Genomic DNA, 71486 nt, shown 5'->3' with positions numbered 1-71486 from the left:
ATCTTTTGGGTCCTTCGTCCCCCCATCCCACTTTGAGCTATTTGAAACAAGGCTTTTAGGGGTGGTTTGGGAGTGAGGTGCTTAAAAAAAACATCCATGAAAAAAAACTGTGAGGGTTTTAGGTGTTTGGTAAACTGAAAAAAAAAGGCTTATTTTGAAAGTTGATGCGAGAATAAGCTAAAATCAAAGGAAAAAGCTGAAGCTGCTATTTGCAGCTTTGGAAAACTGACTTTTTTTCAAAGCACATAGAGCTACAGCGCTCCTTTAATGAAAATACCCACTATCAGACTGCTTTTTTTATTTTTTCCAAAAGCACTTTTACAAAAAAGTTTACCAAACACTCTGCTGATTTATTTCACATCCGCTTATTCTCACAACACAGCTACTTATTCTCACAGCAGCTTTTTTTTCAAAGTACAGCAATACCAAACCAGCCCTTAGTCCTTTGTCTCATCTTTAGCTTTTAGCTCTTTACTGACATAGCTTTTTGAATTTTTTTTTTCTAAATTTTTCTATCAATTACTTCATTGCATCTTATTCAATTTTTTTTTTTAAGTTTCAAAATTTCAAGTGGAGCTTTTTTAAAGCACTATGGCATCTCCTATGTGTGCATCTTATTTGATCTTTTTCGTATAATCTTTATAGTAAAACAAAGGCCTCAATTTTCATGGGATAACAATTTATTCATGAAAAGTCAATGATAACATTGTAATTAATGCATGCTTAATGTAGAAGGGCAAACTAGCACGGCAATAAATTATAATGCCAAAGCAACATTTTTTTCTTTCTAATATGACAAACATATTATCATTACTTCTAATTTCCATAGAAATGGATTAGTATCCAAGAAATTTGGTGTCTGTAACTAATTATTAATACTTTCACTATGGTTGTTGCAGAAAGGAATTTGTATTCAATAAATTTTGTGTCTGCAACATCTTTTGTAACATCTGCACTATTTCCCATAGAAAGTTTAGCAAACTATGCGCAGGCTGGGATTGACGAAAAAAAAATGAAACCCAACTACTCATCTTCAAAACTCTAAAAAAATTGAAATCAAACGATTTTTCTTTTCATAAATCGATTTATACTTTAGTTGGAGTATTCAAAACTTCAAAATCACCATCTAATAATCAAAAATCAAAAATCAAAATCAAAACTTGTTTTTCTCTATAAGAGCTATTAGGGTTTTAGTCGAAATGAACATATGATAAACAAGGAGTGATGATAGATTTAATTATAGGGTTTGAGTTTATTGATAAATTTAAGTTTTATTATTAATTTCATATTGTAACTATACAAAAGGATAAAAAAGACAATTAACATTTAAAATTTAAGTTGTAAGCAGAAAGAAGTTACATGGGTTCAAATAAAATTTTCTGTATGTAAATTGTGGAAATGTCCACATATGTATCGCATATCGATAACGGTTGCTTTTAATTGAAATGATGGAAATTCAAAATGAAACTTTAGGATTGTCAAATATTGGTTTGGATGAAATATGAGAGTTTCTTTGATTTTTAATAGATGTGTTAGAAATATAAATGATATTTATTGATTTTAACCTAAATTTAAAGAGTTTTGTCCAATATGAGGTGTGTTTGTACAATACTTGACCAACCCCGAAACTACTAAGCACCGGTCAACATTATACCGTCAAAGACCCACAAGAGTTTCCCTTCAACCAGGAGGCCAATCACAACGCGACACATGTCAACATTAGAGGCCAATCATAACGCGACACGTGTCGACATCAGAGACCAATCACAGCACGACACGTGTCAATGTCAAAATGAAACTAGAAACTCTCTTCTATAAATAGAGATCATTCTCTCACAATATTTCCTAATGTCATTTGTACTAAATCATTCACTAGTACTCACTAAAGGAGAGCTTGAACCTATGTACTTGTGTAAACCCTTCACAATTAATGAGAACTCATCTACTCCGTAGACGTAGCCAATCTGGGTGAACCACGTACATCTTGTATTTGCTTCCCTGTCTCTATCCATTTACATACTTATCCACACTAGTGATCGAAGCAATCTAGCGAAGGTCACAGACTTAACATTTTCTGTTGTACCAAAGTCCCCACTGATTTTGTACATCAACATTTGGCACCGTCTGTGGGAAATGACACTTATTCCCACTCTCTTCAGCTTTGTTAAGCTGGTTTCCACCATTCGTACACTATCTTTTGACCAAGCATCCCTTTCCAACATGGGGAGCGAAGGAAACCACAACACACAGAATGACACCCCTCTTACACCTGGTGCGAAGCAACAAAGAAAGGAACAAAAAAAAATTTGCTCTTTAGGCTAAAGTCGATGAGCTGGAAGCTCAGAACAACAAGATAACGATGAAGAATGAGATTCTCCAAGAGCAGTATAAGAAGGTATTCGAGATGTTCCATGAGGCTAGATATACTAAAACACACGAGCTCATCACCCATGTGGAAGTCAACCATAACTGGGTGCCCCCCAACACGGAGGGTCATTTGCCCTCGACATGGGTATTCCTGTTGAGGAGCGAGCTACTCATCGAAATGGTGACCAACATAAGACTTCTTTCGACCCAGCTGCTTCGACCCACAGCAGGAGGAGTGAAGGAAGACACCTCCTTACAGAAGGAGTGGAAGGATCGAAAGCCGTCTTTCGCAACTGTCGAGACTTTCTAAAGCAACGTCGAGACAATCTCATCCATGTAAGTTCGAAGATTAATGACCCAAGGGTCTCTGAAAGACTCGGTCCCCTCCCATGTCCCAGGCCAACTACTAATTTGAGAAAGGGGCAACAAGTCCTAGAGAAACACGAAAGTATAGGGGACTCAGAGATGTTCTGACAGACATACCTTAGAAGTCAGTACGACGAGTCCAAGGAAAAATCACATGCTCTTGATTAAACCTTCCTACTTCCAAGAGGAGATGCAAATTTACGAAAGAAATCTTCAGTGGTACATAACTCCACTCAGGACCCTTTTGTCCTACAACTTCTTAACGAAATAAACAAGTTGAAGGCCAAACGACAAGCTGAGATACCTGATTGGAACCAACCTAGGCCTGTCCCTCTTACAAGGAGGATCCTCGACACCCCCATCCAAGCAAAGACAAAACAGAAGCTTGGCTTGCAACTCTATTCTGGAAAAGAGGACCCGATTGAACACCTTAACCTCTTTGAGTCCACCATGGCATACCAGATGCACACCAACGAAGAGCGATGTCTTCTCTTCCCCTTCACCCTCTCTGGCGGAGCTTTAAACTGGTATTGTCGTCTTCCACCTGAGACAGTAAACTCATTTGAGGAATTGAGGAAACTGTTTGTTTCTCAACACATTTTCCAAACCGATCGCTTGCACTCTGCAGATAACTTGTACACTATTCACCAGAAGCCAGATGAGTCATTACGTATGTATGTTGGCTGCTTCAGCCATGAGTATTCTCGCTGCGCTGAGGCAGATGATAAGACCGCCCTCAAAGCCTACGTGATTGTTTCTTCAAGTACATAATCAATGCCAACACTTGGAAGACTTACTCTGAGGTGATGGCACAGGCTTACAACCATGCCTCCGCCGAGGTAAAGACATATCAAGGGAAACACCCCACAGCCACCCCGTATCAGCAAGTAGGGAGTGAAAGCCAGATCCAACCAAATGAGAAGACCTCGACCTTCCAAACGGTAGCGGTGCCTCCCCCTGCCTTACTTAATATTTTGCCAAGTCAACAGACATATCAATCTCAGGGCAAAAGGAAAGATTTTCATCCTCACCAGTCTCATTTTAGTAAAAGGAATAAGGGACACTATCGCGGTAACCAAGGGTATCGCCATGATAATCCCCGACCCCAGGTAGTCAACACAGTGGGTCAAGTACGCGTCAGGACAGCCCCTACCCCGAGGTATGAGACATACACACCTTTGAACGCCACATGCGTGGCCATTTACCCCGTGTCCATTTACCCCAGCATAGCATACCTGATACCAAAGCCAAAGCCGAGGCACCCGGATTACAAGCCCACGAAAAGCATATGCACGTTTTGCTGCTACCACGAGCATAACGGCCATGACGGCGAGAAGTGTATCACCCTTCGTGATCATATTAAAGCTTTGGCACGTGAAGGAAAAATTGATCAATTCCTCATTCACCCTCCAAGGAGTAACCGTAACCAACGCCAGGTGAATGTGATATATTCCATAAGTGGTGGCACACTCATATCTAAATCATCCAACAGGGCCATGAAAAATAGTGAATGAGCTTTAAAGTCTGGCCACCAAGTGTTTCACGTGGAAGACATCAGGGGAGGTAAGTATCAAAAGTCTAACTAGGATCCAATAGGTTTCTACCTTGAGGAAGAAAAATGTATCATCTACCCTCACAACGACCCACTGATCGTGGAAGCTCATATAGCCAACTTTGAAGTACGACGAATCCTGGTAGACACGGGGGCTTTGGTCAATATCATGTCTGCTGAAGCTTTCAGGGCACTTAATGTAGCTGAACACTTGCTCGATCGCTCGATTTCCCTTCTGATAAGCTTCTCCGGTGATATCGTGCAACATTTGGGAAGCATACATTTACCTTTCACCATTGGTACATGCCCTTACACAGCTACCATTACCACTAACTTCTTGGTGGTTGATTGCCCAATGGCATACAATGTCATCTTCGGACGCTCAGGCATCAATGATCTCAAGGTCATGGTATCCACACATATGTTGTTGATGAAAGTGCCAACCCCCTATGGTAATGGTTACATCGGAGGAGATCAACCTAGTGCACGATCATGTTACAACACTTCGATCAAGCAACAGCAACTGCCTGTGCCCAAGGAAACCCTTTCTATACATGACCAACTCATAAAGACCAGCCCAGACGAAGCCAACTTGGATCTTCACAGTGGCAACAGTCAACTCGACGATCCTCGAGATGGCTCTTTCACTCGACAAGCACAACCCGCTAAAGAGTTGGAGAAGGTCTCTATCTCAAAAGATTATCCAAATCGCATGGTGAAGATTGGCACCACTTTGTCACCACCCATTCGGTTAGCATTGATCTCTTTTTTGAAAGAGAACACTGAGGTCTTCGCCTGGTCATATGAGGACATGCCAAGCATCTCTCTCGATATCATCTGTCATCGCTTAAGTATTGACCCCAAGACCAAGCCAGTGAGACAAAAGCGAAGATCTTATGACGTTGAACGATACGAGGCAATGAAGGCAGAAGTTGAAAAACTCAAAGGCATAGGCTTCGTCCGCGAAGTAAATTATCCAACGTGGATAGCAAATGTTGTCCTTGTTAAGAAGAATCCAACCAAGGAAAGTCTCCTGCTCCAAAAGGTCTTGTGGAGAATGTGTGTCGATTACACCGACCTAAACAAAGGATGCCCGAAAGATAGCTTTCCTCTTCCCCTCATAGACAAACTTATAGACTCTACGGCAGGGTGTGAACTCCTGAGCTTCATGGATGCTTACTCAGGATACAACCAAATCCTCATGAACCCTTCGGACCAAGAACACACAGCCTTCACAACTAACAGGGGACTATATAGCTATAAAGTCATGCCCTTCAGCCTAAAGAATGCAGGAGCAACTTACCAGAAATTGGTCAATTCAATGTTCGCCGAACAGATTGGGAAGAGCATGGAAGTTTATGTTGATGATATGCTAGTCAAGAGCAAACATGCTGACCAATACATCACCAACCTATATGAAACTTTCACCATTCTGAAGAGGTATCGAATGAGGTTGAACCCTAACAAATGTGCCTTCGGCGTAGGCTCTGGCAAATTCTTAGGTTTCATGATAAGCTAACGAGGCATTGAGGCTAATCCCGAAAAGATCAAAGCAATCCTCGACATGAAGGAACCGGTAACTTCAAAAGACATCCAAAGCCTTACTGGCAAGGTGGCAGCCTTAACTAGGTTCATCTCTAAGGCCACAGACAGATGTGCTCATTTCTTCAAAGCACTTAAGGGAAGTAAGAAGTACATTACATGGACTGATGAATGTGCTAAGGCATTCAAGAACCTCAAAGACTACATGAGTAAAGCCTCTCTGCTCTCCAAACCTGAGGTTGGTGACACTCTCATTATCTATCTGTCGGTATCGGCTTCAGCAGTAAGTTCCGCTCTTATTTGAAATGATGGTAATGTCGAACGACATGTCTACTACGCTAGCAAGGCCTTACAAGATGCGGAGACACGATACTCCAACATTGAGAAATTGGCTCTAGCATTGGTCATGTCTACTCCAAAACTTCGCCCTTACTTCCAAGCACACTCCATCATCGTGCTTACCAACCATCCTTTTCAACAGATACTTCAAAGTCCTGACACTTCCAGGCGAATGGTCAAATGGGCGATAGCATTAGGTGAGTTTGACATCTCATACCAACCAAAGCCAGCTGAAAAGGGCCAAGCAGTGGCAGACTTCATCGCCGATTTCACATATCCTGTTGACATTGTTTCTACATCTAAAGAAGTGGTTTCATTACCCTCGGAAGCTTAGAAAATAAAACCAATAGCCCCAGCATGGAGTCTATATGTTGATGGCTAATCCAACCAACAGGGTTGTGGAGCAGGACTAGTCCTTACGATCCCTAATAAAGTGGCGATGAAGTATGCTCTTCGTTTCAAATTTAAGGCGTCAAACAATGAGGCCGAATATGAAGCCTTCTTAGCAGGCTTACGTTTGGCCAAACACCTTGGGGTTAAATGAATTGATATCTTCAGTGACTCTTTGGTGGTTAACCAGGTCACCAACAACTTTGACGCTAAGGATTGCTCCATAGTAGCATATCTGGCACAAACACAATTGTTGCTCCAACACTTCCATTACCAGATCACCCAAATTCCTCGAGCGGTAAACAGTCATGCAGATGCTTTGGCTCGCCTCGCCTCAGCGATGGAAGACAAGATTGAGAGAAAAATTCAGGTCGAATTGTTAGCAACACCAAGCACTATGGCTGCGGAAATGTGCAACTTACAACAGGGGGATATTTGGATTACCCCGATTTATAGATTATTTACTCATGACACTCTTCCAAATGACAAAGTCCAAGCTAAGCAGATTCGATACAAGGCTACCCGTTACTTGATCATTAATGACCAACTCTACAAACGGGGTTTTAACCTACCATACCTAAGATGCCTTACGCCTGCAGAGGCGGAAACTGTCATTCGGGAAATACATGAAGGAGTCTGCAGAGATCATGCTAGATCTCGATCCCTAGCACACAAGACTTTTCGTCAAGGATATTACTGGCCAACACTCCACCAAGATGCCATCAAAATATCTTACTCATGTGATTAAGTGTCAACGCTACGCAACTATTCCTCACTCCCCTCCTGAGCCGCTCACTCCTATAATCAGCCCTTGGCCCTTCGCCCAATGGAGACTTGATTAGATCGGCCCAATGCCTGTAGGGAAGGGCAAGGTTCGCTATGCAATCGTTGCAGTTGACTACTTCACAAAGTAGGCCGAAGTAGAACCCTTGGCAACCATTACTGAGGTAAAAATAAAAGACTTCGTATAGAAGAACATCCTTTGCAGATTCGGCATTCCCAATGCGATAGTCACTGACAACGGGCGACAGTTCGACAATAATAAGTTCAGGATGTTTTACTCTAAGTTCAACATCAACTTATGTTTTGCCTCCCCAGCTCATCCCCAGTCTAATGGACAAGTTGAAGCCATCAACAAAATAATCAAGCGAACTTCGAAAATCAGCTTGGACAAGGCTAAAGGTTGTTGGCCAGAATTTGTACCCTAAGTTCTTTGGTCATACCGCACTTCGTATCGGACATCAACAGGAGAAACCCCATTCTTACTTGCCTTTGGTACAGAGGCAGTTGTCCCAGTTGAGCTTGAGCAAGCAACGTTCTGAGTCCAGAACTACGTGCAAAGTGAAAATGACAAACAACTTAACCTCAACTTAGATCTAGTCGAGGAACACAGAAACCAGGCTCACTTGAGGAATGTCGCTTACAAGCAGCGCATCTCCAACTACTATAACTCAAGGGTCAAACCTCGTTATTTCAAAGTGGGGGACTGGGTATTGAAGAAAAGATTACTCTGTGACAGAGTCCCGAGTGAATGAACACTTAGTCCAAACTGGGATAGACCATTTGAAGTTGTTGGCATCAATCGTCCTGACTCCTAAAAGCTTAGAAGCTCTGATAGCAAGACCTTTGGCCATCCATGGAACGCCGATCACTTGAAGTACTATTACAAGTAAACTCACATCGTACAAGTGTTAAGCTTCAGCCATTCAGCATCCCAAGGAAGACTATTTTGCATGAATTCAATAAAGAGGTGATTTAGACAACTTGGTCCTAATCCTTTTACATTCCTAGCAATGAAACACTCGGGTTCAAAGCTTCAACATGAATGCTTCCAACATGAAACAAAGTCTAAGTATATGTCAACAAGACTATACAAATAAATGAACAGCTTCACAGTATATTCGTTCAATCATACATTCCAACATATTCATACATAAGCCAATTGTGCTTTGAAAGGGCTCAACATATTTTGTGTCATTCGACACTTGCTACAATATGCCTAGACACCTTGCCCTTATTCTCACCAACCAGGTGATGAAATGTGAAGAAGGAACTCATCTTCATGTCACCAACCAGGTGATGAAATGTATAACCCGTACTCTCTTTCATGCCACCAACCGGGTGATGAAATGTACAACCCGTACCCTCCTTCATGCCACCAACCAGGTGATGAAATGTACAACCCGTACTCTAATATCATTTGGCAACTTGCCACTCATGCCACCAACCAGGTGAAGAAGGAACTCATCTTCATGCCACCAACCAGGTGATGAAATGTACAACTCGTACTCTCTTTCATGCCACCAACCAGGTGATGAAATGTACAACCCATACTCTAATATCATTTGGCAACTTGCCACTCATGCCACCAACCAGGTGAAGAAGGAACTCATCTTCATGTCACCAACCAGGTGATGAAATGTACAACTCGTACTCTCCTTCATGCCACCAACCAGGTGATGAAATGTACAACCCGTACTCTAATATCATTTGGCAACTTTCCATTCATGCCACCAACCAAGTGAAGAAGGAACTCATCCTCGTGTCACCAACCAGGTGATGAAATGTGATGAAAGGTGATGAAGGAACTCACCTTTGTACCACCAACCAAATGATGAAAGCAACTCACCATTCATTCAACCTACCAGAAGACAAGTGGTACAACTTGTACATGTGAACTCCTAGCATTCACAAATAATAAAAAAACCTCAAGCTTGACAACTCAACTAGGGGAGCACTTATGTCCAACAAGAGCTTCATCAAAGGAGTTCAACCACAATTCTCAAAAACTTCACACACTCTTGATCAAGACAGTGTGAAGCAAAACCAATTTATGGTGCCAACAAGAGCTTCATCAAATGAGTTCAACCACAATTCTCAAAAGCTTCACACACTCTTGATCAAGACAGTGTTAAGCAAAACCAATTTATGGTGCCAACAAGAGCTTCATCAATGGAGGGTAACCACAATTCTCAAAAGTTTCACACACTCTTAATCAAGATAGTATGAAGCAAAACCAATTTATGGTGCTAACAAAAGCTTCATCAAAGGAGTTCAACCACAATTCTCAAAAGCTTCACACACTCTTGATCAAGACAGTGTGAAACAAAACCAATTTATGGTGCCAATAAGAGCTTCATCAAAGGAGTTCAACCACAATTCTCAAAAGCTTCACACATTCTTGATCAAGATAGTGTGAAGCAAAACCAATTTATGGTGCCGACACGAGCTTCATCAATTGAGGTCAACCACAATTCTCAAAAGTTTCACACACTCTTGATCAAGACAGTGTGAAGCAAAACCAATTTATGGTGCCAACAAGAGCTTCATCAAATGAGTTCAACCACAATTCTCAAAAGCTTCACACACTCTTGATCAAGACAGTGTGAAGCAAAACCAATTTATGGTGCCAACAAGAGTTTCATCAATGGAGGGCAACAACAATTCTCAAAAGCTTCACACACTCTTGATCAAGACAGTGTGAAGCAAAACCAATTTATGGTGCCAACAAGAGCTTCATCAATGGAAGGCAACCAAAATTCTCAAAAGCTTCACACACTCTTGATCAAGACAGTGTAAAACAAAACCAATTTATGGTGCCAACAAAAGCTTCATCAATGAAGGGCAATTACAATTCTCAAACCTTTGAAGCAAATTCAAGATTGTTCGAAGCAAATTCAATTTATATGGTTCATCCAAACATTCGACTACTACAAGGTATGACTTGCATCACAATCTCTTGCTCAACAGTGTGGAAACAAAATTTGTATATGTTGTCTCTCCCACATTTTCAAATTTCTAGTTTCCCAAAAAAAAAAAAGGAAATTCAACAAAGCTTCATCAATGGAGGACAACTACAAATTCTCAAAAACTTCACACTATCTTGATCAAGATAGTGTGAAGCAAAATCAATTCGTGGTACCTAACAAAGCTTCACCACAAAAGCTTCATCAATGGAGGACAACTACAAATTATCAAAAGCTTCACACTATCTTGATCAAGATAGTGTGAAGCAAAATCAATTCATGGTACCCAACAAAAGCTTCAACTCTAAAGTTTCACCTACAAAGCTTCAACTCCAAAGCTTCACCTACAAAAGCTTCACCCACAATAGCTTCACCCACAATAGCTTCACCTACAAAAGCTTCACCCATAAAAGCTTCACCCACCACAAAAGCTTCACCTATAAAAGCTTCACCAACAATGCTTCACCCACAAAAGCTTCCCCTACCACAAAAGCTTCACCCACAAAAGCTTCACCCACAAAAGCTTCCCCTACCACAAAAGCTTCACCCACAAAAGCTTCACCCATAAAAGTTTCACCAACAAAAACTTCACCCATCACAAAAGCTTCACCCATAAAAGCTTCACCTACAAAGCTTTAACACAAAAGCTTCACTTACAAAAGCTTCACATTATCTTGATCAAGATAGTGTGAAACAAAATCAATTCATGGTACCCAACAAAGTTTCAACCTCAAAGCTTCATCTATAAAGCTTAATATATATATATATATATATATATATATATATATATATATATATATACAGAGAGTTTAAGGGGAGGGATCCCCATTTTTTGAAAAAAATGGGGATTAGGTGTGGGGCCCACTTCACATCAATTTTCAACGATCCGAACCGTCTATTTTGTTAGTCTCGATTCATAGATCATCCTTGCAAAAATTCAATTCAATCCGAAACCATTTGCCTATTTAATTATCAATATCAAATTTCATATTTTCTTATATAACAAAGTATTCGTTCATTTCCTTGAACCCAATTAGATGTCTTAAACATTTCCAATTTAGCTAATATTTTGCAAGGATGATCTATGAATCGAGACTAAAAAAATAGACGGTTTGAATCGTTGAAATTAGATGTGAAGTGGGCCCCACACCTAATCCCCATTTTTTTCAAAAAATGGGGATCCCTCCCCTTAAGCTTTCTGTATATATATATATATATATATATATATTTTTTTTTTTTTAATTTTTTTTCAGAAATTTGAAAATTTAGAAATTTGAAAATTCGAAAATTAAAAAAAAATAAAAAAATAAACAAATAAAAAAAATTGTCTAGGCCTCATTTTCTTTGGGTCTAACAACTTTCATAACAAATATATATGAAAGAGGAGTTTTGAGCTACCACTTAGAAAGAAAAATGGTGAAGTTTTGTTCCTTTGGAAACTTGGCTATTAGCAAGACACCTCATTCGTCAACTCTCTCGACCGGAGACTTGGGGGACTTCTACCATATGTTACTACACCTTGATACTCGGAAGTCTCACGACCACTCAATGACTTGGATTTTTTCAAGTCTCCAACCGAGAAGTTTTCTTCACTTAGGAAATTAAGGGAGCACTACCTCAACCTACATGCTTCACTCACAACGCTTCAACATACAAGCTTCAACAAAAGGAAAAATTCGAAGAACTTAGTGAAGAAGGCCTTCGTGAATTTAACACAAAACGTTGAAATGAAGCAAAACTTGTTTATTGATATCTCCGACAAGTTACAAATATGTACATATGCATGAATCAAAATAAACAAACAAGATGGAGCCTTCATAAAGGTTGCTCAGGAGAAGTCTCAGCAGTCAGCAAAGCCCCAGAAAGAGGAGGCACCAGAGAGTGATTATTCGGAGCCTTAGTACTAGGCAAAACCCCAGAAGGAGGAGGCACCGAAGGTTGATCATTTGGAGCTTCATTACGCGGTACAGCTCCAGAAGACGAAGGCAATAAATGCCTTTGGAACAAACCCACAGACCTCTGATCAAGTAAAATCTGACCATTAGATTCCTGCAGTTGGTCGAGCTTCCTCTTCATGTGTTGTAGCATAGTCATGTGCGAGCCTGTGCAACTGTTTATTCTCATGCTTGAGCCCTCTGATCTCCTGTTTGAGACTTATCACTCCAGCCACCAATGATTCAACTTGGTGGGTTCGAGCAAATAGGCGTTGGGCCATATTAGACATAGAACCTATACATTGAACACTGTGAGCCAAAGAATCCTTAACAGCTAACTCATCAGACCATTTGAAAAGTAGTCTGTTATCTTTGGAAGTGAGAAGGTTCCTGGCCAGTAGGGGATAAGAAGGATGGGCGCCATATGTTGTCTTGAGAAGGCATGACTGCCTCTTCACCAAAGTTCAAGTCAAAACGACGGTCGGATGGGCCAGACATTCTCAGAAATAATGAAGGAGAAATGAGGTGCAATAAATCTCTGAAGTAAAGGGAAAATTCCTACAAGCAATAACTCTCTGAATGTACTTCTTGCACACAATTGGTGCCTTTATAAAAGAAAGGGCAACAGGGTCGTTGGTTCAAAAATCGAAAAGGCACCACTCTCCGAATTCCGAAGAAGCACCACTTTCCACATGCAACATCAACTTCTCGGGTACCACAGATAACTTTGCCAAAGATCTTTGACAAAGTTTAGATACATAAAGTTTGAAGGTCCAACTACCCTACTATTACCCACAAGGGTAAAGGAACAGCACCACTACTTGATAACTAGAAAGTCCCTATGTGTGTCAACCTTTGTGCTCCGTGGCAAGGCAGACTGGCAAAAATGCCTAACCTTTACTCATATTCGAGAAAACACTCCCAACAAGATTGCTTGCTCAAAAATCAAAGAGACACCGCTCTCCGAATCTCGAAAGCCAGACTTCCTACATGATTACTTGATCAAAAATCGAAGAGGCACCACCCTCCCAATCTCGAGAGCCAGACTCCCAACAGGATTGCATTCTCAAAAATTGAAGAAGCACCATTCTCTGAATCTCGAGAGCCAGACTCCCAACAGGATTACTTGCTCAAAAATTGAAGAGGCACCGCTCTCCGAATCTCGAGAGCCAGACTACCAACAGGATTGTTTTCTCAAAAATCGAAGAGGCACCGTTCTTCGAATCTCGAGAGCCAGATCCCCGACAGGATTGCTTGTTCGAAAATCGAAGAGGCACCGCTCTCCGAACTTCGAAAGCTAGATTTTCTTGGATAAAACTTGTCTGCAATCTTCACACGCAACATCAATTTTCCAGATACCACAGACCACTTTTTCAAAGTGCTCTAACAAAGTTAAAACACGTGAATCTTGCAGCTCCCACTACATTGCTATGACCGATAAGGGTAAAGCTGTTGGGATAATTCTTATATATGTCGACCTTCATCCTCCACAGCCAGGCAGACTTGCAAATAAAAAAAATGCTCAACTTTTCTTCACATCCGAGAGGGCACTCTCAGCAGAGTTTCTCAAAATACTCAGCGTCTTTTCCCCCCGATAATACCTCTGCAAACAAGCCACACCAGAGCAAGAGTATCTCATATCATCAGGGTTAAAAGCAAGAGTATCCTATATCATGCTTGTTCCATGTCTTTTCCTTTGGCCTTGTTCTTACCTGTAAGACAAGGAGAAATAGAGCAATCAATCAGCACTTGGAATTAAGCTTCCAATCAGGAACTGACTGCCTGGAACCCCTTACCTGATTACTTACCTGGCATTGCTCTCAAGTACTCATCTTTAACATCTTATGCTTCCAAAGAAGATACCACATCTGCCTGAGGAACAGATAGGGCAAGTGATAATGATACAATGAAGCATGTGGAGACAAGCGTAACAGAACACGTGCCGATACATCCACTACTTTGTCAACAGAAAAAGTATCTCATATCATCAGGGTCGAACGTACTCTAGATTTGATGGACTTGTTTTGACCCTCAAATTTTTGAGTCGGCCTTATACTCTGGAGGAAACCAGAAAACCCTCCAACCCAGTTCAAGAATAAGCCTGTTGAAAGTTACTTCTTCAAAAGCAAAAGTATCTCATATCATCTCTTCCCCATTTGCTTCTCCTTATTCTTGTTGTTGTTTACGATACAAGGAGAATGAGAACAATCAACAGGAAGCCGAAGTTGAACATCCGATCCAGGTTGTTTGCTTGGAAGTCTGATTGCTTACCTTGTCTGTTACCTCATTCAGCAAATCTTCTAACTCAGCGACTTGGGGGACTCCTACTATAGGGTTTGTATCGCACTTGACCAAACCCGAAATTACAAGTAAGCTTCAAGTAAAATTGATACATTACCTTGTGCATCTTCATCGGTTAAAGATACCACCCCTGTATGGAGGAAAAGTACTTCCAGAGAAGATGCCACATCTACATATGAGACAGATAAAGCAAGTGTAAATGATACCACACTTCGGTACTTAGAAGTTTCGTGATTACTCAATGGCTTGGATCTTGCAAGTCCCCAACCGATGAGCTTCCTTCAATTGGGAACTTAGGGGAGCACTGTTTGTATCATACTTAACCAACCTCGAAACTACTAAGCACCGGTCAACATTATACTGCCAAGGACCAACAAGAGTCTCCCTCCAACCAGGAGGCCAATCACAACGCGACACATGTCAACATCAGAGCCAATCATAACGCGACACGTGTCGACATCAGAGGCCAATCACAGCACGACACGTGTCAATGTCAGAATGAAACTAGAAACTCTTTTCTATAAATAGAGATCATTCTCTCACAATATTTCCTAATGTCATTTGTACTAAATCATTCACTAGTACTCACTAAAGGAGAGCTTGAACATATGTACTTGTGTAAATCTTTCACAATTAATGAGAACTCCCCTACTCCGTGGACGTGGCCAATCTAGGTGAACCACGTACATCTTGTGTTTGCTTCCCTGTCTCTATTCATTTACATATTTATCCACACTAGTGACCGGAGCAATCTAGCGAAGGTCACAAACTTAACACTTTTTGTTGTACCAAAATCTTTACTGTTTTTGTGCCTCAATAAGGTGAAGTTTTTTTTCATATCTTTGTATGAATTTTTGATACTTCCGTGGAAATATCGACTGTATTGTACACGACCTCGTACATAGTTTTTTAAATTACAAGTTTATCCTTTACCTCTAAAATCCAGCAAGGATCCGGTTGCGTTCGTCCTTGGGCATATGATACGGACGAAACTAACACGGCGACCCAAAATTTAGAGAGAGAGATGGGAGGACATGGAGCTATAGAGGTGGCGAAGACGGTGATGGAGGTTGCTGACGTGGCGTGGACCGCCATGGAACACGGCCGCCATCACCTCCACCACGAGGACCACGACGGTCAGGGAACGGTTTCCGACGAAGAACTGGAGGCTCTGCGGGCGGAGAATCGGCGGCTGAGGAACTCGCTGGAGCAGAATCTGAAGCTGCTCGAGAACCTCTCCGAGTCGCCTGCGGTTTTGGACGATTGCCCTCCTGATGTAAACGATTTGGGGTCGATTTATTTCGATTCGGTACCCTTTGATCAATTTGTATAAAGATTTCGAATTTTGATTCAAAAACTGAAACTGGTATTTGTTTTTTTTTTTTAAATTCAGCTGTATGCTCGGTTAGTGGCGACGGTGGATTCGAACAGCTTCTTGACTAGAATCAAAGCTCTTCAGAAGGAATCCATTGATGATTATCAGTTTCCTTTCAAACCAGCCACAGGTATATAAATATATATATATATATATATATATGTATGTGTGTGTGTGTGTGTAAATATATATATATATATAAACTGTTTCAATTCTATGTAATAATCATTGGGTTTGTTTATAATTCATGTTTGGATTTTAGGAAGTGATTTGGAGAAAGCTGAAGTTCTAATCAAAATTGACAATGAAGAAGCCAGTTGGTGGGTGTGGATCACGGATGATATGATTCCGGGTAAAGTCGAGGAGAGGAGTGGGATTGACAATGAGAGCTATGTTGTTGTTAGTGAGGAGCATGTGGTGGATGGGATTGCCAATTTTATGGCCAAGTGTATTGTGTCAAACCCGAAAGCTCGCGTACGTATCCACTCATTGCTTTTTGGTTGCTGTTTAAATTATGTTGCTCATTTTGGTCTCATGTTGTTTTGCTTCCTTGGAATTGCAGAACTTGACGCCAGAGGAGCTGCAGAAAAGTAAGTTTTGTTGGTCTTTCTCAGTTGATTCTCCGTGTACTTGTAATGTCTTAACCCGAATATGCTAATAGGTTATTTTCTACGTGAATCGTGTTTAACCACTTAGTTTGCAATCCTCTATACTTTCCATTTATCTCGAAAACTAATTGCTGGTTTTGTTGTGCCTTGCGACGCACTGTGGTTAAACGTTGCAGAGTATGATGAATCGGATAAGCTTGGATACATAAACCAAGAAAATGGAATTGAACTTTAGTTTCTTTCCTTCTAGAAATTTCATGTCTCTAATTTAGTCTTTGCATCCCAAACTGGATACTCATCTCAAGTCTTATCTCTGTCATTTAATGATTCTCGGGCTTGACTTTGAAGATTTAGTGGGCAATAGAGAATGTGTCTACCGAAGCTCATCCTTGGGAGTCTATAATTTGCAGTTGTAGCTAAAGCAATGGGTGGTGTCGGCAAATTGGAGAAAGTATTGGGCATTTGGCATGCAGGGAAGTTGTTCTATACTTTGTCCACCTGGGGACTTGCTCTAACTGGGTAAGTATTTCTTGCCCACCTTCCTGTTGTGTTAGCCTCGAGAATGTTAGCAATGTTAGCCTTGATTATCTGCTACTTCCTGTTCATAAATGGCATACAAATGGATGTTTTTCCATCACTTCTCTCAATTATTATCCAAGAGATAGCATGTATGTACATTTTCCCAGAATGTTTCATACATGTTTTGTCAAAGTAGGGAAAAACTGTTTTGAATTGGGTTGCTTATTTCTTACGAATTTAAGAATATCATGTTGGCTTGTATCACAGATTGTATAGGAGCCGTGCGGTATTAAAATTTGCGGCGATGGGGCTGCACACAACTAGCAAAGCAATTATGAGAGCAATGTGAGGCTCCCTGCCCTACTGCCGCTAAAAACGAAGATTGGAACTGTGCAATAACATCACTGCAGGTTTATAAGAATCCCATTTGATGTAAATAATTGTAAACAGTGCTTGTTCTTGTTTCTGCCATGGTTTCATTGACTGATTTCTTGTACTGAACCATTGATTGATTCTGCGTGTTTCCGCATCCAGTGCAGATGACATGCAACTGCTGAATGCTTAATGAACTATTTTAGTTACTGAACTGCAATTGCTAGAAATGGAAAAGGAAAAAAATGTCGAATTAACAAAAACGGGTGTGTATAAATGCAATCTGTAATTTCTTTGTGTTGAGCATTGTATAATAATTCGGTACAACCACCGCTCTTTCTGGTGCAAACGACTACATTAAGAACACAAGAAGAAAGTTAAAGAAAGAACCATAACTGGTATCAGCTCGCCATAAGTTGTACAATCAGGCCAGCCAGATTTCTCTCTCCACAAAATTGCTGCAGTTAGGCATCACAAAACATGGTGATGCGCTTATCAATCACTAAGGGGTAGTTCGATAACCATTCCACTTTCAGTTTTTGGTTTTTCTGTTTTTGGCCCCTAAAATATCACATTTGCTTTAGAGAACTAACATTATGGACTTGTTTGGATTTGCTTTTAAAATGACTGAAAGCGCTTTTTGAAAACATGGTTTTTGGTTCCAAAAGCATTTGAATGCTTTATGCAAAAGGAAGCACTTTAAATGTTTTTTCAGGATTTATTTGCATATTTACTAATGATTGATTCTAAAAACATTTTCATCAAAAGCGCTTTCAGTCATTTTAAAAGCATATCCAAACGAGTTCTATATGACGGTAGTAATGCCATCTCTGAATCTGACAAAAGCAATCAGTTTCTCGATATGCATGAGAAACATTTTGTCACAGCGGAGGTAACTTACCCAAACATTGTCTTCTTATGGCAAAAACACCTGCAAAATTCAAGCAATCGAAACATATGATACGCAGAACACGTTATGATACACACAACATGTCTAATGTCATATTGAAACAGTCCATTTGGTTGTTGGGGGTTGAGACACACACCACCAGTAATATATGAAGCCTGTTTCCCATCCATCAAAAGCATTCAGTAAAACTGACATAAGAATAAAGCTAATTATGTTTCAAATACTACAAAAAAGTATATATCCCTGCTGTAGGAATGCAGAGTTGCTCGAGCCCATATGGCAAGAATCTATAGGAACCTGCAGTGGGTGTAAATCTTTTGGACTTCTGGAAAGTAGAATTAACCATATATTTGCTGAATGAAATGCCAAACGACGAAAGGGAAAGCAAATGGGAGAAAGGTAAAATGGTTATTTGGCCAAAGAGCTACAGATATTTTTTTGTTCCACTCCAACAGGAGAGTAAATTTGGACTTCCAATCAGTTGATTGTATACAATCATCTTTTAGAAGAAAAATTAAAGATTGCCTATGGCAGTAAGTCAAAAATTTGCAACTCCAAATCGCAACTTGCCATTTGCAACCAAATATATAATTATTTAAGTACAGATTAGTAAAAAGGACAATAATGAAACAAATCAGAGTGCATTTTTCAGAAACAGAAAAATGGATCAAATGCATACCATGGAACGCTGTGCAGAAAATATTGAATTCATGGTTGCAACATATCTGAGACAACATTAGCCAGACCCTAATGATCAGTGAACAGATGGCAACATGCCATCGTTGCTCCCAATTGGCCAGACCCTCAGTTCAACTTTCCTAATATATTTCCTTTTGATTTGTTAGGTTTTCAAGGCATACTCAAAGTATAAGAACAAAAACTAGTTATTATTTTAGTTTTTTTAATTGAACATTTCAAAACAATATGAAGGAGAAGGATAAGCAGAGGCAGAAGGGGGGAGGGTTGCGGCGTTGGGTGGTCCGGTGACAAGTAAGCAGTCTTGTGAGTTTGAATGAAAGGGAATTCCAACGGTTTTACGTGTAGTGTAATTTGATTATAATTTTTAGGGCAGTTTGATCTATTTATGTCACAGCCCGTTCCGAGATTTTCATATCGAGAGTATGAAATGACGGAAATACCCTTGACGTTACTAAGGTGTGTGTGTGGTATGTTTTAGATATTCATATTTTTCCTAACCTATTGGATATGTTAATTAAGTTGGATAGAATTTTCAAAGGTTGGATTGTTTGTTTGGTTAGGGATGTAAATGGATGGTGTGGATTTGATCTTAGACCACACATACACCTCCCTGTTATTCCTCTCTTCCCCGTGTCTCTCTCTCTCTCTCCTCGTCCCGACTCCCTTTCTCTCTTCACACCCAAACGTACGGACACACCCAAACACCTTCCAAACTCGACGGATCGAGGCATCCAAGGAAATTCTAAGCCTGTAGTGAGCTTAGTGAGGTTCCTAGGAGGCTCGGAGTACTTCGTTTGAAGGATTTGGACGTCGGGATCACGTGGTTCAAGTTTGGCCGAATTTCTTGGAATTTTCGCGGTGACACGTATCCTGAGGACGAGCGCATCCAGGGACGCCACGGGGGTTACGACCCCTCGACTTATCAGTGAGTGGGCAGTTTTGATTTCGTATTTACCTATATACAACTGTTTTTCCCAGAAAATCCGTTTATGTGAAAATTATGAATCTATTTGCCATGCATGAAACTGTTGAGATATTTAGTTTGATAATTAACATATATATATATGTGAAATGACGTGGTGGACGCTTAGGTGAGTTTATTTATTTTCAGCTGAGTTATTTATCATGGATTGCATTGAAAGCTCATGACCTGCACCTAGGTGATAGTGCTTATATTGTTATTCACCACACCGCACGCTCGTCTTGGATCCAAGTAGGTGGATGTCGTACAGACCATGTGAGGGTTCCGACATGCTAGTCGTACAGATCACTAGATGTGATTCCGACTAGTGGGTGACCTTAGTTATGCGCGCTGATGATTGATGAGAGAAGCACTAGAGCGTATTTATACACCTGTCATCGTACAGACTACTATATGTAGTTCCGAGTGACGTGCAGAGTTGAACCGTACAGGTCACCGAGGTGACTCCGGTTGGATTGGATGTTGAGCTTTAGAATCAGCCGTACAGGACCATTGTAGGGTCTTCGGTTGATTTATCATTCACCTGATTGATATTGATGTATTCTGATCATATTTTGGGCATGGCATGTCATTATTGAGATATTATGTTGATGAAATTGAGTTGATTTTGATGTTGCGTGTATATATATGTATATATACTATTTTCTGGGAAAGTATACAGGTTTTTACGGTGAGGGGTTAGAAGTGTTTTTAACGAAATGTTTTGGAAAATCTTTAGTTTTACTGACCCACTCATTTTGTTTTTGCGCCCCTCCAGGTTCTAGTTAGCCGTTGGTGGCTCTCGAGGTATTTGTCCGGCATACTGACAGACTCTTGACATGTAGGACTCACCTGAGGGTGATGTATTTTTATTTTAGTCCTACTTGACTGCACTTAAACCTATGCTCTGAATTCACTTGTTTGCTTTATAACCCGTCCTATTATTCTAGTAGGTTGTTCTGCTAGAGTTTGGTTTGAATTCCTTCTTATGTATGTTAGTGTTTTGCTTCCGTGTCGCGCTTATGGTTACGTCACACTCACGTGACGGCCAGCACGCCTTGATCCTCTGGGTCGGGGTGTGTCAGTTTGGTATCAGAGCTTAGGTTGCAGTCCTGTATAATTGTTAATGCTTTAATGATCTTTTGATGTTTTCTGTCAGAATTATGCCGCCTCGTAGAGAGCGTAGGGAGTCCCGCCGTACTCCTGATCCTAATTTTCCTGATATTACTCAGTTGGGGGAAGCAATGGCTCAGGCTTTCCAGAATGTGATTCGTCCTCCTCCCCCACCTCAGAGGACACCCATGGAGACCATGTACAATTTGAAATTGGATCGCTTTATGGGTGATGAAGGTCACGAGGGGGCAGAGAAATGGCTAGATTATATTGAAAAGACGTTTCAGGTAATGCAAAGTCAGGGGAATTTTCCGGCTGATAGGTGGGTTGAGACCACTACCTGGTTTTTGGGTCGAGAGCCGGTAGGTTGGTGAAGGAATCAGACGCAGTTTATGTCCCCAGCTATGGCATCTGATTGGGAAGTATTTAAAGATAATTTCAAGAAAAGATTTGTTCCCCCAGAGTATATTGATCGTAAGAAACAGGAATTCACTCGATTGAAACAGAAGAATATGACAGCTCATGAGTACTACAGAAAGTTTACTGATTTGTCTCGTTATTACCCTGATACAGCTGGTAATCAGGGAGAGATGCTTCGACGTTTCAAGTTGGGATCTAAGAAGAAGTGGCGTACTTTTGCCAGTGCACTTCCCTGCGCCGATTACCATGAGTTTTTCGAGATTTTGGTCAGGATGGAGGACTCTGATAATCTTCCCAGTGAGAGTGACGATGACGAGGATAAAAATGACGGTCAGAAAAAGGATGACAAAGGTAAGGGTATTACTATTCCGGGACCTCGCAAGACTCAGAATTTTAAGAAGAGTGGAGCAAGTTCTAGTTCTTCTAGTGGTGGATTTAGTGTTACTGGCCCGAGGAGAGGTGGTGGTAGATTTTCTGGTGGGCCTAGATTTCAGAGGCAGAGGGATTCTGGTGGTGCTGGTGGTTCTGGCGCTCCTTGGTGCCGCCGTTGTAATTTTTGTCATCATGGTGAGTGTAGGAGAGGTAGTGGTGCTTGTTTTACTTGTGGGCAAATGGGACATCGGGCTTCTCAGTGTCCCCAGGGTCAGCAGAGACCGCAGCAGACCACTATGCCACCTCCAGCGCCGATTCAGCAGAGCTTTGGATCAGGCGGTTATGGCCAGTCGAGTCGTGGTGGTGCCTACCACTACCAGGGGGATGCTGCTCCGTATGCTCCTGGACCTTATCAGTATCCCCAGGAGCCTTATTCTCAGACAGGGTATTCTCAGGACTTTGGGGGTTATTCTTCTTATTCCTCTATGCCAGCTGGTGGATCTCAGTGGCATTAGGGAGGTCAGCCCCGTCAGGGGGAAATTGCTACTGGTGGTGCAGGATCATCTAGACAGTCTAGTCAGTCTGGCCAGGGACGTGCTCCCCAGGGGCGAGGTAATCAAGGCAGTAGAGGTCGTGGTGGACGACAGCAAGCTCAGGGGCGAGTTAATCATATTTCATTGCAGGAGGCTCAGAACCATCCCGACTTGATCATGGGTACGTTAAATGTTCTTGGTCATTTTGCTAAGGTTTTGATTGATTGTGGTGTTACGCACTCTGTGATTTCTCATACGTTTGCTCAAATGACCCAACCTCACCCTTCACCTCTAGGATTTGATTTAGAGTTTGCCATGCCTAGAGGAGATAAATGTTATGTTGATAGTGTGTATCTTGGGTGTCCAGTGATGGTAGAGGGCATAGTTATGCCAGCTGATCTTATTCCGTTAGATATTGTGGATTTTGATGTGATTCTAGGAGCTGATTGGTTGCATTATAATCGTGCCCATATTGATTGTTATGGTAAATCAGTTACTTTTTATCGCCCTGGACTACCCGAGGTTACTTTTGTGGGCGAAAGAGGTGGGGTGAGATATGGTGTTATTTCTGCCATAAGAGCGAGGAAATTATTATCGAAGGGTTGTCAGGGATATTTGGCATATGTGGTATTAAATGATGTTGTTCCTACCCGTATAGAGGAAGTTGGTGTGGTCAGGCATTATCCTGATGTATTTCCTGATGATTTGTCGGGGCTGCCGCCAGACAGAGATGTGGAATTCTCTATTGATTTGCTTCCAGGTACTGACCCTATATCTCTAACTCCTTATAGAATGGCTCCTGCCGAGTTGAGAGAATTGAAAATTCAGTTGCAAGAATTACTTGATAAGGGTTTCATTCAGCCTAGTTCGTCACCTTGGGGTGCTCCAGTATTATTTGTGAGGAAGAAAGATGGAACTCTGAGGTTATGCATTGACTATAGGCAATTGAACCGGGTAACGATTAAAAACCGTTATCCATTGCCTCGCATCGATGATTTGTTTGATCAGCTGAAAGGTGCGTGTGTCTTCTCTAAGATTGATTTGAGATCCGGTTATTATCAGTTGAAAATTAAAGAGGAAGATGTACCTAAGACAGCTTTCCGAACCCGTTACAGACATTATGAATTTCGGGTTATGCCATTTGGGTTGACTAATGCACCTGCAGCTTTCATGAGGTTGATGAATGAGGTATTCCAGCAATATCTTGATAAATTTGTTATTGTTTTTATTGATGATATTCTGGTATACTCTAAATCTAAAGCAGATCATATCCGACATTTGAACTTGGTATTGAAGAAATTGAGGGAGCATTAGTTGTATGCTAAGTTCAGTAAATGTCAATTTTGGTTGACTGAAGTGGCATTTTTGGGGCATGTTGTATCAGCTCAAGGAATCCAAGTTGATCCTCAAAAGATAGCGGCAGTGGAGAATTGGGAGCAACCTCGAACCGTCACTGAGGTACGAAGTTTTCTTGGTTTAGCAGGCTATTATCGACGGTTTGTTCAGGATTTTTCTATGATTGCTTTGCCGTTAACGAAGTTGACCAGGAAGGATGTTAAATTCGAGTGGGATGAGAGTTGTGAGCGGAGTTTCCAGCAATTGAAATATTGCCTCACTCATGCCCCAGTTTTGGTACTTCCGGATGATAGCGGTAATTTTGAGATTTATAGTGATGCTTCGTTGAATGGTTTGGGATGTGTTTTGATGTAGCATAATAGAGTGATTGCCTATGCCTCTCGACAATTGAAAAATCATGAAAGGAATTATCCTGCTCATGATCTTGAATTGGCAGCAATTGTTTTTGCTTTGAAGATTTGGAGGCATTATTTGTATGGTGAGAAGTGTAAGATCTTCACTGATCACAAGAGTCTTCAGTATCTGTCTACTCAGCATGATCTTAATCTTCGGCAGCGAAGGTGGATGAAATTGCTAAGTGATTATGATTGTACTATTTAGTATCATCCGGGTCGTGCTAATGTGGTAGCGGATGCACTGAGTAGGAAACCTCAAGGTAGGCTTAATGCCTTATATGCTGGTCGTGTTCCTCTTCTTGCTGAACTGAGGGCAACGGGAGTAAGGCTGGAGTTGGAAAACCGAAGTGGAGCTTTTCTTGCTAGTTTTCAAGTCAGGCCAGTTTTGGTGGATCGTATACTCGAAGCTCAGATAGTGGATGAGGAAATTCAGGAGCTGGTTCAATTAAGAAATGAAGGGAAAAAGAAAGACCTCAGAATTCGAGATTCAGATGGTATGCTTATGCAAGAAAACAGAATGTATGTTCCGAATAATGAGGAATTAAAGAAGGACATTTTGGATGAAGCGCATTGTTCAGCTTATGCGATGCACCCGGGAGGAACTAAAATGTATCATACCATTCGACCATTTTATTATTGGCCGGGTATGAAAAGGGAAATTGCAGATTATGTGAGTAGATGCATTATTTGCGAACAAGTTAAAGCAGAAAGAAAGAAGCCATTTGGGCGAATGCAGCCACTTCCCGTTCCCCAGTGGAAATGGGAAAATATAACCATGGATTTCGTGTATAAACTTCCTCGTACACGAAATGGATTCGATGGTATTTGGGTGATTGTGGATCAACTTACCAAGTCAGCGCATTTCATTCCAGTGAGGGAAAAGTATCCTCTGAATAAATTGGCTAAATTGTTCATTACGAAGATTGTGAAGTATCATGGAGTTCCGGTGAATATTATTTCTAATCGAGACCCAAGATTTACTTCTAAATTCTGGGTGGCTTTTTAGGAAGCTCTTGGTACGCAATTGCTTTATAGCACAGCTTATCATCCTCAAACTGATGGGCAATCAGAAAGGACTATTCAGACGTTGGAGGATATGTTGAGATCTTCAGTATTACAATTTGGTGATTCCTGGCATGATCGTCTAGACTTGATGGAGTTTGCTTACAACAACAGTTTTCACTCCAGCATTGGTATGTCACCATTTGAGGCACTTTATGGTAGGGCGTGTCGAACGCCATTATGTTGGTCTGAGGTTGGTGAAAGGGTGTTAGAAGGCCCAGAGATTGTAGATGAGACTACTCAAAATGTTCAGGTAATTAAGTCTAACCTGAAAGCAGCCCAGGATCGACAGAAGAGTTTAGCTGATCGACATGCCACTGATCGAGTGTATAATGTGGGCGATTGGGTGTTTTTTAAAGTGTCACCTTGGAGAGGCGTGGTACGATTTAGAAAAAGAGGGAAGCTAAGTCCGAGATACATTGGACCTTATGTGATCACTGAAAGAATTGGTGAAGTTGCCTACCGGTTGGAGTTGCCTCCGAAATTATCCAAGGTCCATAATGTGTTCCACGTCTCTATGCTTCGACATTATATTTCTGATCCTTCTCATGTGATCCCTCATCAACCGTTAGAGATTAATCCGGATTTGACATATGATGAGGAACCAGTCACGATCTTGGATTGGAAAAATAAGGTTCTAAAGAACAAGACGGTGAGTTTGGTGAAGGTGTTGTGGAGGAACCATTCCGTAGAAGAAGCTACCTAGGAGACAGAAGATCGAATGAGAAAGATGTACCCGAGGTTATTCTATGAATATTAAGTGGGTTATTTGGTTATGGGAATTTCGGGGACGAAATTCTATAAGGAGGGGAGGTTGTCACAGCCCGTCCCGAGATTTTCATATCGAGAGTATGAAATGACGGAAATACCCTTGACGTTACTAAGGTGTGTGTGTGGTATGTTTTAGATATTCATATTTTTCCTAACCTATTGGATATGTTAATTAAGTTGGATAGAATTTTCAAAGGTTGGATTGTTTGTTTGGTTAGGGATGTAAATGGATGGTGTGGATTTGATCTTAGACCACACATACACCTCCCTGTTATTCCTCTCTTCCCCATGTCTCTCTCTCTCTCCTCGTCCCGACTCCCTCTCTCTCTTCACACCCAAACGTACGGACACACCCAAACACCTTCCAAACTCGACAGATCGAGGCATCCAAGGGAATTCTAAGCTTGTAGTGAGCTTAGTGAGGTTCCTAGGAGGCTCGGAGTACTTCGTTTGAAGGATTTGGACGTCGGGATCACGTGGTTCAAGTTTGGCCGAATTTCTTGGAATTTTCCTGGTGACACGTATCCCGAGGACGAGTGCATCCAAGGACGCCACGGGGGTTACGACCCCTCGACTTATCAGTGAGTGGGCAGTTTTGATTTCGTATTTACCTATATACAACTATTTTTCCCAGAAAATCCGTTTATGTGAAAATTATGAATCTATTTGCCATGCATGAAACTGTTGAGATATTTAGTTTGATAATTAACATATATATATGTGAAATGACGTGGTGGACGCTCAGGTGAGTTTATTTATTTTCAGCTGAGTTATTTATCATGGATTGCATTGAAAGCTTATGACCTGCACCTAGGTGATAGTGCTTATATTGTTATTCACCACACCGCACGCTCGTCTTGGATCCAAGTAGGTGGATGTCGTACAGACCATGTGAGGGTTCCGACATGCTAGTCGTACAGATCACTAGATGTGATTCCAACTAGTGGGTGACCTTAGTTATGCGCGCTGATGATTGATGAGAGAAGCACTAGAGCGTATTTATACACCTGTCATCGTACAGACTACTATATGTAGTTCCGAGTGACGTGCAGAGTTGAACCGTACAGGTCACCGAGGTGACTCCGGTTGGATTGGATGTTGAGCTTTAGAATCAGCCGTACAGGACCATTGTAGGGTCTCCGGTTGATTTATCATTCACCTGATTGATATTGATGTATTCTGATCATATTTTGGGCATGGCATGTCATTATTGAGATATTATGTTGATGAAATTGAGTTGATTTTGATGTTGCGTGTATATATATGTATATATACTATTTTCTGGGAAAGTATACAGGTTTTTACGGTGAGGGGTTAGAAGTGTTTTTAACGAAATGTTTTGGAAAATCTTTAGTTTTACTGACCCACTCATTTTGTTTTTGCGCCCCTCCAGGTTCTAGTTAGCAGTTGGTGGCTCTCGAGGTATTTGTCCGGCATACTGACAGACTCTTGACATGTAGGACTCACCTGAGGGTGATGTATTTTTATTTTAATCCTACTTGACTGCACTTAAACCTATGCTCTGATTTCACTTGTTTGCTTTATAACCCGTCCTGTTATTCTAGTAGGTTGTTCTGCTAGAGTTTGGTTTGAATTCCTTCTTATGTATGTTAGTGTTTTGCTTCCGTGTCGCGCTTATGGTTACGTCACACTCACGTGACGGCCAGCACGCCTTGATCCTCTGGGTCGGGGTGTGTCAATTTAAGCGCGTTTATTTTTGCTATAATTGATAGTTTTTATAAAAAACTGACATTTATGAAATTATAGGGTAAATATTGGTTTGAGAAATTCCCCTAACAAATGGTGCGTAAGAAGTAAAAAATTGTGTGAAACAAGTAAAAGAGATGTGTAAATAGCACATCCCTATGTTATTGGTTAATTCCTAGCGTGGGGATGGGCCTTGCGGTGAAACGACGTCACTAGTTAGAAATTAAATAATTTTAGGAATTTGTTAATAAACGTCAAAATTTTATAGTAAGCTCCAAGAGAATTCCATGTGATCTAATATCCAAGTGTGTAAAGTGTTGGGTTTCTATTTGTGCATCTCGAGTTCGAAATTCACTCCCCTTTCAAAGAGTTTTCACAAAACTTAATGAGTCTTGCATATTTATATTTGATCTGAATATCGCAGACGGATTGCATGTTAGATATATGTTTTCGTTTGAACATCACGCATAAAATATGCATTAGGAAAACCTAACCTTCAAAGTATGTATGTGGAAATTTATAAGTAATTGGTAGAATTGCATATGATTGTTAACAGTGACGGGTAAAAACCTAGTCTTTCCAATAATTATTTTAATTTTAAAAACGTTTTCTTCTTTGCTGCCATTATTTCCAAACTTTTACATTTCTTTTTATTGTTAATTAATCTTTTAAGATTCAAAAATGTCACAGCCCGTCCCGGGATTTTTCATTCCGAGGACGTGAAATTTCAAAAATGACCTTAAACGAGATTAAGGTGTGTAAAGAGATGACATTTGTTTTATTTAAAGTTCCTAAACTATGGTTAATTTGTGTTAGGGACTAAAACTAGGTTGTAATGTTGTGTTTGGGTTAAGGTGGGATCCTCATACCTCAAAGCACTCCCTAAAACCCGTAACCTTTCCTTCTCTCTCTTCTTCTTCCATTTCAGATCTCTCTCTCTCTCTCACCCTCTCGAACACACGGCAACCACCAAGACCACCACAAAAAACACCCTAAACTTCCACCAACGACGGATTTAAGAGTGCCATCGTACTCCTGAAGACCATACGATCACGATGATACCCATTTCAAGTAAGTTTCACTTCGAAAACCCTAGTTTCTAAAGTTGCCGTGAATGTGTACTGTTCATGAGCTTTGAATTGGTTGTGTTTTAGGCCAAACCAAGCTCATAGTGAGCTTTAGGAAGTCCCAAGGATGCTCGGAGTGCTTCGTTGGAAGTTTTTGGACGTAAGAACACGGAGATCGACAAGTTCAAAGTTTGGCCGGAGCTTTCGAGGCATTTTCCGGCGAATCCCCGGCGAGTTAGGAGTCCAGGTAGGTATCAATCTCTTCGTCTCGTCAAGTACTACAACTTTCCTTTTTGTTTCACTCAATTTCGTTGAGTATTGAAGAAGTTATACTCATTTGAAAAATACCCAGTTTCCGGCGACCTCCGAGGCTTTCGAGGCAGTTTCCGGCCAAACCACGGCGAACTAGGTGTTGTGCAAGGTACCATTCTATTTTTCTCTTCAAGGGCTACAACTCTCGTTTTTGAATCACTTGATTTCGTTGAGAAATGACAAAGTTATGGCAATTTGAAAAACTGCCCGGAAAACGGCCGCCGGAAAAACCAGTCCGGCGACCCAAGGAAGAAGAAGGTGCTACAGTAAAAAAAATAAATAAAAATAAAATTATTTTAAAAATATGTCGACGTCCGTGACGTCGAGTAGATCACCGTGGTATATTCATATACCCAAATTGAGCACCGTATGAGAAAGTTATTAAGGATTGTTGGTTAGGTGTTCGAATAACGTTTTATAGTTTTCACATTTAGGTAAAAATGTGAATTGACGATCCGACCGTTGGATCGTTACCAAACTTTGATACGTTGTAATACGTAATATTCGAGGATTATTGGAACTTACGGATTGGGAATCCGAGTTACGGATCTTCCGGAATTGGAATTGTAAGTCCATAATATAAAATGTTAACCGTCACTTAGTTTTGGAAATTGACGGAGATCCGACCGTTGGATGGTGATGAAATTTTAGGATGTTGTCCTAGAGATATATTGTGGACCTCTGGAAGTTATGGATTTAAAATCTGAGTGGCAGATCTTCCGGATCGAACTACGTAGTGACGTATTTTATATAAGTTATATATTCTATCGATATGAATTCTGAGCTTGGATTTGATTACTATTCTAGGCGGCGATCGTCGTGACGCCTTGATGTGTGGTGCTAGGGAGTTGTTGGACGAACTCCAGGTGAGTGGGCAGTTTTGTTTTCCGTATATATATATACTTGACGTTTCCCAGAAATTGAATTGAAATGAAAATATGTTTAAAATGAAATGCATATGAGTTATGTGGAAAAACGGGAAGTGAAATACCATGCATAGAATTGATATGAAAAGTATATAGAAATGTGAGTTGAAATGCCATGCATGAATTAATATATGATGCATATGTATGAATTGGTGCGGTGGACGCACAGGTAAGAATTGATTTATGATGCATATGTATGAAATGGTGCGGTGGACGCACATGTGAGTATTTATTTCTGTTATGATGATGTTGATGTATATTGAGCTCAAACCCTGCACCATAGTTTAGTGCTTATAGTATTCACCGCATCGCACGCTCGCCTTGGATCCAAGTAGATGCTAGTCGTACAGTCCACGCGGAGTGGGTACGACAGGCCAGTCGCGAGAGTGTTAGTGAGATTCCGACTGGTGGGTGACCTTAGATTATGTGCACAGATGATTATGAGAAGCACTAGAGCGTAACTTATGTGCAGAAGGCCGTACAGGTCACGCGGAGTGACTCCGGCAGAGTGTGAGAATGATAGATTTTGAGCTCTAGGTTCAACCGTACAGGGCTATTAGAGGGCCTCCGGTTGATTACTTTCTTGTACCTGATATGATTATTGTTGATGCATCCATACTTAACTGTTGAATTAGACATGGCATGGCATGATTGATAAAGAAAAATGTTGAAATAGTAAAAATGAAGTTTTGAGAATATATATGTATATTTATATTTTACATTTCTGGGAAAGTATACAGGTTTTACGGAGAGGGGTTACAATGCTTTGAGAAAAAATTGGATTTGAAAAGAATTGTTTTACTGACCCACTCAATTTTGGTTTTGCGCCCCTCCAGGTTAAAGAATAGCTGAGGTGTGGTGGCTACGAGGAATTCGACGGTGTTCTGACAGATTGGACAAAATTAGGACTCCCTTCGGGTGTATCAACTTATAAATTGTATCTTAAAGCTTCCGTACTGTGCAAATGGTTACGTCACTCTCACGTGACGGCCAGCATGCCCTCCTTCGGGACGGGGTGTGTCAAAAAATCTCAAATCTTTGATAAAAATTTGTTTTGATAATCAATTAAGAGTTGTTAATTACACAAATTAATCAACCAATCCTTGTGGAGAACGATTTTGCATGTGTGATTATACTACAATTACCTTGAACTCTTGCAAGTATTTTCAGTGATTTTAACCCTAATTTTACAAGTACTAAAAATCCTATCAACCTCCAATTTCAAAGATCATAAATTTGCAGGTGTAACGACCAAAAACAGTTTCTTGGAGCATTTTGTCTGTCTCTGGTTTCAAGTTCATGATACTCCATCCGTTTGGAAAGGTTCTTGGAAACAATGTTTTTTTTTAGGGGTAAATTTTTGACAATCGAGGATCAGTGGCTTTTGATGTCGAGAAGGGCACAATTTTAGTGGTCGATTTGCCGGACGGTAGTGCGGGCATCAATAGCTTAATGGTGGGCAACGTGGGGAGTCACTTTTTGCTTGCCAGTTTGATCAATGGATCAATTTGTTAAGAATCTGGAGATTAGAAGGAGATGGTGATGATAATCCATGGGAATGGACTATCGTTGCCCAATGATATAGGACGAATTACGAGACTTTCTTAAAACTAAAAATTAAAGGTTCAGGGTTCGAAACCCGCTGCTTGTGTGGAAGCCAGACTTGTGGCCAAGGGAAGGCTGAAATGTTTCTGTGAGTATTTCCGGCCCTCAGAAGGGGGAGACAACTATGATTTGCCACCAGTTGTCCCGATTTTTAAAAGAATAAAAATATTGGGCAATGGCCATTTGGACTAAACATCTTTACTTTATTTAATTAAGGTGCTAAGATATCTCGTGGCCAAAATCCCTAAGAAAAAAAAGATAGTGCATTTGTGCCTGGAAGAAATATTGTTGACAAAATTCTTAGGCCATCTCTAACCGAGGGCTAGCCAGAGGGCTCGTTTTAGCCCTCTGGCCCTCCAAGATTCCCCAAGATATTAATATTTTAATGAACAGTACATGGCCATATTGGCCTCCGTCTCCAACCGAGGGTCAAAGGGTCAGAGGGCTCGTTTTAGCCCTGTCACAAAAAACAGTCTCCAAGTAGGGCCAAAGGGCCATAGGGCCAAACATAATTTATTATTTAAAAACTACAATTTAAATTCAAATCTAACGGCTAAGTGACGTCAACAGGATGTCAGCTAGCCGTTGGTAGCTGACATCATGTTGACGTCAGCTAGCTGTTGGATTTGAATTTTTTTTTGCTATAAATAGGGTGGATATTGGGCTATAATTCACACAACTTTAAATTCAATCTATTTCAATTCAATCTCTTGCAATTCAATCTCTTTCAATTCAAGTTTGCAATGAATTCCAACTTTGGATCTTCATCCAATTCCAATTGGGGGTCCTCATCCAATTCCAAATTGGAAGCAAAATGGGCGCAAATGAGACGAGAAGATAAGGAGTCTGATGAAGAAGTTCAAGTAAGGCGCAACAAACAAAACATGGCAGCAGCCATGGCTGCGGCCATGGTGTGTCAGCCAACTGAGGAACAACCTCAATGGGGTGGCTCTGTTGCTGGTCGCTCTTACAAACCACAAAACAGAGCGATTGCGCTTGCCAATCTGATGAACAACTACTTCAACCCCAACTCGGTGTACACAGAAGAGGATTTCAAACGTCGCTTCCGGATGAGGCGTCTTGTCTTTGAGCGTTTACTTCATGATGTCCAGCAGGTCAATCCATATTTTCGACAGAAGCGGGACAGAGCAGGCCGCCCTGGTTTCTCACCTCATCAGAAGGTTATTGTTGCACTCCGAATGATGGCATATGGCTCCTCAGCTGATTCGATGGATGAAACCCATGGTATGTCTGAGTCTACATGCCTTAATACTCTTGAAGAATTTTGTAACACAATTGTTCAGGTTTACAAAGACGAGTACCTCCGAGAGCCAAATCAAGAAGATCTGAATCGGCTCCTTCACAAAGCTGAAGACCGTGGGTTTCCGGGCATGATAGGGTTATTAGACTGCATGCATTGGGATTGGAAGAACTGTCCCACTGGATGGCAAGGAGGCTTTAGCGGAAGGTCGAGAAAGTCAACTGTTGTGTTAGAGGCAGTTGCCTCATATGACACATGGATCTGGCATGCTTTCTTTGGAGTCCCTGGATCCCAAAATGACATTACAGTTCTTGGGCGTTCACCCATCTTCAATAACTTGATGGAAGGTAAAGCACCTCAACTTGACTACTACATCAACGGCCGTGAATACAATATGGGGTATTACTTGGCAGATGGCATCTACCCAAAGTGGGCGACACTTGTCCAAGCAATTCCAAAACCTAGGAATGATGCAGAAAAGTTGTTTACCTTACACCAAGAGGCATACCAGAAAGATGTTGAGAGAGATTTCGGTATTCTACAAGCACGGTGGAAGATTATCAGCGAACCGGCAAGAGGGTGGAGTCGAGAAAATTTGAACTCCATCATGATGTCTTGCATCATATTACACAATATGATAGTGGAGGATGAGCGAGATGGGTATATTGATGGAGAGTCCAATGATGACCAAGAAGATCCAAATAGGTCAAGAAGGGCTCTAGCAAAAATATATGATGGGCCTAATTTGCCTTTCAATCCAAGAACTGGTAGTATCTCTATAAATGAGTATATGAGGCGCTATAGAATGATACGTTCTCGTGCCACAAATAAGTACCTACAACAGGATCTTGTTGCACATCTTTGGGCCAAAAGAAGCATGGAGTAGGCTTTTAAGTTTTATGTTGTTAAATGTTTTTAAAAATGTTGTTTAAGTTTCATGTTGTTAAATGTTTTTTTATGTTGTATAATTTGTATGTTGGTTAATGTTATTTAATGTTGTTTCATGTTACTTAATTTAATTTAATGTTGTATAAATGCTTAGGAAGTTATAGGAAAAAAATAGAATTGAAAAAAAATATGAAACAAATTTTGTGAAATAGAAGTTATAGGAAAAAAAATGGAATTTAAAAAAATATGAAACAAATTTTGTAAAATAGAAGTTATATGAAAAAAAATATGAACCAAATTTTGTAAAATAGAAGTTATAGGAAAAAAATAGAATTTAAAAAAAAATTGAAACAAATTTTGTGAAATAAAAGTTGTAGGAAAAAAATGGAATTTAAAAAAAAATATGAAACAAATTTTGTAAAATAGAAGTTATAGGAAAAAAATAGAATTTAAAAAAAAAATTGAAACAAATTTTGTAAAATAGAATTGAAACAAAATATGAAACAAAATTTGATTCATATGAAAAGGAAAAAAAAAAGGGAAAAAAGAAGTTTAAATTCATAAAAAAAAAAAAAGTTAATACAACGGCTACTAGCCGTTATATTAAAAAAAATTCAAACTATTAGTGTCGGTTATAACCGACACTAATAGTAATTAAAAATAAAAATTTTGCTTTTGAATAACTATTACTGTCGTTTATAACCGACAATATTAAAATATTCTTCTTTAATGCTGTCGGTTATAAGCCCGGGGCTGGCTGGCTGGCCAAAAGCAGTCAGCCCTCCAGCCCTCCCTGATCTCGTGGGGCCCTCCCAGATTCCAGAGCCCTCTGGCCTAGCCCTCATTTGGAGATGGTTTTAGGACTATTTTCGGCCCTCTGGCCCTCTGGACCCTTCGGTTAGAGATGGCCTTATTGCGCACGAGCTTTCTCGGATTTTAAGCAGGAAAAAGGTCGCACCAGAGCTATGGCAATCAAGACTGAAGCTTGTTTGAACAAATTTGGCTTTTATGAGTATTGGATTACGTTGTTTGTGTCCGATGTAGGCTCATTTCTCCACTCTAGAGGAATTTATTCATACTCTGCACGGAACCTACATTACCATGGCAATGTATCCGAAATCTAAACAACTTTTACTTAAAGTCGAGAGAATAAACGTGCTAGAAACCTCGTGCCGAAAATTTGGAGTTGGTGAAACAGCGCCACGCTTGTTAAACTTGCTAGAAACCTCCGCATTGGGAGTTGATAACGCCGAGAGGAGGGGCCCTAGAGATCTTGTTTGACAGAAATGTGGATGGAAGGAACAAACATGCCATATTGCGTTTACTAAGGCACCAAATATACGTCATTTGACCAGTTGTATGGCTCAATCTGTAAACTGAACCAACGGAGTGACCTAAATATGATTTCACTGAAACGATAATGTTTGGCGTTGGTGAAACAACGAACGCGATCGAATAATGTTTTCTGCACTTCGGTTCATTCTTGCTCAAATGTACGGTCAGTATAATATCCTTGTAAGTTGGGGACAGAATTAGAGAATAGAGATCATAACAAAAATGCCAGTAAAGGGGTCTGCCTAGACAATATCCTGAGACTCAAGAAATTGGCAACAAGAATAGATTACAGAGATGGCAACTTCCACTACCTCACACTCACCGACTCACAGTGCATAATCTGATAGTTGAGCAAAACAAAACCCATCACTAATTAAAACCCACCAATGACGGTTCGCCACATCCACAAAATCAGTTCAACACTACAAATAAATAGGAATCCGATGCTGAAACAACGATCAAGAGCACAAAACGGAAATCATCATAAGATGGCAATCAGGAACTTGACATACAAAAGTAGCAGAACCGCGGTTGGGAAATTGCCCAATGGATTGATCAGTGAGCAGGCATCAGAAGCAATCCCAGCAGGGCTACCTATGGGGGGCAATCCTGCTGGAAGCACCCCGGGTAACACTGAAGGTGACTTGGGTATCCCACCAATAGAACCATCTGACTCGGGAGCAGGTGCGGGTGCAAACATTGTGTCACGGATTACTGAGGTAGGTGGGGCTATAAGTGGTGGAAATTTCTGTGGACCTGCATAGCGTTTTGAAATAGAGTACTTGAGTAACAAATTAATCACAACCCAATTCCTGGCTCCATGAAACCTTTTTCTTTTCAGTTAAAGAAATCACAATGAAAAAAGTGATCACTCTTCTATTTTCTGGTATGATCTTATTTCAATTGAAAGTAATATACAATCTGCTTATATGCTTTATAACACCAGTTACTGTTTGACAACCAACTATTTAAAATCGAGTCCCTAATTTGAAATCAGAATTTTATGGTACTATAAAGAAATCTATTAAAACATGACCCAAATTTTAACTAAGAAAACGGGCAAAACCCTTTTCGGTTTAAGGAAATAAGAGAACCAGTTTCACAGACACATTCATATTATATGTGATTTCCAAAAACCTAAAAGTGCAATCAATTTCTATAGTTTTGTTCCTTCTAATTAGCCAAGCAGCACAACAGATATTAGCATCTATAATTTTACCTGGGCAACGGGGCTGAAGAGATGTAGACAACCTGCAGAGGAGGACAAAATCAGATTGACATTAACGGAAATCCTACATTTCGAAACAGCTATAATAAGAGTAAAAAGGTAGAAGCATAAAGGATAACCATACGTTGAGACGATGCTTCCATTCACAAAACCACCATAGTTACAAGAAGTGACATTGCAACCACCACCACTCTGCTGAACTGTAACGTTCCCGACCATGAGGTTACTGTTTCTACATTGCATGCTCGAACATGAAACTGCTAATGAAGCAGGCTGGCAGTACAAACTGTAGAAAGTAACATGATTATGTGATTAATACTCAACCCGCAGGAGAAGTTGGAGAACATGTACATATAGAAGTAAACTCAATTACTTGAGACTCCCAGGCCCACAACTGCATTGTAAACAGTGGCTTGCTGTAATGGCATAGCTACCATTGGGCACGATCAAGCCATAGTCTTGAGCAGATTTAGGAAAGTTTGATGCACAAGCTGCACTCAAGACAAACAAAATTCAAACATTACCAACAGGCTATTAAATAAACAAAATTCAAACATTTCGGAATCTGCAAGTAATACACTATCAGCGCCCAAAGGAAGCAGAGGGGCATGTTTCACCACCTATCTGACTAACATTTTCAAAGGAACTCTTTTCCAAATCAATTTGCTCTTACTTTTGTTAAGATAATGCGGTGCTTAAGATTGATTTGTTTTCTGAGCATACTGCTTACATAAAGAAGACAGAAATCGAGCAACAGAGTATTCTCGAGGAAAGGTTGAAGATTTTCTACGAGAATTGTCTTGATATTTATATGGTGAATTAAGGACTTTGTAGTCAATTGTTTAAGTGAAACTTATACAGAATTACATTATATGATGGTTTCTTATTCATTTCACTTGCGTATATTTCTAGTGCACCAGTATCGTCTCAAGTTGCATCTGCAAGAGAACCAACCATTTGATATACTTTAAAGACAAAAACTATATAACGGTATTGTCTTAACTATATAATGGTTTCTTAATCAATCTACTAAAACCTATAACACGAAAGTAGTTGAAATATTTTAAAGATGAAAACTATATCCAAATCTGCGCGAGAACCAACCATAAGAAGGGCCTCAAGGATTCACAGAAACGGTATAGCTATGGCAGTCAGCTAACTCAAAAATATAAAAAACGGTTATTGGTTTGAACTAATTAAAACCCATTAAAAGGCACAAACTTTATGAACTCCGATTCTCTACGGTGAAGAATGTTATAAAAAAAACAAATGCAGCAACTGAAACCGAAAACAAAACAGCACAGTTAGAAACTCGCTAATTACTAATTAACAAAAGCATAATCAAATTAGCATACCAAAATTCAACATAGAAAAACACATTCCAATAATTAGCTTCAAATATCGAAACACTTGATAAGATAAGCAAAATTACAGATTACCTGGCAGTGGCACTGCAAGTATATCAGCAGCCTTAATAGCTGTGTTCCCCATGGCATTCACATTCATCAAATCGGTCAGGGTAGTCGAGTACCGGGCGGCAATCCCCGCCAGTGTGTCCTCCGGGTTCACCACATAAGACAAGTAGATAGCCGGCAGCGAATTATCAGTCCCATTGAAGCAAGTGCAGGGCAGAGGCACCACAAGGGTTTGCCCCACGTCGAGCACAGAAGGGTCCGAAATCGAATTGGCCTCCCGAATCTGGTCATCCGATACCAAGCCAGAGTACACCGAATCAGCAATGGAGGCCAGCGTGTCGGAAGACCGGGTCTTGTAGTGGGTAGACACTGACTTTCGAATCCCGTCGACGCAGGAGCAGATGATCGGGACTTTGAGGAAGAGCTGGGAGGGGAGGATGTGGTTTTCGACGTCGGGGTACGAAATGTCGATGGCATTGGCGGTGAGGAGAGCAATTGGGTCAACCTGGAAGAGGGAGGCGACCTCTGAGACCTTGAGCTCGGTGTAGACGGTGTAGCCGAGCAAGGCATTGCACGAGTCGGCGTTCGAGCAGGGCTCGATTGTCGACTTGGAGGTGACAAAAACAGCCACATTGGCTAGGACTAGCAGAAAAACGGAGAATTGGGTTTTGCAAAAGGGTTTTTGAATCGCCATTTTTGGAAACTGTTTCTCGAAATAGGGGAAAATGGAAAGAGGGTTTATCTGTGGTTTAACAATGAAGTACAAAGGCTAGGTTTTTTGGGTTTGAAACTGGGAGAATTTCTGGGTTTTTAATGCTTTTTCTGCTTACCCAGCAGCTTCTATTCCTACCCAGCAGAAGAAACAGAAAGATGGGTTCTTTCTTTCAATGGCGGAAGCTGGAGAGCACAATGCTGGGTTTGGAGCTCAAAATTTTCAGGTTTTTTCAGGTTTCTAGATGGGTTTATGGATTCTGGCTTCTGGGTTTTTAGGGTTTTGATGATTTGATTCCTCTGGATCTTTGGAGAGAGAAAAAGTGAGGAGAGAGAGGGAGGAGAAAGGGAAAGTAGTTTTGAAAGCTAGAGAGAGAGAGAGAGAGAGAGCAGAAAATTGTTTTTGTATGTTGCATAGAGTGAAGTGTGCAGTGTGCAGACACCAGTCAGATTCTTGAGCTTGGGGACAACAACTTTTATGTTTGGACCAATTTGTCCTCGTCAAACATACCACTTCCCGCATATGTTTCCGTGTGGTGTTTTGGTAATTTTCATCTTTCCTTTTTAGATTTATGGGCATCCAAGTGTACCCCACAGTCATGTACTGTAGGGTTTTGCTTTCAGACATGCGGGTGAGAATACCTGGTTTTCTTGCTGGGTTGGACCTGAATACTGTATATAATATCCTACGCGCATATTAGAGAGTGTCTCTCACGCTTTCTCTTCATTGGATGGAAGAGTCGTTCTCAATCCACGTGTTGCGACTTGCGTGTTTATATACTGAATTCTGAGACCTGGGACTTGAAAGTTCAGCCCGTGGGTCGCATCGCATGCACAACCCATATCATATGGGTCGCCCACTCGGAATTATTAAATTTTTAATTTAATTAAATAACGCTTTAACATGAACGTTGCCATCTATTGTTTGACGAGAAATGTTCAAAGTGAGATTTTGCATGTACTTTTTTTGCTTAATTTTTTATAACGTTGACTAAGTCTAGCAATTTCTGACACGATCCGATAATTTGACATAACACGACATGAAATTAATAGGTGTTTAGGTCGACACGATAATAAATCGGGTTGTTATCGGGGTAACCCGATAAGCATCTGTTAAGATAACGGGTTGATTCGGTATACACGTGGGTAACACGATACACAATAAGCAGAATATTAATTTTATAATTTTATAACCCTAAAAAAATATTATAATAATTATATATATATATATATTAATTTAACAATTTTATACCCCTAAAAACTAATATATATATATATATATATAATAATTATAATAATTATACCCCCAAACTATTAACTATAATAATTATAATAATTATATATACTATAATAATTATACCCCCAAAATATTAACTATAATAATTATATATATATATATATATTAAATTTTATAAAAACTATAATAATTATTAATTAATATGCATCCATTAATTCCCTAATTCTATTCCATTCATGCTGCACCCTTTGAAGAAAAAGGGAGGGAAAATGAAAATTATAAGAAAAGCTGAAAAGGAAACAAAAAAAAAGAGAGAAAGATGAGTAGGCTGCTGCCATTTGAAGAAAAAGAAGATAGGGAAAAATGAAAATTATAAGAAAAGTTGAAAATGAAACAAAAAAGAGAGGGGAAAATGAAAATTAATAAAAGTGGTGAGAAAATTTATTTTTTTTAAGTTATTAACTTTTTATCACACATATGACATATCCCACTATTTTTATAATGACACGTGATGTATTACTCCGTGTATCGGTCAATTATACGTACAAAATAAATATATTTAAATCTACTTAATAAATAAATAATATATATATATATACACACCATTGAACCTGATGGGATACGAATTATACAAAACTAATTTCAACGATCCAACCGTCAAACTTGTTTGTATGTGCTTCGAGATCGTATCAGCAAAAAATCGCAAAAAACAAACATTTAGAGATCAAGTAACCGAACAAAACTTTTTGATCGTTATAAAAAGAAAAATTACGATTTAACGGTTATTTTAACTTCAATTTTGATTATTTTTTATAGCTACATTCCTTAATCTTATATGAATACAATGAATGAATTCGATCTTCAATTTAAAATATTTATACTAATGGATACCACAAAATCTTATGTTATACTTAATGAAAGTATGAATAAACTCTTAAGTATTAGTGAATCTATTGTTTTGATGGGATACTCATTCTACGAAACTAGTTTCAATGATCCAACCATCAAACATGTTTGTATATACTTCGAGATCGCATATGCCAAAAATTGCAAAAAACAAACATTCAAAGATAAAGTAACGGGATAAAAAATTTCGACGGTTATAAACGAAAAATCACGATTTAACGGTTATTTTAACTACGATTTTGATGATTTTTTACAACTACACTTCTTGACCCTATATGAATACAATGATTGAATTCGATCTTCAATTTAAAATATTTACACTAGTGGATACTACAAAATCTTATGTTATACTTAATGAAAGTATGAATAAACTCTTAGTATTAGTGAATATATTGTTTTGATGGGATACTTATTCTACGAAACTAGTTTCAATGATCCAACCGACAAACATGTTTGTATATACTTCAAGATCGCATACGCCAAAAATTGAAAAAAACAAACATTCAAAGATAAAGTAATGGGACAAAACTTTTCGACGGTTATAAACGAAAAATCACGATTTAACGGTTATTTTAACTCCGATTTTGATGATTTTTTACAGCTACACTCCTTGACCCTATATGAATACAAAGAATGAATTCGATCTTCAATTTAAAATATTTACACTAGTGAATACCACAAAATCTTATGTTATACTTAATGAAAGTATGAATAAACTCTTAAGTATTAGTGAATCTATTGTTTTGATGTGATACTCATTCTACAAAACTAGTTTCAATGATCCAATCGTCAAATATGTTTGTATATACTTCGAGATCGCATACGCCAAAAATTGTAAAAAACGAACATTCAGAGATCAAGGAACGGGACAAAACTTTTCGACGGTTATAAAAAGAAAAATCACGATTTAACGGTCATTTTAACTCCGATTTTGATGATTTTTTGCAACTACACTCATTGACCCTATATGAATACAATGATTGAATTCGATCTTCAATTTAAAATATTTACACTAGTGGATACAAAAAAATCTTATGTTATATTTAATGAAAGTATGAATAAACTTTTTAAGTGTTAGTGAATCTATTGTTTTGATGAGATATACTCATTCTACGAGACTAGTTTCAACGATCCAACCGTCAAACATGTTTGTATATACTTCGAGATCACATACGCCAAAAATTGCAAAAAACAAACATTCAGAGATCAAGTAACGAGACAAAACTTTTCGACGGTTATAAAAAGAAAAATCACGATTTAACGGTTATTTTAACTTCGATTTTGATGATTTTTTTATAGCTACATTCCTTGACCCTATATGAATACAAAGAATGAATTCGATCTTCAATTTAAAATATTTACACTAGTGGATATCACAAAATCTTATGTTATACCTAATAAAAGTATGAATAAACTATAATAATTATATATATTAATTTAACAATTTTATACCCCTAAAAACTATAATAATTATATATATATATATATATTAAATTAAATTTAAAAAATTGATTACCATTGGATCGGCTGAGATCAAGCCAAAGTTCCAATACAATTTCTTGATGATCGATGTAAATCGAGGATTTTGTAAATTGAGGTTTAAACTTTTGAGAAAGACTTCACAACCTTGAAAACAAAAACTTTTTCATTTTGCATATCCTTGCACATTTAATATTTGTAATAGATTAGTAGTGTATGTATTATTTTTTTATTAGGCACTTATTTTCGAGTGTAGATGTAGTACTTAAACGACAAATGTGTTTTAATGTTAACGGGTATGACACGACACGACCCTTTAAGATAACAGGTATGACACGACACGACCCGTTAAGATAACAGGTGTTACACGAAAACGATATGAACACAATAGACACGACCCGTTTGCCAGGCCTAACGTTGACACATTAATTGTGTCAAAAATATAAGGTAACGACAAGTCAAGAGTTCTATTTTGAGAGAATCCTTCGCTTGTTTGATTCAATATTTCTTAATCAACGGAAGGTTGAAACTTTAATCCGTGAACTTTTAAAACAAGATCACCAGCTTTCTCGATTAGAATGAAATTATTAGATACACAACATACATTACTGATTCTAATTTGTATTTTGATGTTGAAAAATGTATACTCCTCCTTCGTTTTCTTAACAATCCAAATGCCCTTTCAGTTACATTCTTTGTAAGACAAAGATTATGGGCTTGTTTGTAAATAGTTCTAAAATGATTAAAAGCGTAACTAGATGAAATATTTTTCAGTTCCAAAAGAATGTTTCTTACAAGAAACACTAGTTATTTGGGATCATTGTACTACCACATTTGCTTTAACAATAGGCCACTAGCACTCAAATGAACTCTCCAATATGGAAATGTCTGTTCATCCGTTTGGTTCACCAGTGCAGCATTGGTGATGACAACTTCAACAGTTTCTTTGCTGCTAGGGTTTGTTGTTTTTTGGACTTTGTTTTTGTCTGAGCCTAATCTATGTTTTTGGGCCTTGTTTCGTTTCCCTGTATTTCATCTGTTTGTTTGAATGAAATGTTCATTTGACCAAAAAAAAAAAGGGGCACAAATGAAGAGAGGAGTTTCTGTCTCTCTAATAGAGTGGAATAAAAAGGCAACACCTATTGTGCTTAGTATAAAAATGGACACAAACAGTGCCATAGAACAAAAAATTATGTCCATAAGGTCATCTGTCTAGTCCTTTGTCCGAAGGTGTTGTGCGACATTAATTAAGAAAATAGCAAAATTTGGAAAGAAGTGGTCATTGAAAATTAATACATTATAAACAAGGTTGCTTGATACATAACTAGTTTTTCTATGGAAGTTTTCAAACACGATTGCTCGATAGATTTTGTTTCTTTTGCATTTGATTAAGTTCTGCATCATTAAGAATGGGGGATTGGCGACATCACGGAGTTAGGTTGAAACCAAATCTCAAGCATCACATTTGTTGATTGCTTCAAACGTTACAACAACAAATTCCACAACAAACTATCCAGTTTGACGTCTATGACAACCTATTAATGTTAGGTGCCTACCTCCATTTTGTTGATAATCAGTACATGCAAAAAACGAATGACATGTATTCGATTAAATGATGATATGTAACAATCCGTCCCTAATTTTATGGTTTTTATAATTTTAATGGTGTGAATTGACATAAATGCCCCTTAAGGCGAGATTGTTGACTTTCGTTGATCGTCATTTTGTGATGCGTATGAACTATAATTTTACCGTATTCTCGAAGTACTCGATGGTACAAACGCGTGGGCATTAGCGGATCCGAATTCGGAGCTGCAATGAAGATTTTACGAAACATTCAATACCGAGGGTATTTTGGTACTTTCATGTTGCGACATATTTTTTTTTGTTTTGTCTGGCTTTGGATAGGCCGCGGGTCTGCTGTCCTGAAAATGGTGTCTCCTCTATGTCTCCTTGTTTATTTTTTTGACACGTGTCATGCCACTAACTCTAACTTCAACTTTGTTAACTTTTAATAAATTAAAAAAATATATAATAAAAGTAAAATCAGTTGACAATTTGTCTTCTACATCTGTTTGTCCTCTCTCCTAATATGTATTTGAAAACAAAAATTTATTCCATTAAAGAAATACAAAACAATAAACATAATGGAAGTCTGGAACATCCTCCAATCTTTTCTTAGCAAACAAACATGAAACACTCATCTTCATCCCCAACGAAGCCTCTTTTTTTCTCTCCTTTGCCATTAAAAAAAAAACCAAAACAATAAACGCACCAAAACCCAACACAAGAAGTCTGGAGCTCCTTCCAATCTTTTTCCCAGCAAATACAGTAACCCCAATAGCCTAACCAATTGTTGCTATCCACGACAATTCTCACCGCTGTTCAAGCTTCATTTCCACTCTCTCTTTCTATCTCTGACCAGCGAAACCGCATAGGATGAATGAATTGAACCTTGCGATCGGTTCAGCTCTCGCCGTTTATTGTTTTCGGGTCGATTCAAATTGAGTTTATATCGATCAACCGAATTTCTTCCTTCTTCAAACCACAATTTACATAAAATTTGTTGTTTGTCGGGCTGGGTCGATCACAATTGGGTATTTGAACAGATAAGAAAATGGCGGAGGAAAGAAGACGAACAGATGTAGAAGACAAACTATCAACTGATTTTAATTACTTTTATTATATATTTTTTAATTTATTAAAAGTTAACAAAGTTAAAGTTAGAGTTAGTGGCACGGCACGTGTCAAAAAAATAAACAATGAGACATAGAGGAGACACCATTTTCAGGACAACAGACTCGCGACCCTTTGGACAATGTACCAAGTGAAGCCCACACCATGCATCCCTTGTCCCCGTGTCGTGTTTTCCCTAACCTTCCTTAATCTCTCTCCCCCTTTACTTTTCTCATTCTCTAATCTATTTTCTCTCTCTTTGCACTCACTGCTAGGCAGTGAGATAACTACCTGACCACCACCTCATATCTCTCCCTGTTACTTGTTTTGCACCTTGCTCCCTCAACCTCTTTGTCGTCTCTCTCACCTCTCCAAACACCAAACGACTGTGAGGCTGAGATCCTCACTGTGCCACCACTTCCATGGCAAGTCGCATTACCACCATCTAGCCTCACCACTCATCAAGCTTACCAATGTCTAAATACAGAAGTCAAGAATCAGGTGGCAAACTTGAACCCTAGAACTCGACCTCCATATTTACCAACGAGACTTCACGATTTTCGGACCAAGGTAGGCCTCGGGAACCCTATCTCTCGTCATTTTTTGTCGTTTGTGAAAGATTTTGAGGTAATAGGCCTATGTTTGTAGGGTTTGGGGACATAAACCACGCAGGGATGCTTTTCCCTAGTTTTTCGGCGAGGAGCCCGAGTTTTGCAGGCCATTTCCATCCAACTTCGATCACAACCCAACCCTAGATCGGTATATTTCGATTCCTATCCTCATGACCTTCATTTTGACTTTTGTTTCATTGAAAATGATTGAGATTTAAGCTCGAACAGAGCTCAGGAAGTTTACCGGCCAAATCCCTTTAGAATCCGGCCTTCTTCTTCTCATTGGGTTTGGTCGGTGAAACCCACGAGCCTAAATAGGTCAACCCAACCCGATACAAAAAAAGCCCAAACCCGAATCTGAACCCAGATCCAACCCAGCTGACCCAAACCTATTTAGAAATCTTGAGGGAATATTCCCTTGGAATATTTTGTTAATTCCCAGTTAACTTTAACAAAATATTCTGTCTGGGGATAAAATATTTCGTTAAAGTTAACTGTTGACCATTAGTTGACTTTTTCAAAAAAAATTCGGAAACCCTCCTAGGCTAATTTCAATTACCGGAGTCCATTTTTGGCATCTATTTAGTGAAATTTCAAAGTTTTAAGGTAGTTGACTGCTGAGGTGGCTCGATTAACTTTTTGGTTGACCATTGACTTTCTGTTGACTTTTTATAAAATTTACCCGGGACCCTCCTTAAGGTATTTCCACATTTTGATTACAAATATGCACTCCATTTTCCCAAATTTAATCATTTTAGTTGAGTTTTACTAACGGGTCCCAATATTATACTTAGGTGCGATTACTATCGGAGACTTCGATTTTCCTAGTTCGAAAAGTTGTGACCTTGAAAGTATTTGTGAGTGAGTGTTATCTTTTATATTGTATATATATTTGTTTAGTTTCCACACACACACACACACACACATAAATATATATAATGCAATTTCTATGTGATTCTATAATTAATTTAACGTTTATAAGAAACGTCGTAATGTTGAGAATTATGAAATTATTCTGAATTCTACGGGATGCATAGGTATGCGTACTATTATGGGATGCCTTAATTATATTTAGGACCATGAATAATATTATGTCGACTAGAATTATCAATTTACTACTGCAAGATCATATTTATGTTATTTGCTCATCATGTTCTACATTGGTGTTGGTACTCGTCCTGGGTCAGGGCCAGTCTTTACGTGTATGAATAACTTAATTCTTTTTCTTCTATTTGAATTCTACCACAAGACAACATAATCTCAAATCTCATTCCAGTAATTTCAACCCCAGTCAAGTAGCCTGCGTCCAAATTTAACAAGCCAATCTCTTATTCAACCCTATGAAATTTGAAATTACCAAATTATGGCATTCCTTTTATCTATTGTCTTTCACCTTTTCTTTATACATATATCACCAAAAGTGTATATTTGTGATTTTTATTTCCTTTAGCTCATTTGCTAGTATTTTCATCACCAAGCATCCTCAAAAATAAGCTTTTATTTCTTCTAGGGATAATACCATCAATTTCCATCAATGCAATACTTGTTCAAAAGCTTAACATCAATTGTATTCATCATCCATTCTTGATCGGCCCCATTTTTTTTAAAATCCTCAGCTCCTCAATTATTTTTCTTCATAACATTAAGCTTACCCACTGAAAATTACTCTCCTTATGTACAAACGATATTATTAATACATTTGCTCCCTTCTCCATCTTAATTTGATTCCCAAAACTCACCATATCTTCATCAAACTAACTGACAGACAACCAAAATTTATCCCTTCTCTTAGAGCATCTTTCGTCATCTCTATTATTTATTCAAGCCTAATTATCATTATACAGAGTCTCAACAACATATTTATGCATTTCTTTTGGATTCTTTGACGCTCAGACATGTACAGACACATATCTGCATCAACATAGGTACTGTCTAATTCTTCTGACAAGTATATCTTCGTCCAATTATTTTTTACAATCATAAACACCTAAATCCTCATATTGAAGCTATGACAGCCCGTCCCAAGAAATAATTATCGTTGGTGTGAAAAGACGAGTTTGCCCTTGGACGTTTTATGATATGTGGTTTAAGTTGGAAATTAGACTAATATGTTTAATTCCTAAGTTTTTGGACCCAAATGGAAGTTGGAGAATTGTTTGTTTTGATTGGTGACTTTTGGACCACACACTACACCTCACTTTCTCTTTCTCACTCCCGTGCCCTCTCTCTCAGACTCACACACACTCTCTCTCTCTTCTCTCTTGTATGGACGAGACCCAAAACCCTTGTAAACGTGATGGATCGAAGTGGAAAAGGGAACCATTGTGTTCATGAATCTCAGACGAATCAATTGGTACCATTTATAGGTAAGGAATCCTCCGATTTCACGTTGAATCATGAACCACCGATGTTGTCACTGTTCATGCATACGTGAAATATTATTTTTCAGGGAATTTGAAGCTTATAGGAAGCTTTAGGAGGTCCTAAGGAAGCTCGGAGTGGTTCATTGGGTGAAATTGGACGTCGAGATCATGAGTTTCAAGCTTGGCCGAATTTTGTGGAATTTTTCTAGCTTGATTCCGTTACTTTTGGAGCTTCAAATTAGTAAGGAAATGTTCTTCAAGTTATAAGCCTCATTTTGGTGTAAATTTCGTAAGAAATTGATGAAAAATGAGTGAGATATAGCGATTTGAAAAATTCCCAGTTTTCCGGCGACGGCGACGGTCGCCGGAGTCTGAGGTTGAAGACGACGAAATATTCCATCAATTCTGATGCCGTCAGTTAAGTTTAACGGAATATGTTAGGATTTAACAGAATATTCCCTAACTGCCGTTACTATTTCTGTTACAATTCCCTGTGTGTGGCCGCGCGTCTTACCGTGCACTCGCCGGCGCGTGGATGGATGAAAAATTATTTTAAAAATATGGGGATGATCCTGAGATTGTGTAGGTCACTGTGGTATATTCATATACCCAATTTGAGCTATGTATGAAAAGTTATTACATAGTTTGGTATATGTGCATTAAAGTGACGTTTATATAGTTGCTTCTCCTATAGGTGAGACCTATTCGGAGGATGAGCGTAGCCAGGCTAGGCATGAGGGTTACGACCCAGCTACATATCTGTGAGTAGGCAGTTATTTTCAGTATATATATATACACACACACACTTGACGTTTTTCCCAGAAAACATATTTAAAGGAAATATGATTTAAATGCCATGTCATATATGCCTCATATTTTAGTATATGCATTATCATAATTATGCATATTGTTGCATAGTGCTGTGGAGGCCTAGGTAAGCTACATGTGAGTACATTATGCTGGTAATGGTTATGAGATATGATGATGATGATGTTGAGATGTACATTAGAGCTCATAATCTGCACCCTGGTGTTAGTGCTTCCGCCCAGAGTTAGAGGCATAATCCTTCACGTGATGTTCACCTCCCGCACCACACACTCATCTTGGATCCAAGTTAGGTGCACAATCCTGTCGTATAGACCACTTTGAGTGGGTTCGACTCGTAGGTGACCCACGATTTATCGCACAATCTTCACGTGATCGTAGCACTAGAGCGTATTATTATTTTACACCTAGTCTTGTCGGTCAGACCACGTGAGGTGGTTCCGACTCGTGTGTAGATATGTATATACATGATGATATATGTGATGTATATACATGATGATTTATATGATGAGATATGAGATTGATGTTGTGATTGAGATGAGCTCTAGATTCCGCCGTATAGATCACGTTAGGTGACTTCGGTTAGCAGATGGTTATTGTGAATTACATCACCTGGCTTACTTTTGGTATTTTTATGTTATTGGGCATGGCATACGCATGGCATACATACAAATATGAATCTTGATTTATTGAGCATGATTTGAGATATATACATACTTATGTATTCTATTTTATGGGAAAGTATCTATATACTTGTTTTATGGCGAGGGGTTAGTATATTCAAAGGAAAAATAAGGTTTTCGTGTAAGTGTGTTTTACTGACCCACTCAACTTTGTTTTTCGCCCCTCCAGGTTTTAGGTAGCAGAGTTTGGTGGCCACGAGGAATCCAATGGTAGAATCCGAAAAAGTAGGATTCACCTTCGGGTGTTATATCTTAGTAATTGTCCTACTTGACTGCAACTAGACTTTCTTATTGCTCTGAAAGTGTATTTATACACTTAGACTCCCACTAGCATCCTTTCTTAACTGGGATTGCTAGTTGCTTGGTTTTAAATTGTTCGTATTCCCTTACTCTTTATTGCTTACGCTTTGCGCACAAGGCTACGTCACACTCACGTGACGGCCAACACGTCTCGACTTCGGTCAGGGTGTGTCAGAAGCACTAATTCTTTTTCATAATTATGATTCTGTATATAACAATAATTTTGCAATCGATTCTCTAAAATCGTGAACTAACACTGAGTTCAATCCTTACTCATATAGCTCATATCTCAAAATCCAAAATAATTAAATTTTATTTGAACTTTGAAGAACAACATTAAATCACATGCTGATAAACTAAAAGTTCACAACAATCTATCACTTTAGGACGTCATTCTTAAACTGATTTCTTGATTCCACTCAACAACCAGTTTTCCAAGTTATCTATTATAATCCTCCACTAACCAACAATGTCAACTGCGTATTAATATATCAATAATTAAAATCTTACATTCTACAATAACTTTACCATATGTACTTTTACTATGAGACTGAATTCCACATTAATATCGGTAATTTATTTCTTAAACCTACAAATCCAACACTCCTTATAGATAGTTCAAGGTAATAGAGTTCTTCAATTGGAGTTAATAATACACGTCATATTTTATTCCTGCTTAGGGGATTACTTTGATCATCCAATTCATGACTATACATTCGTTTCATAAGATTTATTTTGCCGCCTAGACACTTGTGGTAAAAGAAAGTACATGAGACTCTTAGCTCCAATGATTACTTCCATCAATCATGTGAAGTTGTACATATTAATCACTAAGCCTCGAAATTAAAGAGAGAATCAGCATTATGCATCATAAGCCCTTTGTTTTGTTCCAAATTTTGATAACCTCATGCATAATAATTAAATTATTAAAGTGCAATTTTCCAACTCCATAAATTCAACAATTTCAATACATGTCAAGCCAATAAGAATTCTCTAACAATAAATTCATCTTATTTTCACCATCATAAAATTGAAATACCTAGCTATACTATTAAAAACCTCGTCAATTGTTCCTAATGAAAACACTTCATTATCTTGCAATACGTCTACAAATCGTGACTACTAGCTTCATATATCTATCCTACAAGTAATCCATAGACCTATTCAAACTAAATTTCATTCGTAATTACTTGCTCTTACATCAAAGTATACGAGTAACAAAATCCAAGTGTTCGTAGCATCTTTGTAACAGCCCATCCCTGATTTTAAGAGTTTTAAAGTTTTAATAAAGGATTTTACAAAAAATGCCCTTTGAGGCACGTGCATTATTCGAGGTTAATCGTTGTGTCGTGCCATCTAAGATTTGTTTTCTTGACATATCTTCGTAGTACTCGTCGCTACGGACGCGTGGGCGCAGACGATGCGTGATTTGGAGTTATATCGAAGAAGTTATTAACGTTTGAAATTTGGGATTTTAAGGAATTATAATTTTAGTAAAATCTAGAATTTCTTTTATGAAAATGGACGGCCCAGATTTATTGAAGAATTAAATGGATGGCTCGGATGTAAAGGAAAACAAAAATAAATAAATAAAAGTGAAGGAAGGTTTTTTGTGTGTGTGTGCTTGTGAGGAAGAAGAAGAAGAAGAGATTGGGCAGAAACTGCCCAACCAGAGGAAGAGAGAGCAGGAGCTCCGGGAGAGAAAGGAGAGAGAGTTGACGAATCAAGAGAAGAGAGAAGGAGAGGATGGCCAATCGGAACAGAGGAAAGGAGGAAATGAGGGAGAGAGTGGCGCGGGGGATCGGCCGGATCCCCTTGGCCCGTTTTTTGACCCGGTCGGCATCCATGCCTATTTTTGACGATTTTCACCCGTTTTTCCGGCGAATTGCTTCAAGAAACCTCATGGGAAACACTCTAGAAGCCTTCCTCTATCCATTCCATCTCAAAATTTGAGAGATTTGGCTTTGAAAATGGAGAAAACCGCAATGAGGAGTGCGTCGGCTTTGGCTTCGAATCACCCAATCCCGAAGCAATTTCTTTCAATTTCCACCACCCATAGCTTCCTCTTGAGGCCTAGAACAAAGCCCAAGCATTAGTTGGAGCATCGGAGTTGATTTGAGGACGAATTGGAACTCACCCAATTCTAGGGTTTTGCACGGGTTTGAGCAAATTGGAGCCTTTCCAGGCCAAATTGGCCTTGGCCTTAGGCGCCGATTGTCATGATGCCTTGATATGTTGTGCTAAGGAGTTGTTGGGCGAACTCTAGGTAAGTGGGCAGTATTTTTGTTTATATCTATATACTATTGATATTTTTCCCAGAAATTGAGTTTAAATGAAAGTACGTTACAAAATGTCATGCATGCATATTATGAGATATATGAATTGATAATTGATGCATATATATATATATGTGAATTGGTGTTGTGGACGCACAGGTGAGTATCAGGTGAGTTTTATGTTATTCATGTGAATCATTGATGATGTGAATTGTGTTGAGAGTTCATAACCCGCACCCCTGGTGTTAGTGCTTATATTATTAACCGCACCGCACGCTCACCTTGGATCCAAGTAGGTGCATGTCGTACAGACCGATAGAGGGTTCCAACATGCTAGTCGTACAGACCACTAGAGGTGGTTCCGACTGGTAGGTGACCTTAGATTATGTGCACAGATGATTGATGAGAGAAACACTAGAGCGTATTATTACACCATTCTTGTCGTACAGACTACTTCAGGTAGTTCCGACTTATGTGCAGAGTAGCGCCGTATAGGTCACCGTGGTGACTCTGGTTGGATTGGATATTGAGCTATATAATTAACCGTACAAGACCAACTGCAGGGTCTCCGGTTGATTTCTTATTTCACCTATTATATTGATGCATCCATATTCTTGCATGGGAGTGATTTTAAACATGCTATTCTAGATAAGTACTAGAAAGGCTCCAAGAAGTTTAACCCTGTTTGTACCATACTTAGGGCTTCCGTATTTAGATCTTATATAAATACTCGGGAGACTTAAATGTAATTATGTAATAAAGGAAGGGGCAAATATGTAATAAGTGAGAAGCCCTTATTCTACAAAAGGACCTCTCACTCTCCTCATTAAGGAGGAGGCCAATTCTGAGGCCATACCCTCACCTTCTCAGAGCTCTCATCCTCACGGAGAAGCTCTCTCTATCCTCTTCAAGATCTCATAGAAATACAATATCAATGTGGACGTAGCCCAAACATTGGGGTAAACCACGATACATCTTGTGTTATTTACTTTCTTGCAGATTTACGGTTGGATTTACGTTGTTCCAAGACTTCTCTGGTTTTGTGCATCAACATTTGGCGCCGTCTGTGGGAAACGATACGAAAAGTTGTGTCGGTTCTCTTTCATTTTTTCACCTCCACCGTGAATCTGCAAAATCACAAAAAACCCAGAAATAGAAAAGATCAAAATCTCAAACACTCATCAGCTCTCTCTCTCTTTACTTTTTGGCAGAAATTCAGAGAACTGAAGTATGAGAAACAAACCCACTAAATCTTTCAAGACACTCCTTCTCCCATAAGATCATCTCCAAAACCCCATTATTCAACCTCAAACCCTACGCTGTTATCGCCATCCTAGTCCTTTGCCTCATCGCAGCCGCCCTTCTCATCTTCCTCTACCTTTGCATAACTCGAGTCTCCCGAAAACGCAAGATGCGCGTGAAGCACAGCTCCGGCTCAATCCCCCTATTCTCCAAGAAGATCGCCGAGATCAAGGAACCGAGTCCACGCGCCACCGACAATGGCGAGAGAAAATGTTGCTGAAGGAGTAAAAGTTGAAGGTCCTCTTCTTGTCGGGAAAATGGAAGAATATAACTGTTAGTAGCACGGGTAGGCCTGACAAACAGATCGTGTCTGTCGTGTTTGTGTCGTTTTCGTGTAACACCTGTTATCTTAACGGGTCGTGTCGTGTCACACATGTTATCTTAACGGGTCTTTAACAGGTCGGGTCACTTTACCCAACGGATAAAGTGACCCAACCCGTTATGACCTATTAAGAAAAAAATATTTTTTTTCTTAAATTTGCACATACCATACATTACCACATAAATATTACTTCAAAACATTAAAACATATTTGTCATTTAAGTACTACATCTACACTCGAAAATAAGAGTCTAATAAAAAAACATCCATACACTAGTCTATCACAAAATATTAAATGTGCAAGGATATGCAAAATGAAAGAGTTTTTGTTTTCAAGGTTGTGAAGCCTTTCTCAAAAGTTTAAACCTTGCCAATGGAACTCGAAGTTTGCATGTTATTGCTTTTACAAGACTGGCACTTTGCGGCAGAGAAGAGAAGAGTTGAAACTGAAAGTTCATAGGAGCGGCACTCTGTGGTAGAGAAGAGAAGAGTTGAAATTGAAAGTTCACAGGAGAGGGCCGAGAGAAGCACGGGTCTGCGACAGAGAAGAGAAAAGCTGAAGGATAGTCTCTAAAGTCCAACCTAAATACCTAATGCATAATGGATAGCTGAGATTAAATCTCAGCCAATCTAATGGCCACCAATTTTTAAAATTTAATTTAATATATAGATTCACTAACGCTTAATAAGATTTTGTGGTATCCACTTGTGTAAATATTTTAAATTGACGATTGAATTCATTCATTGTATTCGTATAGGGTCAACAAGTGTAGTTGTAAAAAATCATCAAAATCGGAGTTAAAATAATCGTTAAATCGTGATTTTTTGTTTTATAACCGTCGAAAAGTTTTGTCTCATTACTTGATCTCTGAATGTTTGTTTTTTGTGATTTTGGCGTATGCGATCTCGAAGCATATACAAACAAGATTGACGGTTGGATCGTTGAAATTAGTTTCATAGAATTCGTATCCCATCAAAATAATAGATTCACTAACACTTAGAGTTTATTTATACTTTCATTAAGTATAACATAAGATTTTGTGGTATCCACTTGTGTAAATATTTTAAATTGACGATCGAATTCATTCATTGTATTCGTGTAGGGTCAACAAGTGTACTTGTAAAAAATCATCAAAATTTGAGTTAAAATAACCGTTAAATCGTGATTTTTTGTTTTATAACTGTCGAAAAGTTTTGTCTCATTACTTGATTTCTGAATGTTTGTTTTTTGTGATTTTTGGTTTATGCGATCTCGAAGCATATACAAACAAGTTTGATGGTTGGATCGTTGAAATTAGTTTCATAGAATTTGTATCCCATCAAAACGATAGATTCACTAACACTTAGAGTTTATTTATACTTTCATTAAGTATAACATAAGATTTTGTGGTATCCACTTGTGTAAATATTTTAAATTGACGATCAAATTCATTCATTGTATTCGTATAGGGTCAAGGAGTGTAGTTGTAAAAAATCATCAAAATCAGAGTTAAAATAACCGTTAAATCGTGATTTTTTTGTTTTATAACCATCGAAAAGTTTTGTCTCATTACTTGATCTCTAAATGTTTGTTTTTTGTGATTTTTGGCGTATGCGATCTCGAAGCATATACAAACAAGTTTGGTGGTTTGATCGTTGAAATTAGTTTCATAGATTTCGTATCCCATCGAAACGATAGATTCACTAACACTTAGAGTTTATTTATACTTTTATTAAGTATAACATAAGATTTTGTGGTATCCACTTGTGTAAATATTTTAAATTGACGATCAAATTCATTCATTGTATTTGTATAGGGTCATGAGTGTAGTTGTAAAAAATCATCAAAATCGGAGTTAAAATAACCATTAAATCGTGATTTTTTGTTTTATAACCGTCGAAAAGTTTTGTCTCATTACTTGATCTCTGAATGTTTGTTTTTTGTGATTTTGGCGTATGCGATCTCAAAGCATATACAAACAAGTTTGACGGTTTGATCGTTGAAATTAGTTTCATAGAATTCGTATCCCATCAAAACGATAGATTCGCTAATACTTAGAGTGTATTTATACTTTCATTAAGTATAACATAAGATTTTGTGGTATCCACTTGTGTAAATATTTTAAATTGATGATCGAATTCATTCATTGTATTTGTATAGGGTCAACAAGTGTACTTTTAAAAAATCATTAAAATCGAAGTTAAAATAACCGTTAAATCGTGATTTTTTGTTTTATAACCGTCGAAAAGTTTTGTCTCATTACTTGATCTTTGAATGTTTATTTTTTGTGATTTTTGGCGTATATGATCTTGAAGCATATACAAACAAGATTGACGGTTGGATCATTGAAATTAGTTTCATAGAATTCGTATCCCATCAAAACGATAGATTCACTAACACTTAGAGTTTATTTATACTTTCATTAAGTATAACATAAGATTTTGTGGTATCCACTTGTGTAAATATTTTAAATTGACGATCGAATTCATTCATTGTATTCGTATATGGTTAACAAGTGTAGTTGTAAAAAATCATCAAAATCGGAGTTAAAATAACCGTTAAATCGTGATTTTTTGTTTTATAACCGTAAAAAAGTTTTGTCTCATTACTTGATCTTTGAATGTTTTTTTTTTTGTGATTTTTGGCGTATGCGATCTCGAAGCATATACAAACAAGTTTGACAGTTGGATCATTGAGATTAGTTTCGTGTATCCCATCAAGTTCAATGGTGTGCATATATATATATATTTATATATTTATTATGTAGATTTAAATCTATTTATTTTGTACGTATAATTATTATAGTTTTTAGGGGTATAAAATTTAATTTAAAATTTAATATATATATATATATATATTTATAATTATTATACTTAATATTTTGGGGGTATAATTATTATAGTATATATAATTATTATAGTTAATTTAATATATATATATATAATTATTATAGTTTTAAACTTTTCAGGGGTATAAATTTGTTAAATTAATATATATAATTATTATAGTATTTTTTAGGGTTATAAAATTATTAAATTAATATTCTGCTTATCGTGTACGTGTTACCCACGTGTATACCTGAACTAACCCATTATCTTAACATGTGCTTATCGGGTTACTCGATAATACCCGATTTGTTATCGTGTCGACCCGAACACCTGTTAATTTCTAGTCGTGTCGTGTCGGGTTATCGGGTCGTGTTAGGAATTGTCAGGCCTAAGCACGGGGCCTCGGGAAAGTTTAAGGTGAAAAGCAAGAACAAACCCAGATGTTGTTGCTTCAGTATCCGTTTCCCAGACTTCTTCTGCTGCTCCAGTCAGACGCGATTCACCAGCAAAAGCAGCAACCCCGTTAGACTACAATTCCAGCCCTTCCACTTTTACACAGGCTTACATGCACATTTAGCAGCCAACCATGCAACTCTACCTCCCTCTTCAACCTCTGCCACTGTCAGCTCAATAGGTATGAACTACTGGAAGTCAAAATCTGAATTTGATCAAGGAAGTTACTTGCAAAATCGAGGAAGTAGTGGAGAAAAGAACTGGGAGAGTTTGGTGCTGTTAGGGGTTCAGCTCACGGGTAGACTCCAAGAGGAGCCACATTTGTTCAAGAAGGGGCCAACTCTGGTAGATTCAGGGATCCAATCCCGCTGCCTTGTATGTTTGGGCAAGAGTAGTTGCCAAGTTGTTCATTCAAGAACGAAATTGATGAATGCTTTGATGAAAAAAAGGAAGCCTCATGGGAGGCAAATAGTTGTGGCTATCATGGCAATGATGGACTACTTTATCGGGGACATGGAAAAGGAGAAGTGTTTGGCCCAACCTACACCTTTGGGGATATAGTTGGAGGTGGTATCAATCATGATTCACAAGAATTCTTTTTCACTAAAAATAGAGCCTTGAGGGGTAGACTCGTGGACCATGTAGCAGAAAAAGAAAAGCAGAAAGCAATTGTTTGTGGAGAGATAGAGAGAGATGCAGCATAAAAGAGAAAAGAAGAAAGCAAAAGCAAAGAAAAAAGTCGAGTGGGAAACAAAAGCAGAAAGCAAAAGCAAGGAATAAAGGGAGGCTTTCCTGAGCACATGGGCACACTGCAAAAGCAAGGAATAAAGGGAGCAGACATAATTGCGGTGGTGATGGCATGCAGAAAAGGGAATTATGGGCGTGACCCATCGAGCAGAGGGTCGGATTTATTTTTGAATGATGTAAATTATTTTTCATATCTTTTGGAGACATCTGTATAAACCCCATAAGAGGGTAATAATAATAATAATAAAAAAAACAAAACTGCAAGCCCAAAATAATGGGCTGGAATGTTATATGGAAGGCGAATGCCCATATACCCAAAAGAGCCAAGCCCGCTATTTTCATTAATCAGGTGATCAAAAGTACGTCCAGTACTACAAAAAATTATTCGGCAGCCTGCCACTATTATCACCAACCAAGTGATCAAAAGTACGTCCAGTACTCCAAAATTATTCGGCAGCCTGCTGCTATTATCACCCATTAGGTGATCAAAAGTATGCCCAGTACTTCAAAATTATACATGAGCACTACTCATGTCAATCATACATAAACATTCATAAGCATTACTCATGTCAATCATACATGAACATTCATGACCATCATTCATGTCAACATTCATGAGCATCACTCATGTCAACATCCATGAGCATCACTCATGTCAATCAACATAGACATTCATGAGCATTACTCATGTCAATAAGCTTCAAAAGCTTCATTTACAAAGCTCTAGCTTCAAAAGCTTCACTTACAAAAGCTCCAACTTCGAAAACTTCATTTACAGAGCTTTAGCTTCAAAAGCTTCATTTACAGAGCTCTAGCTTCAAACGCTTTATTTACAGAGCTCTAGCTTCAAAGCTTCAAATTGCAAAGCTTCAAATTGCAAAGCTTCACCTACAAAGCTTCAGTGCATGGTCTACAAAGACCGCCTCCGAACAATTGCCATTTCGGCCCATACATGGATTGAAGTTGAAGTCTCCAGCTAACAACCTCTATTGACAGAAGAATTGGGGGACTACATTATGTACCATATATTGGGCCTCAACTGGGCCTCATGAAAAATACCTGGGGGACTTAGCCCATTATTTATGTACTGAGGAACGAGCCCTTATTCTATAAAAAGGACTTCCTCACTTTCATTAGAAAACACCCATTATTCATGTACTGAGGAGCAAGCCCTTACTTTATAAAAAGGACTCCCTCACCTTCATTAGAGAGCATTGCCGCCAGGTGAGCAACCGCCTCGCTGTGAGCATCACTCCTAACCCATCAGTTATGTATTGAGGAGCGAGCCCTTATTCTATAAAAATGACCCCCTCACCATTATTAGAGAGCATCGCCGCCTACTGAGCAACCGCCTCGCCGGGAGCATCAACACAAGCCGAGCAGCCTCGCAACATGTGCTATTTCTAGTTAAGCATCATTTTAGATTGAGCACCGCCTCATATCGAGTATCATTCCTAGATAACATCTAGTTAATTCGGCCCACACATGGACTGAATTTCAAGTCTCCAGTCAAAAGACTCTCTTGACTGAAGACTTGGGGGACTACTATTTATACCATACTTAGGGCCTCCATATTTAGATCTTGTATAAATTCTCGGGAGACTCAAATGTAATTATGTAATAAAGGAAAGGGCAAATATGTAATAAGTGAGGATCCCTTATTCTATAAAAGGACCCTTCACTCTCCTCATTAAGGAGGAGACCAATTTTGAGGCAATACCCTCACCCTTTTAGAGCTCTCATCCTCACGGAGAAGCTCTTTCTATCCTCTTCAACATCTCAGAGAAATACAATATCAATGTGGACATAGCTCAAATATTGGGGTGAACCACGATACATCTTGTGTTATTTACTTTCTTGCAGATTCACGGTCGGATTTACGTTGTTCCAAGACCCTTCCGATTTTGTGCATCGACAAACCCCATTCTCAATTGCCAACAAGTAAGTTTCTTTGGTAACGGAATCAGTTCCATTTCATCATTCTCGATTGGATTGCCATCAACCGTACTTATTTTCCAGTTGATTTTATCATGCAGGTAAGCCATTTTTATCACTGTTTCATCTTCTTACCACGCAATCACCTGTTAAATATGACATTCCTATATAAAGGATCAATACCCAAGGCTGCCTCCTTCAGGCACTACATACTACAACTCAACGTGTCTCAGTCAAGCCCCACAAGGGGTTCCTCAATATGTTCCACAGGCAGTCCTAGCTCAGCAGTGAGATGGTCGTGGATCCACAAGAAACACGAGGCTTTTCCATCGTGCAGACCAACCTGTTTTGCGAAATGCAGGTTCACAATCAGCAATGCCAACTCAATCTATGGAGGAACATTTTCAGTCCCCAGCAAGCCTGCCTTCCATGAAGGATCCAAATGCATCTTCGATATATGGCAGTCTTACTTCACCAATGTTGGAGCCTCAGCCTCAGTATATTCAACCGAGTGTCATATACCAACAGCCTGTTAGTTATGGATACATGTTATACATGAGCTACATTTATCCTGCTGTGCAACAGCAAGCTATGCCAACTCCAAATCAAACATTATTCTGCACAAGTGGTGCACAAGTGGCACATAATTACTCTGCTGAACTACCGACCTCCAAATCCCGATGCCAACACCTGATCTTCCTCCACCTTCGACTTCTCAACCACTTTACCCAGCCGATACCCAGTAGCCTGAAGATTACTTGTTGTAGTTTTTTCTTTTTTGTATGGACATCTTTTATGTACATTTTCATATATTTTATAACTAAATACTTTTTCTTGGTTTATTAATTATTGTTTAGAATTTAATTACAATATTTATTAAAAATTAAATAAAAAATATTTTTGCCAAAAAAAAAGTGTTTGTGCGACGAAGAAGTAACCTAATTCACGCAAAGTGGGTTTGCGCCATGCTGTTCCTACATCACACAAAGTTACTATGCGCAACGTAGTTACTTGTTCCTCTTGCAAACCCTTCTGTCACTGCCTTGGCGCGACGGTTGGCGGGCGACGAAGGTTCATTGGGCTAATTTTTGTGCTACATTTCGTGACTTTGCGCGATAAAGGACCTGCGTCACACAAAGTGTTTTTTGTACTAGTGGGAGGAAGTCTCCAAGCAGAATGGATTATGTGTAGGAGGATGTTGGATCTGGGGTAAGCAATAACGATGTGGGTAACAAGGGGGAGATTGATGTGGATGTGGTCTCTGCGTCCCAAGCGGCTGAAGCCAACAAGCTTTCTCCGAGGACTATAGTGGGTATGTCGAGTCCAAGAAAGAGAATCCAAGAGGAGTTTGTGAATAAGGCTAGGACTACTTATCTGGAAGAGCTAGATTGATGAAGATTGGGTCGTGGAATTACAGAGGAGTAGGAAGGAATAAGTTTAGTAGTAATTTTAATTTTGAGTCTAGTTTAATGATGGGGGGCCTTTTTTGCGTTTTGGAAACAAAAACTTCTTTTGAAAAGGTCCCTAAGAATGTTTATGGCAAGTATTTTGTTCAGGTCTATGATGCGGATGCTATCAATAACTTGGTGGTCTAGGCTAGACTTTCTCGTGTCCCCTAGACCAATATAAAGAGGATATGATCATCAAGGTCATTTCTTAAACGCTAGGTAATGCTCTTAAAGTTGATGATGTTACTTTCAATCTTAATTGAGTGTTTGTCAAGGTTCTTGTGGAGGTGGATCTAAGGGTGCCACTGATAGGAGCATATTTATGCGCCTTAGTTAGCTAGTTCTTATGCATTTTCGTTATGTTTTCTTAGTTTAAGTAGTCTTTTAAGCTAGTTTCATGTGTTTTCAGGTTTTAAGGGCATATTACATAAAAAGATGCAATTTGGAGCTTTTTGGAGCAAAAGTGAGCTTAGAGTGAATGGCACATGCTTGGAACAAAAGGTTTGGACGAAATTGAAGATTTGAAGATTTGAGGATTCCTAGTCCACGAAGGAATCCTAGTCCACGAAGGAGTCTTAATTGAAGAAGGATTCCTAATCAACGAAGGAGTCCTAATTGAAGAAGGATTCCTAATCAATGAGGGATTCCTAGTTGAAGATGGATTCCTAGAAGAATAAAGATTCCTACTCAAACAAGGTTTCCTACTTGAAGTAGGAAAGTTAAGCCTAAAAGTTTCTACTTTGGGTTGATCTTTCCTAAACCTAAATGGCCTTGAGTTTCAGCAACATTAGAAGGTTCCTAAGCGTCGGAAGACACAAAGAAGGGTTTTAGAATATTCCCTCATCCTTGCCGTGGGCTAGGGCTTATTTCCTCTTGGATTTGGGCTTTCTAGAAGCTCTATCCTTAATTCCTAAATCCATGCCGCACCTAGCCCTTGTTAGAATCTGTTTTCCTTGCCTTGCAAGGCTTTCTAGAAGCCTTATCTCAGCCTATCCATACATGCCGCACCTTGTGGACTTTTTCCTTCCCTAATTCTGATTTCTAGGCCTATTTCCTGATGGATTTGGGTTATCCAAGTCCATATCTGATTTACCTAGTGTTTTAAGTGCCTATATATATATATTCATAATCACCCCTTGGCCGAATTCACCACCTCCCATATTCATAAATCATGCCAGAAACTCATCTCCCCTCTCTGTCGCAACCCTCACTCACCATACTCCATATTTTCTGACCCTAAACACCTTGCCGCACCCCCATCAATCCTAAACCCTTCCATACCATTCCCTACCCATTCTCCCATACAAATACCACCCAAACCCTGCTCTTAGACCAAGTGCCGCAGCAAGGAGGAAGGAAGACTTCGTGGATGCACCTGCTGTCCAGTTGGATCATCTAGGTGTTTTCTTTCTTTGGATTTTAATGTCTAAATTTATGTATCTTTGCTTTGCGAGTATGAGGAACTAAACCCCCCTTGGCTAGGGGGGGGGATTCAAAACCATGTTTATGCTTGCTATATAATTTGATTACTTCTAATTGCGTTTCATAAGTTGTGGATTCAATTTGCTTATCTATTTGAATTAAACTGATTTGTGTGTGTTGGTTGAGAGTGTACACTTAATTATTATGCATAAATCTAATGCTAGAATATAAGGAAATTTCACCTAATCGTTATAAACTTATATTCACAAGTAGTAAAAGTTGTTAATCACAATTGTGTTAAGTAAATTCTCGGCATAAGTTTCATGCGCTTTCATAGTTACGAGTCTCTCGTCAATACTTATGATTTCCATTGAACGTAATGATCTTTGATTGTATCTTTATTATGCGCTTTCATATAGAGAACTTTTGAGGAATAATGTGATTGCGATGCGCTTTTTCCGTCCAATTCATTGACATAAGGGAAATCTGAAAGTTAATTTAAGCGGACCTAATTAACTTGGAGTGTTGAGTATTCATGGTTTATTGAATTGCAATTAGAAATCGTTTTGTATGCAAGTGTGACATGTGTGGAGAGGAATCCCTTAGCTAGTTTCCATCCATTCAATTCAACCAAATTCGTTTTAGAATCTGTTCAATTTACAAGTTTTGTTTTTGTTTTCAATTTTCGTCAAAACCAAATCCCCATTTATTTTGAAGTATTAGATTAGTTAGAAATTAATTTAGTTTGTGTTTTTAAGTGTCTTGAGTCAAGTTTAAACCTATTTTCGTCCAACTTTGTGTTTGTGTTCAAAACTGCCCAGAAAGTGTTTTTAAGACAGTTTTGAGTGTTTGTTTGCTGTTTTGAGTCTTTTGGTTTGTTTTGGTGTTTTAAAGTTTAGTTTTGCATTCTTTGAGTCTAGTTTAGTGTTTTAAACTTGTTTTTACGTAGTTGAGTCAGTTTTTAAGTGATTTAGCAATCCCTCATAATCCCCGGCCTAGAACGATCCCTACTTACATACTTTGCTACAATTGATAAAAAGAGGCTTTAATTTGTGTGCTTATATATTTCGCATCAAATTTTTGGCGCCGTTGCCGGGGATTAGCAACATTGCTAGTCCCTTGGATTGTTTTATTTCAGTTTGTTTTAATTTGTTCCAGATTCTGACCTTGTTTTGGTTCTTGGTTTAGGTACTAGTTTATGACTCGGAGTTCTCATCCGATTCGTGAACACATCTTGGACTTTGACGACGATTTTGAGCGAGAGTTGAGACGAAAGAGGAAAAATCCAGAACCTAGTGAATCAAGTTCAAATTCAGAAGCCGAACTTGATTTTGAGGAAGAAGAAGAGCAACCCACGGCAATAGTGGGTGAAGTAGAGCAAGCCATGGCACAAGGCAATCGTACAATCAATGAGCTTTTGGCTTCGGGCTTGGACAATGCTGCACCTCTATGTATTCAATATCCCGCGGCTGCCCAAGGGAAGACCGAGGAATTCGAGTTGAAGTCAAGTTTGCTACACCACATTCCGAAGTACCATGGGTTGTCCATGGAGGATCCTAACAAGCACTTGAAAGAGTTCGAGGTGGTGTGTTCAAGCATGACTCCAATCAATGTTGACGGGAGCATTTTGAAGATAAAGGCCTTTCCCTTTTCTCTCATGGACAAGGCGAAAGATTGGTTGTATGAATTAGCTCCCGGAACGGTCACATCTTGGGAGAGCATGAAACGGGCTTTCTTGGAGAAGTTTTTCCCAACTTCTCGAGTCATTCTCCTACAAAAAAGGATAAGTGGAATTCAACAAGATGAAGGTGAATCTTTTCCTACTTACTATGAACGTTTTAAATCTCTTGTTGCTTTATGTCCACAGCATCAGATGAAGGAGGAACTTCTTCTACAATACTTATACGAGGGGCTATTACCAATCGAACGTCAAATGCTAGACGCCTCGGCGGGAGGAGCTTTGGTGGACAAGACCCCCACGGCTGCAAAGACATTGATAGCTAATCGAACGTTGAACGCTCAACAATACGAATGTGTTGGACAAAGGAGCAACCCACGGCAACACCAAGTGAATGAGGTAAGTGCCATAACCGAACTTCAAAATCAAATGGCTAACCTTACTACTTTGCTTTCTCATGTGGTGGATGGTCCAAAAGTGCAAAACGTGGCAGCTTGTGGCGTATGCTCCATGCAAGGACACTTTACGGACAAGTGCCCACAATTGATAGAGAATGGAGGGTGGGAGACCCTCAATGCTGTGGGATTTGGCAACCAATACCAACCGAGGAATGACCCATTTTCTAATACTTACAATCCCGGTTGGCGTGATCATCTAAATTTCAAATGGCGAGAACCCTAACAAGGCCAACAACAAAGCACATTTAGGCAACAACCCCCGGGTTTCTATCAAAAGCCGTTTGCACCAACTCAACCCCAAGCACAACCCGCCCAAAAATCAGGTTCTACTATTGATAATGATCAGATTTTTAATTTACTAACTTCTATGGCGCAGGGCATGCAAACTAAGGACAAGAAGGTGGACGAGTTGGAGAAGCAAGTGGGGCAAATTGCCGAGTTTATGGGGCAGTTTCGAGAGCAAGGCAAGTTGCCTAGTTCAACCGTGGTCAATCCAAAAGGTGGATTCGAATCTGCCAAAGCTATAACTTTGCGAAGTGGGAAGCACATAGGATCTGCCCCCCAACCATCCAAATCAGCCCCAAATGAGGTGGAAGAGATGATAATTGAAGAAGATGAGCAAGGCATGCCCACGGCAAGGAAGGAAGTTCCTTTGCCGTAAACCCCCATGGCTCCTAAGCCATCCAATCTGTCCAATAAGGGTAAGAACGTGTCCAATTCAATTCCTACTAATGATTTTCCTTTGAATGTTCTTTTTCCTAGTAGGTTCAAGCACACAAAGAAAGAGGAAGCTGAAAAGGACATTCTAGAGACATTTAGGAAAGTTCAAGTCAATATCCCTCTTTTGGATGCAATGAAGCAAGTACCAAGGTATGCTAAATTTTTGAAAGAACTTTGCACCACTAGGAAGAAGATTTCGACCAAGGAGGTTGTAAAGGTAAGTAAAAATGTCTCAGCCATCTTGCAACGCAAACTACCCCCTAAATGCAAAGATCCGGGTAGTTTTACAATTTCTTGTGTCATTGGTAATACTAGGTTTGAATCTGCCATGTTAGACTTAGGTGCATCCATAAATGTCATGCCATATTCGATTTATGCATCTATGAACCTAGGAGAGTTGAAAAATGATGGTGTGATTATACAATTAGCCAATAGATCTAATGCCTATCCAAAGGGAGTTTTGGAAGATGTTTTAGTGCAGGTTAATCATTTGATCCTTCTGGCGGATTTCTACGTGCTCGAGATAGACGAGTCAGACCATGCCCCTTCGTTGCCCATCCTACTTGGAAGGCCATTCATGAAAACTGCTCGTACAAAGATTGATGTATTTAATGGCACTTTGACAATGGAATTCGATGGGGAAGTTATTAATTTCAATCTTTCTGATTCTATGAAATATCCTAGTGAGAATCATTCATGTTTTGCTATTGATGTAATTGACTCTTTGGCGCAGGACCATTTTGACAAATTGAACAATGATGCACTTGAATTGGTTATTGCACGAGGAATGGACAAGCAAAACGTTGAAGCAACCACCATGGAAACCCACGGCATGCATGGACACTCATTTGCCGTGCCCCCTAGTGATGAGGTCATTGAGATGGTGGCTGCCCTTGAGTCATTGCAATCACAAACTGGTAAGTTTTTGGACCCAATTTTAAGTTCAGTTTCGGCTAATAAGATGCTTCCTTCAGTTGTGCAGCCACCCACACTTGAACTTAAGCCATTGCCTAGTCACTTAAGGTATGGTTTCTTGGGAGAGGATGAGACATTGCCTGTCATCATTTCATCCTCACTCACAGCACAAGAGGAGAGTAAATTAGTGAGGGTGCTAAAGGAGTACAAAACGGCAATTGGATAGACATTGGTCGACATCAAGGGAATTAGCCCTACTACGTGCATGCATCGCAAACTTTTGGAGGAGGGGTCTAAAACATCTCGAGAGGCTCAGTGCTGTCTCAACCCTCCTATGATGGAAGTTGTGAAGAAGAAGATCATAAAGCTTCTAGATTATGGAGTTATCTATCCAATCTCGGATAGTAGGTGGGTTTCGCCTGTTCAATGCGTACCAAAGAAATCCGGAGTGATAGTGGTAGCTAATGTATAGAATGAACTTGTTCCTCAACGCATTCAAACTGGTTGAAGGGTGTGCATCGACTATAGGAAGCTAAACGCCACCACAAGGAAGGATCACTTCCCATTACCGTTTATTGACCAAATGCTTGAAAGGTTAGCGGGTTATGCTTTCTATTGTTTTCTTGATGGTTATTCTGGTTATAATCAAATTGTCATAGCACCCGAGGACCAAGAAAAAACCACTTTTACATGCCCTTTTGGTAGATTTGCATATCGTCGCATGCCTTTTGGTTTATGTAATGCACCTGCCACATTTCAAAGATGCATGATGAGCATATTTTCAGATTATGTAGAGAAAATAATTGAAGTTTTCATGGACGATTTTAGTTTCTTTGGTGATTCTTTTGATGGTTGCTTGCATAATCTAAGTTTGATCTTAAAACGTTGCGTTGAAACTAACCTTGTTCTTAATTGGGAAAAATGTCATTTCATGGTTAAACAAGGCATAGTTTTAGGTCATATAATCTCTGAAAAAGGTATTGAGGTTGATAAGTCAAAAATAGATCTTGTATGTCACTTACCCTCTCCAACTTCGGTTAGAGCGGTTCGTTCTTTTCTTGGCCATGCAGGTTTCTATCGTAGGTTTATCAAAGATTTCTCAAAGGTGGCACAACCTCTTTGCCGTCTCCTACAAAAAGAAGTGGCGTTCGAATTCACCAAGGAGTGCACGGCATCATTCAACCAACTCAAGGAGTTGTTGACCACGACACCCATCATTGTTCCACCGGATTGGAGCCTACCATTCGAGCTTATGTGTGATGCGTCCGACTACGCTTTAGGGGCTGTTTTGGGACAAAGGAAGGACAAGAGGCCGCATGTTATCTACTATGCCTGCCGGACGTTGAATGATGCACAATTGAACTATTCCACTACGGAAAAAGAACTTCTTGCCGTTGTTTTTGCTTTAGACAAGTTTAGATCATATCTAATTGGTACTAAAGTAATTGTTTTCACTGACCATGCAGCGTTGAAGTATTTGCTCACCAAAAAGGAGGCCAAGCCCCGACTAATTCGTTGGATGTTGCTACTACAAGAGTTCGACATGAGGAGTCCCTACCTATTGCCGAGACATTCCCCGATGAACAATTGCTGTCCATTAAGGTAAGTGAGCCTCGGTATGCTGACTTGGTGAATTTTTTGGTGTCAAAACACGTTCCAAACACCCTAAACAGAAACCAATGTGATAAATTGAAAAAGGATGCTAAATTTTATGTTTGGGATGATCCATACTTGTGGAAATTTTGTTCGGATCAGATTGTACGTAAGTGTGTGCATGATATGGAGTTTAATTCAATTTTAACTTTCTGTCACACTTATGCATATGTGGGACACTTTGGGACACAACGCACTGCCCTTAAGGTTTTAGAATGTGGTTTTTATTGGCCAACTCTATTTAAAGATGCTAGAACCTTTTGCATGTCTTGTGATCGTTGCCAACGAATGGGTAATATAGGGGCTAAGGATCAAATGCCGCAAAATGTCATACTTTCTGTTGAAATTTTTGATGTTTGGGGAATCGATTTCATGGGTCCTTTTCCTTCATCACATGGTTTCCTTTACATATTACTCGCTGTGGATTATGTCTCGAAATGGGTGGAAGCAAAAGCCACCCGTACTAACGATTCTAAGATGGTTGCAGATTTCGTGAAAACTAACATTTTTGCTAGGTTTGGGATGCCTCGAGTTCTAATTAGTGATGGCGGTTCCCATTTTTGTAACCGCACCATTGAGGCATTGTTGAGGAAGTACAATGTCACCCATAAGGTTTCTACACCTTACCATCCTCAAACAAATGGCCAAGCCGAGGTTTCAAACCGAGAGATCAAGCAAATCCTCGAGAAGACCGTGGGTCCAACAAGAAAGGATTGGAGCATGCGCTTGGACGATGCACTGTGGGCTTATCGAACGGCCTATAAAACTCTTCTTGGCATGTCACCTTTTCGGCTTATCTATGGTAAGCCATGCCATCTGCCCGTAGAGCTTGAGCACAAGGCATTTTGGGCGGTCAAGACCTTTAACATGGATATTGATGCCGCTGGAGTACATAGGAAGCTCCAATTAAATGAGCTTGACGAGATTAGATATGAAGCATATGAGAACGCTCGGATTTACAAGGAGAAGACCAAGGCTTTTCATGACAAGATGATTCGTGGCAAATCATTCTCAATCGGGCAGAAAGTGCTACTCTTTAATTCCCACCTTCGGTTGTTTCCTGGTAAGTTACGCTCCAAGTGGGTTGGCCCGTTTGTTATTACTAATGTTTTTGTGCATGGTGCAGTCCAAATCCAAAGCATGAAAACTGGACAAGAATTCAAGGTGAATGGGCACCGATTGAAGCCATACTATGACAACTTTGTGGAGCATGCCGTGGATGACATCCCCTTGCATGCCGTGGACTCCATTGGGGAGTGAATTGGTGCTTCGTCCGGCTGAACGACGTTAAAGAAAGCACTACTTGGGAGGCAACCCATGCATGCAACAAAGGAAGACCAAGGAATCACTCCACTTCCAGATTTGCGTTCCTAAACCTTTCTCTTTGTTGTTTATTTCGTTTCTGCCATGTTTATTATGTTAGTTGCTGTTTGTTTGTTTACTTGTTATTTGTGTTAGTTTATGCTTGAAACATTGAGGACAATGTTTGATTTAAGTGTGGGGGGGGGTAACCAAAGTGTTTTGATGCAAATTCGTAGGGTTTTCTCACCCATAATTTCCAATGTTGTTCCTTGCTGTTTTTAGGTGTTTTTAGGCTGTTTTGATGCATTTTAGTGTGTTTTACATAAAAATCCGAAAATCCCAGAAAAAATTTGAAAAAATGTTTTGAAAAAAAACAAAAAGAGTCGTTTTAAAGTTGTTTTGTGTGTTTGTTTGTGTCTTAGGGTACCTTCCAACACAATGATGAGGATTCAGTTTTTAATTGCATGACTGTTAAAGAGAGTTGTAAACATGGATGAAAGTTCGATTTACTCTTTGGTTTATGCTTGGTTGTGGTTATAACTTATGAATTCACATGTAATCACAAAGGAAAAAAAAATAGTTTTTGTAACATGCTTGAAGGAAGGAACTCAAACTAACGCTACAACCTTGTGAGACTTGAGCCTAAACGTTTATTTTGAGAGTTAAAATCTGTGCATTCTTGTTTTCTAAAGTCGTTGCATGATTTCATTATTCTTTGCTTGGTTGCTACTGAGAAGGCGTTTCATTATTCAGTTCCAAATGCTAGAACTCATGCCTATTTCATTCAAAACATGTTATTGAATTGCATGACACATATTCGAGATGAAGTTGTTTAGTAGTACCACCATAGCCAAAAAGCCTTCATTCCATGCATTTGTTTTTGTAGGTTTAACCCCGTTGAGCCTTGTTTAGCCTATATTGTTTGTTCACCCACATGATCCGTACCTAGCCTAGATTAGGACCATCCTTACCTTTGTTCTTGAAGCATAGTAAGCATGACTAAAACAGAATTCCTTTTGATCAATGTATTGCAGAAAACAAGTGTGGGGGAAAGTGATCCTTTGTGTGTGTGTGCCAAAGTCTTAAATGATGCATAGGTAGAAAAGGAAAAAAAAAAAAAAAAAAAGAAAAGAAAAGAAAAGAAAAAAAAAATTCGTGGAAAATAGAAAGGAAAAAAAGAAAAAGTGGTGAAAAGTATGAAAAAGAGTTGAAAAGATGTGAAGTGGAGCTCTAAAGTGTTGGTTGTTGAAGAAAGGGTCCAAAACATTGTATTTGACCCTAAGTGTTGCATGAACTTTCCCTTTGTGTTTAAGGTTGATTTTTGCAGTCAAAAGTGAATTCTAAGTGTCAATTTCATTGCTTTGTTTACTATTGTTTTAAGAACGTTTGTTTATCCTTTACCTTTCTTTGTTAGCCAATACCCTTAGCCCCGTTACAACCCTTGACTTCAATCTTGAGTGTTGTGTGTTTCAATTTGTGGAGTTTAGAATTGGTATGAGCATATGGTGTCACTGGTTCTCGCATCTAAGTAGTAGCATTCCATTCATGAGATCATATCTAAACATGTTATTTAACTCCAGAATTTTTATATATGTGAGCGTTCGTTTTTATATCTACATCAATCTTCTCACATATAACTAGTATAGGGTGTGTAGTTAGAAAATCTAAGTGAAAATTGAGTGCATATCTTGTAAGGAATTGAGCAAATTCTCTAAGGCATGTTACTACATTCAAAACATCGTTTTAATTGGTTAAATGTGAACTAGTATGTGGTAACTATGATTAAGTATGTGCTTAAGTGTGAAGATGACTAAAATCTGTGGGAATGATGATTTTTAATATGTCATGTGTATTGGAAATCCCTGAGGCAAACGTTGGAAGGGTTAGGTTTTGTTTATTTGTTTTGTTTCGTTTTGTTTTTCTTTTGTTTCTTTGTGTTGCTCGAGGACTAGCAAAAGCTAAGTGTGGGGGAATTTGATAGGAGCATATTTATGCGCCTTAGTTACCTAGTTCTTATGCATTTTCGTTATGTTTTCTTAGTTTAAGTAGTCTTTTAAGCTAGTTTCATGTGTTTTCAGGTTTTAAGGGCATATTACATAAAAAGATGCAATTTGGAGCTTTTTGGAGCAAAAGTGAGCTTAGAGTGAATAGCACATGCTTGGAACAAAAGGTTTGGACGAAATTTGAAGATTCTTAGTCCACGAAGGAATCCTAGTCCACGAAGGAGTATTAATTGAAGAAGGATTCCTAATTAACGAAGGAGTCCTAATTGAAGAAGGATTCCTAGTTGAAGATGGATTCCTAAAAGAATAAAGATTCCTACTCAAACAAGGTTTCCTACTTGAAGTAGGAAAGTTAAGCCTAAAAGTTTCTACTTTGGGTTGATCTTTCCTAAACCTAAATGGCCTTGAGTTTCAGCAACATTAGAAGGTTCCTAAGCGTTGGAAGACACAAAGAAGGGTTTTAGAACATTCCCTCATCCTTGCCGTGGGCTAGGGCTTATTTCCTCT

General features: G+C 39.1%; 4 protein-coding genes across 9 annotated transcripts; 3 read left to right on the top strand and 1 right to left on the bottom strand.

Moving 5' to 3' along the window:
• Positions 1–15435: 15435 nt before the first annotated feature.
• Positions 15436–17625, top strand: LOC103450646 (uncharacterized). Of its 6 annotated transcripts, none has more exons than XR_011583897.1 (7): positions 15461–15813; positions 15931–16042; positions 16175–16386; positions 16475–16502; positions 16931–17039; positions 17307–17449; positions 17574–17625. XR_011583897.1 is itself a non-coding variant. In XM_008390013.4 (6 exons), the coding sequence occupies exons 1-6, from the start codon at positions 15562–15564 to the stop codon at positions 17386–17388; spliced, it is 795 nt and encodes a 264-aa protein (XP_008388235.3). In that variant the 5' UTR covers positions 15436–15561; the 3' UTR covers positions 17389–17625. The 6 variants fall into 6 exon arrangements, 2 of the variants coding, with proteins under 2 accessions (XP_008388235.3, XP_008388234.3); XR_011583896.1 differs by having other exon boundaries at positions 15488–15846; XM_008390013.4 differs by having other exon boundaries at positions 15436–15813; positions 17307–17625.
• A 3873-nt stretch (positions 17626–21498) lies between these two features.
• On the top strand, positions 21499–25938 carry LOC139198081 (uncharacterized). The gene is made up of 7 exons (XM_070826339.1): positions 21499–22351; positions 22445–22600; positions 22787–23373; positions 23482–23661; positions 24376–24689; positions 25206–25363; positions 25592–25938. Exons 1-7 carry the CDS (start codon positions 21499–21501, stop codon positions 25936–25938), a joined length of 2595 nt encoding a protein of 864 aa, XP_070682440.1.
• A 9363-nt stretch (positions 25939–35301) lies between these two features.
• Positions 35302–38914, bottom strand: LOC103450645 (lysM domain-containing GPI-anchored protein 1-like). Its single transcript, XM_008390011.4, has 5 exons — positions 37772–38914; positions 36706–36823; positions 36457–36618; positions 36324–36355; positions 35302–35860 (listed from the first exon to the last, which is right to left on the bottom strand). The coding sequence occupies exons 1-5, from the start codon at positions 38439–38441 to the stop codon at positions 35586–35588; spliced, it is 1257 nt and encodes a 418-aa protein (XP_008388233.3). The 5' UTR covers positions 38442–38914; the 3' UTR covers positions 35302–35585.
• Positions 38915–65053: 26139 nt separating this feature from the next.
• LOC139198080 (uncharacterized) lies at positions 65054–66247 on the top strand. The gene is made up of 2 exons (XM_070826338.1): positions 65054–65323; positions 65561–66247. The coding sequence occupies exons 1-2, from the start codon at positions 65054–65056 to the stop codon at positions 66245–66247; spliced, it is 957 nt and encodes a 318-aa protein (XP_070682439.1).
• Positions 66248–71486: the final 5239 nt, after the last annotated feature.

This window comes from Malus domestica, chromosome 08, assembly GCF_042453785.1.
Source record: "Malus domestica chromosome 08, GDT2T_hap1".
Lineage (NCBI taxonomy): Eukaryota > Viridiplantae > Streptophyta > Magnoliopsida > Rosales > Rosaceae > Malus > Malus domestica.
The sequence above is the reverse complement of the archived record's forward strand: the minus strand, read 5'-3'. Positions and strand labels throughout refer to the sequence as shown.

Excerpts from the sequence above, each read along its gene's own strand:
- LOC103450645 (XM_008390011.4), bottom strand. The coding sequence starts at position 38,441 with ATGGCGATTCAAAAACCCTTTTGCAAAACCCAATTCTCCGTTTTTCTG. Across the intron at positions 36,356-36,456 it reads AATGGAAGCATCGTCTCAAC|GTTGTCTACATCTCTTCAGC; the intron begins GTATGGTTATCC and ends CCTCCTCTGCAG. Across the intron at positions 35,861-36,323 it reads TCTTCAGCCCCGTTGCCCAG|GTCCACAGAAATTTCCACCA; the intron begins GTAAAATTATAG and ends AACGCTATGCAG.
- LOC139198081 (XM_070826339.1), top strand. The coding sequence starts at position 21,499 with ATGGCATCTGATTGGGAAGTATTTAAAGATAATTTCAAGAAAAGATTT. Across the intron at positions 23,374-23,481 it reads ACTATAGGCAATTGAACCGG|TTGAAAATTAAAGAGGAAGA; the intron begins GTAACGATTAAA and ends GGTTATTATCAG. Across the intron at positions 25,364-25,591 it reads CAGTTTTCACTCCAGCATTG|TGTCACCTTGGAGAGGCGTG; the intron begins GTATGTCACCAT and ends TGTTTTTTAAAG.
- LOC103450646 (XM_008390012.4), top strand. The coding sequence starts at position 15,562 with ATGGGAGGACATGGAGCTATAGAGGTGGCGAAGACGGTGATGGAGGTT. Across the intron at positions 15,847-15,930 it reads GGTCGATTTATTTCGATTCG|CTGTATGCTCGGTTAGTGGC; the intron begins GTACCCTTTGAT and ends TTTTAAATTCAG. Across the intron at positions 16,387-16,474 it reads TGTCAAACCCGAAAGCTCGC|AACTTGACGCCAGAGGAGCT; the intron begins GTACGTATCCAC and ends TTGGAATTGCAG.
- LOC139198080 (XM_070826338.1), top strand. The coding sequence starts at position 65,054 with ATGGCTCCTAAGCCATCCAATCTGTCCAATAAGGGTAAGAACGTGTCC. Across the intron at positions 65,324-65,560 it reads CGACCAAGGAGGTTGTAAAG|GGAGTTTTGGAAGATGTTTT; the intron begins GTAAGTAAAAAT and ends GCCTATCCAAAG.